Here is a 72,089-nt window from a genome sequence, read left to right on the forward strand (position 1 = left end):
TGATTATGAATCTCACACATCAACTTCATCATCCAACCTTGTCCTCCAACCACTGGTTTGCCACGAAGCTTGAAGGGACACCCACATTTCCTAGTCCCAGTATATCTTCTAACAAATTCTTTTTTCCTACACCTATACTCGTCACTCCTTTCATAGTCAATTAACACAAACGAAGTCTTTCCTCTACTACCAGTGTTTGTATCAGACCTTATAATGACCGCCACAAATCCATTTTCATGAGCAACGGATCGAGCCCACTACAAAACATCTTCTCGGCTATCAAACACCTACAATACAATCCAGACAATTTCAGTTTTCTACAACACATTCATTTTATTAAATCACTCACAATAATGAACATTATTACCTAAGAAGTATTGAACGCATTCGAACAATCAGCATGTGGTTCATTCACACCATATTCTTCTTCATTTTGATAATCCATATTAACTTCTTCAGACATTATACTGTCATACATCCATTGATCTTCGTCCATCTTAACAATAAATCATAAATTTCAACACAGACATACAACAACTAACCGCACTATACATAACATACAAAACTCTACATAATCTTTTACTGTCACTCACAACAACTCATTAATAGTAAAATGCAAAAGCCATATGTTATTCTACATACAATTTTAATCAATTACACGTATAAACAATTAAATTATTTTTTTAAATAACAATACAAACAAAGTAATAACTAAAATAATTAAAAAATTAAATAAATATTACAAATTCAAAATTTGTATAAGCCTTACGGATCAAGTTGATCCGTAACCCTTATACGGATCAACTTGATTCGCAAGTCTCATACGGATCAACTTGATCCCTATGTGTAATATCAACATATAGATCAACTTGATCTGTATCACCCTTACGGACGAAGTTGATCCGTATGATTTACGGACCACCCCACTCACACACACCCAACACAAATGTGTACCTCGTATGTCGCCAATGACGAACCAACCATCGCAACAATGAACACCGACACCTTCACCTTCACCGAAGCTCACCGATCACAAGAAAAAAACACATCCAAGAGAGAAAAATGAAGAAAATAAACGTTTGTGGCGAAAAGCACTGTGCACCCAGCTTTTAATAGAAAAAGATAGTGGAAGGGCAATTTTGGCATTTTTTTAAAAAATGTTGGGTGCACCTAGCATTAGCCTCACTTGCACGTAGGAAAAGTATCATTTTAATGATGAGAACAGAACATCTCATTTTGTGGGTGTGTAGAAGTAGAAGAGACATACAAAAACAGAAAAGGAAAAACAAAGTAATAAATATAATAATTGATATTTTATAAAAGGAAAATAAAGATAGGAATAAATTGGGTAGAAGCATATGATAAATATATATAATAATTTGGACGGATTCTAGGAAAGTTAAACGTCTTACGTACGGTACGAAAGAATCCTTAATCATTAGATTTATTTTAGTTTTTATCATACAGTCCCAATTTTTTTCTTTTTTCTCTGCTTATGCTTATCTTTTCCCCTTTTGTCCTTTTGTTTTACCTCTCTCTTCTCTCTATTCCCACCACCTTACACCACCATCTCTCCACCACAGGCAACTGCACCGATTACCACCGTCACCACTCTACTGTGTGTGGCACACCTAGATAAAGGGGTGGGTTGAAAGTTTCACATGACTAAAATGGAGCATGTTGAAGTCCCACATCGAATAAAGATAGTGTCGAGATAAACTATATAAGTGGAAAATAATCCATTCACCCCTTTCATCACAAAATACATAAGCATTAAGGAATAGGCCCCCAGTTGGATATTAGTAAGTGGGGTTTTTTGGTCCCTACTTATCGTAAGTTACGGTCCCTTAGTATGTCATACTACTAGGGTGTAAATGGGGCAGACATGCAACTCAAAGGAGGGTGTTACTTTGGGCACCCGGCACCCTAGGTGAAAAGGTTAAAATGCCCTTCACCCTATTAATATAAATACGACTATAGTGCGCGTTTGTACGATTCTGTTGCAATGCTTCTTCTTTCTTTGTGTCGTGCTTCTTCCTCCTTGTGGTGATCTCCTTCATTCTCTTTCTTCTTCTTCATTCTCCTTCACGCACGTCGTGGTTGCGGTTCTTCTTCTTCCTCCACTTCCCGTGCGGTTGTGGTTCTTCTTCTTCCTCTTCCATGTGTCATTTCACTCCGTTGGTGTTTCTTCTTCTTCTTTCGTGGGTGCTGGATGTTGTTGTTTTGGATGTTGTTGATATTGGTTTGATGTTGTTGTTCGAAGCAATGTTGCAAACAAAAATGACATTTTTCTGGAAAAGCCCCATACGGATCATCAATACGTCTTGTTCATACGAATTCGTATGGTTCATACGGATTGGCAATCCGTATGAGTTTTTTTTTGTTGAATAATTTTTTTTCATTTTTTTCTCTTCTAATTTTTTTCTTTTTGAAAATTTTGTTTACATTGTAAATATATATTTGTCAATTATTATTTAAATTGTTTCGTAGTGTAATATTATTTTGTAATGTTAGTGGAATTTTATGATTTTTTCTGATTTATATGTTAAGTATTGATTTTATTTATAAAAAAAAGTATATTAGTTAATACTAAGATTAGATTAGATTAGATTGCTAAAATTAAAATTAGATCGGTGAAATAATTAATTTTCAATATTTTTATATTATATTTGTTTAACTTTAAAAAAAATTGAAACAAATATTTAAAAGATGTTGAATTTTTTACTTATGAAAAATATTGAAATCATAATTAAAAATAATGTATATTTGTTAGTTACAAAAAAATTTAAACGAAAATTTTAAATAATTAAAATTTGTTATAAAAATATTGAAATATAATTTTTAATTGTTAGTTATAAAAAATTATGAAACCAAAATTTAAAATTTAAAATATGATAAGATTTTTAGTTTAAGATAATGATCAAAAATAAATTTAAAAATATATTAGATTTGGTAGATATAAAAAATACTGAAACCAAAATTTAAAATTTAAGATATGATAAGATTGTTAGTTTAAGATAATGATTGCAATCAAATATAAAAAATATATTAGATTTGGTAGTTATAAAAAATATTGAAACCAAATTTTAAAATTTAAAATATGATAAGATTTTTAGTTTAAGATAATATTGAAATCAAATTTAAAAATATATTATATTTGGTAGTTATACAAAATATTGAAACCATAATTTAAAATTTAAAATATGATAAGATTGTTAGTTTAAGATAATGAATGAAATCAAATTTAAAAATATATTTAATTTGATACTTATAAAAAATATTGAAATCAAAATTTAAAATTTAAAATATGATAAGGTGGTTAGTTTAAGATAATGATTGGAATCTAATTTAAAAATATATTAAATTTGATAGTTATAAAAAATATGAAAACCAAAATTTAAAAGATGATAAGATTGTTAGTTTAAAGATAATGATTGAAATCAAATTTAAAAATATATTTAATTTGGTACTTATAAAAAATATTAAAATCAAAATTTATAATTTAAAATATGATAAGATTGTTAGTTTAAGATAATGATTGAAATCAAATTTAAAAATATATAAAATTTGGTAGTTATAAAAAATATTAAAATCAAAATTTAAGTATCAATAACTGTATGGCCATGCGGATTTAAAAAAATTTAGAAACATACAGATTATTTGTATGACTCATACGGATCAATAATCCGTATGACCATATGGATCAATAATCCGTATGACCATACGGATGGCTGGCCATATGGATTGATGATCCGTATGAATCATACGGATTAACAATCCGTATGTTTCTAATTTTTTTTTACGTACCTCTTCTTCTCTTGCGATGAATAATCTCTCAACTTCACCATATCCTATTGAACAACGTGCGTACACCACCAAAGACAAAAAACACTTAGAAAAGAAGACTAACACAAGGTAAAGAAAACAACTTACACTAAGGGTGTGAGATTTTACGAAAAAAAAATGATACTACAGAAATGAAAAACCAAATTTCCTATTTGTAACCAAAAATACTCATGAGGGTATTTTTGGAATTTTAAAAACTGCTGGGTGTCCCAGCAAAAATGCTGGGTGCCCCCAAGCAATTGCCCTCAATGGACGGACGGTCTTGACCTTGGGGGCCCACGCCCAAGATCTTCATAAACAGCAAAATCACACCTATTTTCTTCAACTTATAATAGAGTTTTTCGTAAATACTTTTATTTTTGTCATAATTGAAGTATCATCCAAATTATCCAATAATGTTCTGTCTACGATGAAGTACTAAATTAGGTATCTCGTTATCTCTTATAGGCATATTACTGATATATAAATATTTTTTATTAAAGACTTTTATTTGAGTCAAATAAAATTATTATATATAATAAAAATTTCTTTTCTATACAACGTGCTGTGTCTCATTATCTCTGGTGGTGCATTATTTATTACTGTTAGATATATTTATATTATAATGAACGATTGAGAAGTTTGATGGGCAACCGATTGTTCTGGTTAGTTAAACCTGAAATAACTGAAGAAAAATTGCAAAGGGAGGGGTTCAACTCAAGAAGACTCTTTTGAACTCTCGATGGCAATAACCTCTCTTCATTCTTCCTTGTACTCAACCCCCTAGTTTCCTTTTTCCCTCACCCCACCTTGGTCACAAGGTGATAAGTAATTAGAAAAAAAGCTGCAACAAAGTCTCTAGACTCTAGTGTTTCAACATTGATGATTTTCCTAGCAAATAGATGACATGGCTTTTGAATCCCATTCAATAAGCAAGGCAATTTTGCACTTCTCTCTGCAGCTACACTTGATGTTTCTGATCCCATTGTGATGTCTTCTTTGGTGCATGTGTGTCTGAAACGAGACCAGATTGTAGATGTTCCTAAACTGTTTGATAAAATTATTGACTTAAAAGCAAAATCCAAAACCAAATTGCACAGATCATAAATAGCACCACTTCGTCTTCAAGTCCTTTCCCCGAATTCTCGGTCTCCCCTCTCAACCTCACTGTTTCACCTCATTCGCTCTTTCTCACCCTTCAGCACTACACCGTCCTTATAATTTTAGAAGAAATGAAAGTATTGAAAATTTGTAAATCAACACACTTCATCAAATGCTCCGCATCAAGAAAATTGTTTTTATTGAACAAGGAAAAACTGAACTTGAAAAAAAGAATGTTGTGCCATGAAAGAGCTTTTTTCCCCCCACGGATTTATCATTTTTTTAATTAAAGAGACAAAAGAATAAACATATATATAAGCAATGTTATTTAATTATTCATATATACCAATTCAATACGTAATGTTCTTTGATCTAATACAGTCAGGCCAGTACGTCATCAGATTTTTTATGCCCTGGATGAACTGAGAAAATTATATCTTCATGAGTTATAATCATTTCAATTTTATCCTTGTATTTTTTGTGAAAAAATCATTAATAATTTCAAGTTTGATAAATTAATTTCTTTTAGTGTATGTAATAGTAACAACAATAGTTAATATTTTGTCAGTTTTTGTTAAACTTATATTATTGAAAAAAATACTTATTTTAATAAAATATGTGACTTTCTATGTAGTTTTAGTATGTCGGTATAAACCCTTTTTACTTAAAAAAATAAATAAATTTCTGCCTAAATTTTGGATAAGCATAAATTAATTAGTGCAAAAAAATCAATAAGGCCCAATAAACACAGTCTATGCACACAGGATGAACAAATTGAAGGTTTGTCTACACTAATAATGTGTTTGAATAACATCATGAATCAATTCTACTCCTCCAAATCATGGTGATAGAAACAATTATTTGTTACTTTTTTTTTCATCATGAAAAATAATTGATTATTTTTTATCATAAATCTAATTCAAACACACTAAGTTCACGTGTTCCTATCTCATGCACGTGAGCCCACACCTTTATTAACTTATTTAGAAGCTTATTAAAACAAATAATGATATTTAAAGACATGATAGCATGTAAAACCAAACAATGTAAAAGTAAAATTTTAGCCTTTTGAAATACTCACATGCATATATACATTATAATTCGGGTTAGATAATCTAAAACCATGTTGAATACTAACTAACGTGTTATCTAAAAAAAAAACCATGTTGAAATACTAACTAACTTGATTTAAATAATATTCATATGTTTGCTGGTTTTGAAAATTTGTTTCGAAGTTTAACTGAACTTTAGAGTTAGAATAATTTTTGTGTTGAATCAAAACTCTTTTTACTGGATTTTACCAATAATTTTTTTTCAAATAAAAACATTTAAACGTAAACTACTTTTGCTTCAAATCAACTTAATTTAAACTCAATTTTATCATGGCTGACCAAACAGTGTATGTGAACGTGTCAAGAAGCCGGTTGTGTTCATCCAATTAGGACCTTTTTCTTTGACTTTCTTGGTTATTAATATATAGTTACGGAACTAGAACAAGAGTACGGACTACATGAAGCTGAGTGTTAATCCATCAATCAATAGTATATAACGTGTCACGGGACACGTACTTTGAATGATTTTAGTAAGTTTGAAACTTTGGATATATACACAAGTTAGTTATATCATTTGAATATATATAGTTATTTAAAATAGTCAACTAATTAATACATTAAGTTAATAGCAGTAAAAAAAAAAAGTAATACATTAAATAAGTGTATGATGGATGCTCTGTGTTATTTACTAAACTACATGTCTGCAGCTGAGCATGCTTATGCAATATATATTATTGGTGATATCTAAGCTATTATAATTGATATAATTAAAATATTAAACTACATGTCTAAAACTAAGCATTTTCATTATTATTGTCTATATGAATTATTTGATGTTATGTGTTAATGTAGATCAAAACTCATTATTTATAATATGAAAAAAAAAAAAGATGAATGTTATTTTGCTGTTATTAGGCCTTGGAAATTATAAAAGAAAAAGGTTGGTGTAAAGTCTGGTTGGAATGTGATTCTGAATTGGTTATCAAGGCCTTGGAAAATTATTTTGTTGTTCCCTGGTGTCTGCGTAGGAGATGGATGAATTGCTTTTTTCTTTTTTTAAAGATATATCTTTATTTTTTTGTTCACATCTACAGGGAAGAAACACTTGTGTCGATACACTTGCTAACTTTGAAGCTTCTACAGCTCCATTTTTTTTTTTGGGACTCTGTTCCCCTTTTTTAGAATTTTATTCAATTGGACATTTTATAACTTTTTCAGCTCATTATACTTAATTTTAATATTTATATCTTTATATCATTATTTTTACATGTGTGATTATTATTATTATTATTAATTTATTTTTTAAAAATATTTTGTCCCACTAAGCCAGGGTCTTGGATCAACTGCTTATAACAATTATTTATTAAGATTTTTTTATGGCATCCTATGCAGAACATGTTTTCTTATCCTATTCAAAATTTAAAAGAATTACTGCTTATATATGATATCTATTATACGTTTCAAGCTGGACAAACGTTTTATTCTCTTTGATAATAACTGATATCATGACTGGTTATACAAATTTATGTTCAGGTTAGTAGTGTTTAAATGTTCAATTTTGCTATTAAGAAATTTATTTTTTTGAAAATTTAAAATAAATTTAAATGTCCATACTTGATTAGTCCAATTCAAACCAATCCATTTGTGATTGAATTGAATTTGATAACAAAAAAAAATCAACTCATTCATATAATTTTTATTGGATTGGATAATAATTTTAGTTAAATCTAACCTTATCTTCATGAAAACACTTCCTAACTTATTCTCTTTATTTTTTTCTTATCTATATAATTAGTATTTCCGATCCACATTTAAAATATAAAGCATATTTGATTATTAAGATAAAGTTAAATAAATACTAAAATATTAATATTTTTTAGTTTTAAAAACTTCATAATCATTTTATCTATTCACATATTTTTATAATAATCTCAATTATTAATTTTCAACTAAAAAATATTTTTTTTATCTTTTAAAGTTCATTCTGCATCTTAAAAAAGTCAAATTCGTGTAAGTCAATGCTAAAAAAACAGAAAGGAATTATATTGTACCACCACAACAGTAGTATCTTTTTTACATTAACATGATAAATACAAGTTCTTATAAAATCGAAAAGCTCTTATATTCAACGAATGTGAGAACAAGCGATAGTATGATTATTATTAGTTAAATGTTAATCGGTGTCTTAAAAGAAGATAGGTCAAGAAACTTAAATTAAAAATATTTTTATTGGAAGATGAAAAATTATGTTGTTTCGTAATCTTTTCTATAATTTAGACAATAATTTTTTTTCTTAGTTTCTTAATAATATTTTAAAGGTATTAATTAAAAAATCCTTTATTATTATTATTATGAACACACCAAACAGCCTTTTAAAATGTGTAGCACAAAAAAGTCTACGCTTCCTCGTGTGGTAAGGAACAATATCCGGTGGAACAACTCTAAGAGCTCGTGAAAGGGTAAGCTGGGTCTGTATGATATTGTTTCTGTTGCCATCAATTGCTGCAAATTTCAGTTACAAGACTTTGTTTATACTAATTTTAATCTATTAAGACAAACAAAAGTCTACATTACCTGGCTACCTGATTACCAATTTGATTATTGATTTGCATTGGTTGAGACTTTTTCATTTCCATAATATGTGTATCGGAGTCAACAGTCGATGGCATGATGACAACAATAAAATGGATTGAGATTACAAGTAATCTTGATGAGTAAGTGAATGTATAGATTATATGATGATACTTTTTTTAGAACATCTGATTATATAATTTATATGAAAGCCACTATGCATGTCTATAATTGATTGACCTGCATGTTGTGTAGCTTTTTAAAAGGTCCATTTTTAATCAAGTTAGCCACGGAGTGGCGTTCTAATTATACAACTTGCCAAACATATGAATATTGCAAAAGGGAGCCTATTTTTAAATCAAATTAATAATTATTTTGATATAATGCCGTCACAGACAACATGTACGACTTTTTGAAATAATCATTAAATTTCAGCAAAAGGATATTACATACTATATGAAAAAAATACTATATGGAAAAGGAACGTCATTTTGCATTTCAGGTATTGCGCGGAACAATCCAGAAAATAAAGTATATCAGATTCAAAACTGGGATAAAATTATGTCTATATTAAATTTGAAATTAATTTTAAAATTAAATCATTAACTTTCTTAAAGGTTAATGGTGTAAAATTTTGATACTATCAATTAATAAAAATTATCATTGACTTTTAAAATTATTATTATAAAAGTAAAAATAAACTTATTATAAACATAACAATTTATTAATTAGGTTATACTGTAAAAAAACATTACATTAATGCTTATTAGTGCTGATATAGATATTCTTAATCGTCTGCATTCACAATAAAAATTCAAATATATATTTCCCACATTGTCCATTAATATATATATATATATATATATATATATATATATATATATTTGAATATTTACTTTTAAATAAAAGTATTTTTAAGATTTAACATTTCAGCAAGTCAAATAATTTTTATGCATCAAATATTTTATATTTTTAATGTTTATCAAATATTATATTATTATTTTCAAACTTGAGGGATTAATTTTTTTCAAATTGAGGGAGTAAAAACTAAATTCAATCTAAATTTCAAGGGACTAAAAACATAATTAGGTCTATAATATATTGTAATCATGATTGGTGTTTGGTGCATGGTTAAGAATGTTTTTGAGCTATAATGTATTGTAGTCAATCTAAATTTTTAGTAAGTTAAAAAATGATCTAAAGATAATTTTTTAATATTTGAAGAGCAAGTATGATTTAGAATAACAATTTAAATTCACTACGATTGACTTGTTTTTTTGGTTAAAACTAGAATCTTCCATTTAGTGAGGAGAGTTTATGTAATTTGTATGAAATATTAGGTTCAAATCGCATTGCTACCTTTGTAAACAAAGGAAAGAAGAAGGGCAAATAATATAGTAAAAACAAATATTGTTTTATTAAACACAATATTTTATAAAATATTATGGATTTCATATTATTTTGTGGTTTTGTTTTTCATTTATTTAACTACGTACCTCGTGGTAGTAATTTCTAAAAAAATATGTGCTCAAATACTTTAGTGTAAAATAATATTATTGTAATTGTTACATTATGTTTAAATTATTTACGCTTATTTTATTTATTTTAAAAGTAAACTTATGAATCATTCATTTTTTTAAAAAGTTTTGTGGGTCTTTTAATTCAACCTATAACCTACCACGAGTTAAATTGGATTGAAATTTTTAATCCAACTTTTAAATGAGTTTAACGTAACTCAACTCATTTTTTATGGATTATACTCGTAAGGGTTAGTGGATCAACGACAGTTATGAATTACAAGTGAAATTAAAATTAATATCTATTGCAGTAGATTACTCCCGTAATCTTGATTCAAGATGAAAAAAAAATTAATTTTTAATTGATTAAAGAAAAATTAAATACTCATAAAAAAGACAAATTAGATTAAGTTGAATTGGGTTCTTCGATATTTGACATCCCTATAATTCATTATATTGACATTACTTTCTCTTTCTCTATATTTATCAAATAACATTTCAGAAACCATTAATCATTTTTCTTTCCATATAGCTTATCCACCTTGTTGTCCGGTAGATGTGCCTAATGTTAATTAATGGATTTTTTGTTTGACAGAATATTAATTAATAGATAGATTATTAAAGTTACAGTTAATTAATAGTAAAGATTAATACACTAATTATGACTTAGTTTTCCGTATTTCGGTACCGTACAAATAATTAGAAAAGGAAATCACAAAAATATCATTGCTATGATGACGATATGATGGACGCTAACGTACTACTTTCGCTCCTTAAATTTATAACGATTGTTAAATCTGAATGATTTCAATCCACTCACTATTAAGTGTTTCTTTCGTATTCCCTTGCTCCCAAAATAAATTACATTTGAATTTTTTTTTCTCAATAAATATTATATTTAATTTTTTAATGTAATTTTAATTATTCTTTTTCATTAATTCTTAATAAATATCACTTTAATTTTTTAATCTAATATTAATATTATTATTTTCTTTCATCCATTTAATAAGATTAATTTTATAAAATTATTTTTTTATTTATTAATTTTTCTTAATTTGTGAAAAATAAATTAAGACGACATTTATTTTGAAACTAGAAAAGTACATTACAAAAAATGGATTCCACCTATTATAAAATACATTTTTACTATGAAATTTGTAATTCAAAATAATTTGAATGCTTTATCTTTTAAATATAATTCTGTCATAATTATTTTCATCAATCATTATTTTTTTATTTTTTAATTTACAAAAAATATTAATTATTTATTTGTTAGTTTATTTTTTAATAGGAAAGATTGAAATCCACAAACCTATCCCCCTCCCCTTTTCCTGTCAAAGAATTACAGTTATTAAGTAACTTCGGTTGAATAATTGAATAATTATATCTCCCTTGGTTGTCGTTAGGCAATTGCAAGTGAAACCACAGCTGTAAGTTTATAAGTCTTAAGTCTTGTCTATTTTCTTTTTTTTAGAAGAGTCGTGTATATTTTCTTAAGAGAAAGTTTTAATTTATTTTTTGAAGTTATATATGCTTTTCTGCAAATAATAACAACAATAAAATAATTAATTTTATAAAAGTCCGAGTCATTAAATTAATCTCCTATATTTCGATTGTTGTCATATTAATTAACTCTTTAAAGTTTGTCATCAAACTTATCACAAATACTGTAGTAAGTAATAATAGTCATAAAATTGATCACAGTAAGTTTCACACCAAGACGTACGTACAGTAAAGCTTGGTTGGTTGAATAATTTATTTTGTTGGGAAAAAAAAACAAATAACTCAAAAACTCTTGACAACTGGGAAATAATTGAAAGATTTTAACTCTACCACCAAAAGAGAACTATCATATCACAAGAAAGATAGTCACACGATCTTCACTTATCCTATATATCATCAATCAGATTATAGCCGAAAGGATCTATAAAAGTAATTGAACTCCACAACTCATCTCTTACCCTAGCCACCATATACTTTAACTAGCATATAGCTTGTTCGGTTCTCATTATGTAAGAAAAAAAACTTGTGTTTTATTCTCACGTTTAGAGAGAAGCTATAAGTAGTAGTAGTTGTTGATTTGGATTTCCACGTCCTTTACATGCGTTTTTGCCTACTATTCGACGTGGAATCAAACAACTAGTCAATTCGAACAACTATCCAAAGACCAAATAAAGGGCGCATGAGAAGCATTTTGCTGCCTAACTCGGACCTAATTAAAGAAACAGCAAATACATATTATTAAGTTTTGAATCATATAATTATATATGAAGTTTTGAATTAATGTGTTTCCCTCTTATACTTTACTAGATTACCATGTGTTTAAAAGGTTGGGGCGTACAAACTTTAAAAGTAAGCAGTATATATAGTCTGTATAGATACATAATTTAATTTTATATATCTAATAAAGGTTTTATAAACCTGACTGTTAAATTATATAATAAGTATCATCTTATGATTTTTATAGGCCTGGTCGGTTACTTCAAATTTACAGCTACTACGCGGGTAATGAACTCCAATGAAAACATGCACAGCACAAGCGTGTAGCAGCTAGCAGGGAAGTTCTTATTTAAATAAGATAATAACTGATAATTAATTAAATAGGATTCATTATGATAAGATTCTTTGCCTTTGGGATATGCCATTAGTCTTTTACCCGTTCCATTGTGTATATGCGGCGAAATGGGTTACTGAATATACTTTGTTTAAACCTCCACGGGCCTTGGGAATCCACTTGGCTTTTAGCATACTGGTACACATGATGTATAAAGAGTGAGGCTAAAATAAAATTTAAGAAAAATATTATATGATAGACTAACAGTTATATAATACACTTTTTGATAACATACATAGATTTTTTTGTTAATATATGAGATTTCTTTGATTTATAAAAATGAATAGTAAATAATTTTTTTTAAGCTTAAAGCAAACTTTAATTATTTTATCTTTAGGTAAATTCTGCCGTACTTAGTCAACGCCTACCCCTACTATAAAAACACATGCACCACACTCCTTTCTTGTACCCTTCACAACACCAACAGTTTCTTCCTTTTCTATCTCTTGCTACTTCAATCCTCTTGCTTAGTTCTCTGTGGTTAATGTTCCACGGTTATTAAGATAAAATGGCTGAGATTGAGGGTTCTCCTGGAAGCTCCATGCATGGAGTAACAGGAAGAGAACAAACATTCGTAGCCTCAATTGCTTCTCCAATTGTCCCCACAGACACCACAGCCAAATTTGCTCTCCCAGTAGACTCAGAGCACAAGGCCAAGATTTTCAAACTCTTCTCCATGGCCAATCCCCACATGAGAACCTTCCACCTTTCTTGGATCTCCTTCTTCACCTGCTTCGTCTCGACCTTCGCAGCAGCCCCTCTTGTCCCCATCATCCGCGACAACCTTAACCTCACCAAAAGCGACATTGGAAACGCCGGGGTTGCTTCTGTCTCCGGAAGCATCTTCTCTAGGCTTGCAATGGGTGCGGTCTGTGACCTATTAGGTCCACGTTATGGCTGTGCCTTCCTCATCATGCTCTCGGCCCCAACCGTGTTCTGCATGTCCTTTGTGAAAGATGCTGCGGGGTACATAATGGTTCGGTTCTTGATAGGGTTCTCCTTGGCAACGTTCGTGTCATGCCAGTACTGGATGAGCACGATGTTCAACAGTAAGATTATAGGGCTTGCGAATGGAACTGCTGCGGGGTGGGGGAACATGGGTGGTGGAGCCACTCAGCTCATAATGCCTTTGGTGTATGAGCTTATCAGAAGAGCTGGGGCTACTCCCTTCACTGCTTGGAGGATAGCCTTCTTTGTACCGGGTTTCATGCATGTCATCATGGGGATCCTTGTCCTAACTCTAGGCCAGGACTTGCCTGATGGAAACCTTGCGGCCTTGCAGAAGAAGGGTGATGTAGCAAAAGACAAGTTTTCCAAGGTTAGTAGTCTCTTATTCTTCATTTGTATATTAATTCTTTGAGAACATAGATAATATGTTCAAAAAGTGCCTTCTAAAATAATTTTATCATGTCATTCATTCAGATTTATTATATATGATAAGATGATTGACTTTTACAACAAATATCTTAAAAATCATACTAACAATAATTTGTAAAAATCATACTAACAATAATTTGTAATTAAATGAGACTATAAAACTGTTTTACACTATAAATATATAATCATTAGAATCTAATATGGTGTTTATATTATTTAATAAGTGTAAAAAAGATTTACACAAACTGCATCCATATATAATCGTTAGCAATTGAATGATAGTGTAAAGAATCTTTACATGATGAGTGTATGTATTATTTTATTCTTATTTTTATGCCTGACTTTTCTATCAAGTGATTTTTTGGGGGAGAGAAAAAATCTTGAATTAAGTAATGAATTTCAATTTTTTGTTCAGGTGCTATGGTATGCCATAACAAATTACAGGACATGGATTTTTGCCCTCCTCTATGGGTACTCAATGGGAGTTGAATTGACAACTGACAATGTCATTGCTGAGTATTTCTATGACAGGTTAGTTCAGCTCAAAGGCATCACAAATATTATTTGCATTAATTTAATTACTCTTGGTGTTTTCAACCTTACATAATGAATTAATGTGAAACAGGTTTAATCTGAAGCTGCACACTGCTGGAATCATTGCTGCTTCATTTGGAATGGCAAACTTAGTTGCTCGACCCTTTGGTGGATATGCTTCTGATGTTGCAGCCAGATTGTTTGGCATGAGGGGAAGACTCTGGACCCTTTGGATCCTCCAAACATTAGGAGGGGTTTTCTGTATTTGGCTTGGCCGAGCCAATTCTCTTCCTATTGCTATTTTGGCTATGATCCTGTTCTCTTTAGGAGCTCAAGCTGCATGTGGTGCAACTTTTGGCATCATTCCCTTCATCTCAAGAAGGTCATTGGGGATCATATCAGGTCTCACTGGTGCAGGTGGGAACTTTGGGTCTGGCCTCACCCAATTGGTCTTCTTTTCAACATCCAAATTCTCCACTGCCACAGGTCTCTCCTTGATGGGTGTGATGATAGTGGCTTGCACTCTTCCTGTGAGTGTTGTTCATTTTCCACAGTGGGGTAGCATGTTCCTACCACCATCAAAAGATGTCAACAAATCCACTGAAGAATTCTATTACACCTCTGAATGGAATGAGGAAGAGAGGCAGAAAGGCTTGCATCAGCAAAGTCTCAAGTTTGCTGAGAATAGCCGATCCGAGAGAGGAAAGCGAGTGGCTTCAGCACCAACACCTCCGAATGCAACTCCCACTCATGTCTAGCCATCAACTATATCTGAAGTTTAAGACTGCATGAAACATAATTACAGAGAACAGTATTGGGAATGAAGAACCATGAGTGAAGAAGCTTTTTCTAATAAAAAAAATCTTTTAACATGTAGACATAGAATGTTCTGGTTCTGGTTTGCGTGTGGTGCATGTAGGAGAGTTGTCTACTTGTGGTAAGTGTCATAATCAATATGTCAATGCAGATCTTGATTCTGGGTATCAATAGTATCAGTTGTATATTCTGTAATTGAAATGGAATCAAAAATAATATTGATATTGTACTCTTTGCAAGGCAACTCAATCATTGTTGAGTTTTTTAGGAGAAACTAACCTGTCTCATTTTGTGAGGCATAGAACATACCACGGAATATATAATAATTATAAACGACCAAGCATATACTAACGCGAGGTAATTGTTAATTGCTATTCAACAGTAGTAAATGCATTAAAAATACACAAAAAATAATAATGTATCTCTAATTTTGTGATTTCTTTTGTGAGATTTATAAATAATTTATTTTTATGTGAATTTATACACTGAAAACTCCATATTAATGTTGAACTTATTTGGATTTTTAGGTTAAAGAAGAAAAACTTTGAAAATATTACTGAAGAGGGTTTACTCAGTGAGTGAGTCAGATTGGCTAGGCCAGCTTGCTCAGGAAAAAAGAATGGTGGCCAACTAACCATTGTGTCGTTTGCTATACGCTATTTCCGGTTTCATTCAATTTCCCAAGTTTTCTGGACGGCAAAAAAAAAATATAAGCGTTTGAAAAGAAGACAATACAAGTGGAAAATTAGCGTGCTAGTATGCCACGTAGATGCATTTTTTCAGATTTTTATAATTTTTTATTTATTTAATGTCTATGGAATGACATTGTAAATCAGTTTTCGTTTTACATCATACCTATTTAAATTATTTAAGATAGGTCAATAAATTTATATATATAATAGATTATAATTAGATGACGATAAAATTTTAATAAATTGTAATTGAATAATTGTATAAAAAAATTTTACACAATCTGTGTATAATTCTTTTTCTGTTTAACTTTTTCATAGTATCATCTTTTGTGACATTTTCTTATTTTTCTCTTCTATGAACCTTACATATCAAAGAGGAGGTAAGACAAACATTATTATTGTTTTTTATTTAAATAGAAAAGATAAGCACACGCTAGCAACAGCTACACACCACCAGCATAATTAGTTTTAACCCAACAAATTGAAAGATACCATTATCTCTTATTCAAAACACACACAAAAAACTACTAACAATAAATCTGAATAGAATTAAATTCAAATTTAAATCTTACAAATAATATATATATATATATATATATATATATAGAAGAGAAGTCTCCAATAGATTAAATTGTTAAAAAATTTAAATATTTTATACCAGTAACATTTTTATTTTCGGTTTAGTTAATGTACATCATGTCGGTACAGGTTTGCTACTTTGCCATCGATTCGCCAATAATGGATCCCATGCTTATGACCAACCCAAATTTTAAAGGACATCGTTTTCCCATACAGTCCAACATTGTGAAGGGCCCAAAGAAATAAAAGGGGCCTACACTCCTACACTCAAATCCAATCGCGTAGGGGAAGCTATTCCAAATTTCCAATAACATGCAGCAAGAGTGTTCATTTTAGATCATTTTCTAAGTGAAAATTCATCCAATTTAAATATAACTAGTCAGTTTCAGTTCGTGCATACGTGTAGGTTGCTCCACTTTATTCCATTTTTTTGTGTTGTTGCTCCGCTTTATTCCATTTTTTTGTATTTTAACACTGAAATTGTACTCAGATTAACAAATAAAATATGTCAAAAAAGTATAAAAATTGTAAGAAAAAATATAAAAATCATTTGTATTTTTTTTTCAAACAACTTTTTAGTTAATAAGAGAAGTTTGATCTTTTCAATTACTAAAAAACAAATCATCTTCATTTCTACTTTCCTTCACATAATATGTGACCGTTACGCATATGTGATATGTATTTATCCACCTATCTTCTTCCTATTTCTAGTTTTCAAAATTTTCATTTTACCCGTGTTTAATGGGCGTGTCAACAATAACTGAAGTCATATAATTGGACCAACAATTTATTTATCGAAAAAATGAATGAAAATGACTTGTAAACTTTAATAATTTTACCATCTTCAACTATAATTTAATAAATGAATAATATGTGCACAAATTATATTGTTATTTAATTACAAAATTATCATAAATGATAAATTTATTATTTTATAAGTTATACTGGAAAAATTTTATGATTGATTTATGTTACAAAAACTTTTACCGAATCAATGTTTTGAATTAACTTTCATATAAAAATTTTTATACTACTAAAACTATTATATCTATTATTATATTTCATTTCTGGGTTTGGATAAAGAGGTCATTTGGTATTAGAAGGTCTTAACAAACTATACTCTTTATATATTTATATATTCTTTTAAAATGAGTAAAAATAACTTATAAATTTCAATAATTTTACCCTCTCAAACTATAATTTAAATAAATAATGTGTGCACAAATCATATTGTTATTTAATCACAAAATTATTATATATAATAAATTTATTAATTTTTATAATAATTATTTTATAAGTTATATTGAAAAAAAAATTATGATTGATTAACTTTCACATAAAATCTCTTATACTAATAAAATTGTTATATATATTATTATACTTAAGGAGGTCATCCCCTAAATTATACTCTTTTATATATTTATATTGTAACTGGTGTTTTTGTTATCGTATTCTTTTGTAAATTTACTATATAGATTACATTATAAAAAAATATTTATTTTTATAATAATTATTTTATAAGTTAAATTGAAAAAAAAACTTATGATTGATTAACATTTATATAAAAAAAATTATACTACTCAAATTGTTGTATCTATATTTAAGGAGGTCATCTCATTGTATTAGAAGGTCTTAACAAATTATACTCTTCTATATATTTATACACTAGTGTTTTTGCTAACCTACTTTTATATATATTTACTATATAAATTAAATTATAAAAAATATTTTTAATGATAAGAAATCATTTCAAATAAGTTGTGATACCATTAACACAAAGAATAAAAGAAATTAAAAATAACTTTTAAAAAATTTGTAGGACTAATAAAAATAAATTATTTTTCGAAGGTTATAAGTTAAATTGCAAAAAAGTTATGATTGATTAATTTTCATATAAAATTTCCTATACGGTTAAAATTAATGTATCTATAATTAAGTAGGTCATCCCGTGATATTAGAAAAAGTCTCAACAAACTATACTTTTCTATATATTTATGTACTCTTTTAAACTTGTGTTTTTGCTAGTCAACTCTTTTATATATTTACTATATAGATTAAATTATAAAAAATATTTTTAATGATGAGAAATCATTTCAAATAAATTGTAATACCATTAACACAAAGAATTTAAATAAAATTATTTTTAATGATGAGAAATCATTTCAAATAAGTTATCATATCATTAACACAAAGAATCTATGTAAAATTATTTTTAATGATGAGAAATCACTTCAAATAAATTGTAGGACTAATTAAAAAATTAACTTTTAAAAATTATAAATAAATTTTAAAAAATTATTGATACCATTAACACAAAGAATAAGAGAAATTAAACACAACTTTTAAAAAATTTGTAGGACTAATAAAAACAAATTACTTTTTGAAGGAATAAAAAAAATAATTATCAAATTTTAAAAAATTCCCTGTTACTAAAATGTATAGGAAAAAAAATATTTATACTAAAACAAACAAACTACTACGTTAAAGATGTGTTCCTTTACTGAAAAAAGAATATAAATAAAAGAAAAATTAACAATAAAATAACATGAGACTTATGCACCTTAAAAATTAAATATTATATATTTTAAAAAATATATAATATTGTTTATATTTTAAAAAATAAATTATATGTTAAAATGAAGTTAATTCACGAAATATCAAACATTTTTAAATTATATAAAATTGATCAAATTTTTTGTTGCTGCAATATGAATTTTTTGTTTTACTGGAAAGTTGGGAAGCAAAAAGAACGTGCAGTGTCAATATTCCTTGTTTCGCTTTGGCTTTCGTTTCAATCTTCTCACTGTTTTGGTGTTTTCGTTTTGGTGCCGTGCAACTGAAAAGACAAAAAAAAAAAAAACACATGTCAACAAAATAAAATGTCTATTTTGATCATTTTGACGGCCTATATTTTTTTTAATAGTATCTATCTATAGATAGATATCATATAAGATTTAATTCACTTAAATTTAAAAACTACTTCAATTAAATTGAATGTTTTAATTTCTTGATGTATTTTTTTTATTTTGTTAATGTTATTTGAAATGTTATCTTAATACAAAAATTATCCACAAATAGAATAACATACTATTAGTGTCATAATTTGAATACAAAACTTAGTAATCCAACAATATTTGAAAAACCAATGTACTACTCAGTAATCACAACACTCAATACAACATTTCAATATAATCACATATCACAATCCAATATAACGAATTACAGTATATTATACATTCATATACATTTTATTATAATTTTTTTTATATAAAAACACAAAAATCATATAATTAAAAAAAACGCGTAAGAACAGTTTTCAAAATAATTCAAAGCTATTAAATTTATAAGCACATTAAAATAATGGAGTATATATTATAAAAATATATAAAAGTTTAATCAAATTCATACAGAGATTTTATTTTTTGAAAGAACAACATACAGAGATTTTTTAGTTTAGTTTTAATTCTCAAATTGATTTTTATGATTTACATTAAATGGATTCGATTTATGAGAACTACTCAAAGTACTAACAACTACCCCGAATAACGTGCGCAAGTAAACAACACATCTTAATAAGACGTGTCTTCATTGCTGGGGTTTCCCCAGGCACAACATCTCTAATAAGTTGAAAACAATTAAATTAAGAAGCATGGTACAAGATCCAGCATTAAGATTGCAATGAATTAGCATGGTAGTTCCACCCAACACAACTGAACAACCCAGCAAAATCTGGATTTGGCTTTTCTACTGAGGCTCCTTTCTCATGTTTTGTTTGTTTCTGGGTTGTCTCATTAAAATTATATAATTTTTATAATTTTTAAAATTAAATATCATCATTAAATATTAACATAGTTATTGTTTCTCATGTTATTTATGTCTCATTAAAATCATATCATTTTTATTATTTTTAAAATTAAATGTCATCATTAAATATTAACACTACTGTTATACATTATTATTTTAATGGAGTAATATACAAATAACATGGAAAGACATAGTAGAAAAGCCAAATCTGCAATATCTCCTTTATCTCCGTAAAAAACGAGACCCATTTATCTATCCCGTATTACTATGTTTAACTGCTAGCTTTATGAAGTTGTTTCGGTTGCCATACCTATCACCAAGTACGAACAAGATTGGTGAGTAACTAATTTTGAATTTACGCCACACTACCTGTTTCGATGCTATGAATGTTAATTAGCATAATTGTTTGAGAGGCATGGATAAAGTCTGAGAAAATTGATGGAGAAAAAATTTAGTAAGGTGAATTTGAAATTGATTGAACGGTATAAATTTATGTACACAATTCAATGACGAGCTTAATAGAAAAATAATTAATACCTTTAGTAATTGTAAGTTGTGTTTTTAGACACTACATCTATTGTTCATTCAAAATAATTTTGTTGGATCCTAATAAAGTTATTATGACTCTCCATTCAAATATTTATTTAACAGTAACACAAGTATATGTTAATGATTTAAACTCAAAGTTACTAATTAAACTAGATCAATCTTGCTCACCCTAAAAAAATTAAAAACTAGAACAATCTCCTATGTATTAATCTATGTGCTTGAGGTAGTAATGATAATCTATGTTTGGTTAGTAAGAAACTGAGAAAAGAAAGAAAAAAATATAGATAATAATATAAATTTTTATTTTATTGAAAAGAAAATAAGAAAAAAAGGGAAAATGATTTTTAGAAACAAAATTTCAAATATCATTTTCAACTTTAATAATTTCGATGCCTCAAATTTCCCTGTATTATTAACTGATTCTGGCCTTTGGAGGGTAGTCATATTTTTTTTTTATTCTTTTCGGCCTTTGGATGGAATGTAATAGATTTCTAATTTTGCTAAATGGAACTGATACGAGCCCATCGACATGAGAGATACAGATCTTTAGTATTTGTCTTATATTGACAAAAAAAAATGGATTTGTATTATCCTACTATCTCGATTTAGTATATAAATAAGTTTGACAAGATTTTTTAAAATTGATGTATTTTTCAGATAAGTTTGGGTTACACTTTACAATTTTACATTTATCAGTAATTATATAAAAATAATAAATTTTATTAATTTGATAAAATAATATTAGGTATAATAGGATATTATATTATTTTTGAAATTATTTATATTATGTTCATATATATATAAAAGAAATTAAATTATATCAATATAACTTATACTAATTATTATATATATTATTTATTAATTTTTAAAAAATATTAAAATGATGTAATAGCTTGTTAATTTTGTAGAATTTAATCCTCACAAGTAACCTTTATAAGATTATATAGAGAGATTATATTACTCTATAAATAAACTATGATGAAGTTATTTTCTTCCAAAATTCTTTATATTTGTGTGTTAAATTTTATAAACTCAACCGTTTAATATTTTGATATTTATTCATTCATCATATACTTCAAATTTTAGATAAATCAAACATTTGTAATTATATAATCATATATACTCAACAGTTACTTATATTTTTAAAAAGTACCCCGTTAAAGTAATATATTTTATTTGGTGAAGTATCAACTAGTTTTAAATTTTTCTTAACATGATCTGCTCAACAATAATTTTTAATTTAATAATTAAATTAGTAAAATTTAATTAAGGGGGTAATAACTTTAGCTCAATTGACCGTATAAATATTTAATAATACCGCCAAATTAGGTTATCTTGAATGTATCTCATACATTTATTAGATCTTTGTTTAGTCGAATTAAAATCTAAACAAATAATTCTATCAACATTATAAGTAGCGAGTAAACTAAACTCACGCCAATTTATCTGGTGGGCGTACAACATGCATGGATGAAAGGCTTAGACCTTGCCTCATCTTCTTTCTCTTAAATTTTACTATCTTGCTTCTAGGGTTGCTCTTCATGTACGTTGGTGGGTCTCGATCCGATGAACAGTGTTATTAAGTCTTCAATGAAAGATATGCAACATGTGTTAACAGTAACAGTTGCTTTAGGGAATATTGAAGAAGAAGAAGAACGAGAAGAACGAGTACATGAGGTATTCTCTGCCCTACTTTTTGCCCATGTTTTTCCATATAAAACCACTCCAAGTATTTATCATGCATGATGCATCCTTCCTCAACCTTAATATTAATCCTTTCCATCTATATATCTTCTTTCATCCCAAAGAGATTTAATCGACAAAAACATAATTCTAGAGAAATCAAATTCCCAATTGGTTCACCGAAATATCCCCGTAACCTATTTTGTCATAGGGGAAATATACGTACGTACGTGGACGAAGGAGAGGATTGAGACGAATTATAAGGATGATTTTGTATTATTATATTTTTAAAAATTATTCTTAGTTTCAAAACTAATATGTTATTTAAAGAAATTTTACAATTTAGAAAAATATAAAACACTAAAAAGTAAGTATTATATATATCATAAAAATATTTTGTTAGAAAATTATCCTTAAAACTCATTTTACATATTCATGTGTTTTGTTGGTTTATTCAATATAAACTTAAATAAAATAAAGCTATATTCAATGAAAATAAACGAGTTGTTTCATCATCTTGTCTTTTAGAGAGCTAAAACAAAACACAAACTTTTTTTTCAGAATTTTTTCCTACTTGTAGACTTGTAACACGTATGGATAAAAAATATTAATATATATATGATTTTTTGCCATTGAAATTGAAAACTAAAAATTAAAAATTATCCTTTAAGTTAGTTTAACAAGAAAAAATAAATGGAAAAAGTTAAATCATTAAATTGTTAATTGGAAAATGGTACCAACAATTACTTTATATTCACAGATTGTAAATAAAGTATAAAACTCAAAAAAATGTGAAACATTTAAAATTTAAAAGTGTTATAGTAGAGCTTATATGATTTGATTGCATAATAATAAATGTTTCACATTTTTTTGAGTTTTATACCTTATTTACACGGATGTAAGTAGGTTAAATTAGTATATAAAGTTATAGTGAGACATGAAATAGGAATAGAAAAAATAAAGATATACGCATATAAGAAGTGAATGTAAAAAAAAAAAAAAAGAGTAAATAATGAAGATTCAATAAGCATGGATAGAATTGAAAATTGCTAATCTATAAATACATTGATAAAATCTGTCGATGAATACGTCATGTGTCTGGTTGCGTGTGAAAATTATTCTTACAATCACACCAAACTATATAATGAGTATTATAAATTTTTAGGAAGTATGAAAGTTTTTGCAGTTGGAGCGTGCTGTTGAGCCTTTGGTGCAAAACCATTCCAGTAAGAAGAAAAACCCAACAGTGTAAATAAATAGGCTTTGGCAATTGGCAGAAAGGGTGTAAATAGTAAAAGGCAAGGCGACAAAGATTTGTTGAAGGCATTAGATTCGGAGGCGGAGCGCAACTCTAACCTCTGACGTGTTTCGCGTGAGGAGAGTAAATTTTGGGCCTGCTTCTTTCTGAACCTTTTGTCGCTTCTACGCAATAACGAACCCTTCGCCGTGACATTACTCATTTCTGTGTCACCCCCATTTCACAATAAATTACTACTAACCTACATGCACTTCAAATTTCAATTCATATCTCTCTTCTTCTATGACTTTTATACTATCCCTTTTCAAGTTAGTCTCGTGTTGTTCCTTCCAAATAATATGGTTTTCATAATTTTTATGAAATGAGTTTATGATTAAATATTAACACAGTTATTATGTAACGTTATTTTGAATGGATAGGGATAACAGAGAAATCAGATCTTTTTCTAATCCTCACACAAACATATATATATATATATATATATATATATATATATATATGGATTTTCACATTAAATAATTTGTTCAAATTAAATAGGATTATTACGTACGAATGATAACTTTTCTTAAAAAAATTAACACATGTATATTTAGAACTTGAATTTAAAGTTATTTATTAAGCTGAAAATTTTTAAAACTTGATGTTACTGAAGCGCCCTCATGTGGAAACTGAATCTCTTTCGTCCGTTTAAGTGGTTTAAAAATTTATTGAGTTGGGGAATAATAAATACAGTGAAGTTTGCACATTTTATTACGGGCCGTTCGACCATGTATGAGGTATGGTAAATGTTTCTGGTAGAATCTTAATTTCATTCCTTTTTGGTTTTGGATAATTATTCCGTCAGTGGTAAAAGTGAAGGACGCAACCATGTCTATTATGTTTCTTACCAAACTTAACCAATTGTTCCCACGGACTCTGTATATAGAAAGTTGGATATTTCATGGAGAATCATAAGCGGAGTTGCACTTGATCATGTTCATTTCTATGTCCTTTAAACTTCACCAGATATATATTGGCATGGAATCATCTCTTAAGTATGGGACCCCGATAAAACAATCAAGTATTGAATGGAAAATTTGTGGCTATATATGGGGTATTTTTACGGCTAAAACGTGCATACAATTACTGATGTTACTGTGTGTTATTCTCCAATCATAACTAGAATTTTAATTTGATAACTTACAACATTGTTTTTCAATGCAAATCTTTAGTTGTTACATAGACTACTATAGTAAAACTTTAATTTTGATTGAAAGCAACGCTAAAAGTATCTAAAGAGAAGCATCTAAGTTTTGTTCTACTTTTATTTGAGTAATACTTTTGGGGGTGGGGTGTTTGAGTCTATTAATTTTCCCATTACTTAAAATTAAATAGAAAAGTAGATATGTTTAGTATTTTAAAAATATTCAAAAATTAATACTTTATTTATTTAGTGATAAATAAACCGTTAATAAGATGTAAAATGATTGAGCTACTTTTCAACATGCTAAATAGTATTATTTACGGTATTTTTAATATAAACAATAAAAATTTCTTATTTTTTTTATTTTAAATATAAGTAAATCTCAATTATCGATATCTTATTTAATGAATTTTTTTTAGAATATTATTTATTTAATAAGATTAAAAACTTTTTTATATTTGATATTATGTTCTAAGATAGGATAGTTTAGAAAAAAAATTATTTTTTAATTAAAAATAAATATGAAATATGTTTTTGTTTGCTTGCAGATGGGAGAAAATAACAGAAAAACTATGACACAAAAACAAACAAATTCAAAGTCGATTAATCGAGTTTAACGAGACCTTTAATTCACGGAAGAGAGAGAATAAACTTTATTTATCAATAGAAATTGTGTCGGTAGTTTTCGTACTTATTCATTTGATTAAGATGAACTTTTTCATAATTTGTGGGTGGGGGACAAAGCTGCATGCCAGCCCAAAAGAAGATCATTGTGGCTGTCTTATAGGGTTACCCACCAATTTAATGAAAGCTAAAGACTATGGCGATAGTCATGGTAGAAACTTTGTTAATTGTCTTGAATTCTTACAATGACTGATCAACTGCCATGAAGAAAAACGCAAGAAACTTTTAACTACATTATTATGTAACCTTTAATGTTCCTTAAAAGCGATCCCCAATTGCTTGACAAAACCTAGATTATTTTCCACAAAAGAGTGGCTGTTAGATTCTCCCCTTTTAGTTTATAGATTGGAAGAGTTTTTGTGTCATGTGGTGACTGCCGATAATTTTTTTAAAAAAAATATCGATCTGGTGCCTAAGTGAATTGTTCATTTTAGAGGATAGTTAAGTAATTGTAAAGAGAAAAACAACTGTTAATATTACTTAAAGATTCAAGATTAAGCGTACATGCATTGAAATATTAACCACTAATTTTTTAATCAATGACTAAAATTAATTATTTTGTCGATACTCAATGTAAGACAAATACAAAAGATAATACTTGGATTTGAGTTATTAATAATACAAAAAATATCACACAATTAGGATGTATATAATATGTATGGCTACTCTTGAGTGAGAAAGATTTTTTTTTATCAATTACAATTAGAACCTTTGAGGCTTTGGTGAGACTTTAAATATTTCTATAAATTCGATCTTTTGAGCAGATTATAAGATTAATTTTTAGTCCAAAATTTAGCCATATTTAAAATTTATTGACCCTCTCCAAGAATTTATTATGCGGGTAAATAATATGAAAGGAAGAAAACAATAATATAAATAAATATGATAGTTCATTAAATGGAAACCGATACAATTATTAGTTCAAAACTAAGTAGTATACCAAAACTCCTACATTAATGAGGGTATAGCATATAATTTCTCATATGGTGGATGATGTAGTAAAAAAAAGGTTGAAACAGATAGAGCATGGTGCATGTAAGGTGATATAAGTTAGCATGTACAAAAATGAATAACAATGAAAGGGGAAAAAATGGCTAGGTGTAATAACATGAACTCACGAGCCACTTGCTGCCTACACAGACCAAACGTGCACCCACCCTGCCAACTCATCAAAACCCCAAAGTAAATAGCGTACCAATGAGCTAGCTATTCACGAGCCTATTTAAGGCACTTAGATTGCAACCCCTTTACAACAATTCAAGCATAGAAGTAACCTCTCTTTTCTTCACAAGCTCAAATCAAAGAGTGAGTAGTACTTCAAAAAAATTTAAACATGTCTACTACACACTTTTCCCTTCTAGCCATTTACCTCCTCCTTTCACTAAATTCTCTTGTTGGCACAACCATGGGTGGACGAATCATTCCCCCAAGTGCTCCAAGCACAGTTACAAGACCACTAGTTTCATCAGAAGTTGAAAACTACGTGAAGCCACAGCTGAATCACAAGCAGAAAGCCTTACAAGGAAGAGAAGTGAAGGGGTGCTTGCCAAAAGGTTCAAGGCATAACTCGGCTCCAAGCAGATTCGTGAACTACAAGACTCTAGGCTCTGGTGGCTGTTCTAGAATTCATTCGGGGAAGCCTTGAAGATGTTTTGTTGAGTGGAAGAACTTTTTGTATATGGGTTTTCAAGGTCAAGAGTGGTTGAAACTTGAAGGATGAGAAAGTCACGTATGTTCTTACTTTGCTTATTATTAGCATATTTGGCTTCACGTTTCGGATGTAATTTTTCACGTTTCGGGTGTGATTTTGAGAAGCTAAGAAGTTTTAGCTTCCACATCCCAAACGTGATTCCTCTATTCTGGACGTGTTTCCAAACATACTATATGATGATATATTTTGCGGGTTACAATTTTGAAGGATGTGCATGGGAAGGTGAAGATGCTTGTGACCTTTTCCTGCTATCATATATGTATGTAGAGCTAATTAATGCTTGAGACATTAGCCAGACGTTGGAGAAAGAAATATGATATTTATTTATTTATTTATTTTGAAATGCTTAGGATGTAATACTGAGAAAGTAATTTGCTAGAATTCGAAACCAGCCAATGAAACTCCGAGCTAGCAAGTAATATGGTTATGGTAGTGTTGTAGTTTTGTAGATATCATCGTTTAGTGTAATATATATGTAGTTCAATTTTGTACTATGGGTGGATACATTAACCTTTTGATTTTGCTGATACTGGTTGAATTTTGAATTTGCTTTCCTGCTGTAACCAGTTTTTATGTCTATTTAAAACAAGATATGAACCACTGGATTTTCAACACCCAAGGCCTAAGGAAGTGAGTATTCAGTATTCACTAGGAGATTGAAACGTGGTGGCAAAGGTGTTAATGAGTTATGATATTCGTACATTTAATTTTTCTTACAATTCACTTATTTTCCTATTTTTCTCTTCATTTCTATATTTATCAAATTTATGGTTTTCTCTATTTTCTTTTACTTTTTTCTTTTAATATCTCTCTTTCTTCCACTCATATATAGGAGTGTACATTCATTATTTTTTGTACTCAGTAGATCAACTAGGATGATTTACGGATGGTTTTGTGATACATCTTTTATTTAAAGATTTTTTTTTTCAGAAGCTATTATTTCTAGATCATTAAAAATAATAAAACAATTTTCTTTATGGTTTTTGAAATTTCTTTTTAGAAAACATATACGAAACTATTATCAATTCTGAAATCAACACTGCTATTTGGTATGAGACAACAGGCATACGAATCACACAAAACATCATATCTACGGTGCAATTCTTTTAAAAAATAATTAGAAAAATATAAAAGGAAATTACGCAGAAATCACCTTTGGTATGTTTGTTACAAAAATTGATTCGTAACATTTAACATGTTCCTTCTGAAATATATATTTTTTTTTATTTAGAAAAGGTACGAAAAAAAGTGGCCTACGCACGGTTACGCTGTACGCTGAATTATTTACCAAATGGATAGTAATCCTCACATACCGCAATTTTGGACATAACAGTGGAAGAAAGAGAGAAAAGTAAGAAATATGATAAGTTACGTAAAAAGAAAAAAAATAAAAAAAAGTAGAGATAATTTTAAGTAAATTAAAAATTGTTATGTATTAAATATACCTATTTTTCACCAAATTTTGTAGGCTGATGCAAAATTTTCCTTACGAGTGAATTTCGGCATGCCCAAAAAATTAAGGAAATTTGTATGATACGTAGGCCCATCCAAAGTGCTATTTTCAGGGTTAGCTGTTTGATATGCTCTGGTGAATAGGGTCTAGTTTTCTTTCTTCATATTTTTCTCAAAAAGACTAAAAGTGCAATGCGTGTGTGTATAACAATCTGACTGGCAAAAGCAACTCCAATGTTGTACAAATTAATGCCAATTATTGGAAAGATATCAGTGTCTTCTTAACTCATTCTGTGTATGGAAGAAGAAACCTAGCAACTGGAAGTAACTAAAACTTCAGAATCGAACATGATGCTGTCTACACCAAATTGTGTTGACCATTTGACTACAAAAAGTATGCAACAGTGGCAATTGGCAAAGACCGTAAGTAAATGTTAGGTCTAAAGAAATATTTTCTATTTTAAATTTTTACTTTGCTGCTTTTCTTTCATTTTGCATAATATGAATATTTTAAAGAAACAATGAAAAATAAGATGATTTTTTTTTTAGGATTAATCAAATTTTTAGTTCCTCAACTTTTTTTAGATTCTAATTTTTAGTCTTTTAAAATGTTTTATTTAATTTTTAATCTTTCATAAATTATCTGTCAGCAATTTTAGTTCTTCTAATTTTTTTTGAGTATTTTTAATTCCTTGTTTATTTTTATTGCTCACGGTTAGTTTTTATTGTTAATTTTTAGTCGCTATTTATTTTATATTTGATATTACTTTTGAACAATGAAAATAAATAAATGACTAAAAATAACAAAAAATTATATCGATACTAAAAATGATGACAAATTAATGAAGGATTAAAAATTATCATAAATATTTTGAGAGAGAAAAAATTATAATATGAAAAGGTTGATGGACTAAAAACTAAATTAATCTTTTTTCTAATTAAAAAAAAATCTGAAAACAAACACAATTCTTTCCATACAAAGATTTTCTCAAAATCCAAACCAGTTTGTTTTTCAATCATACATGCCCCACCAGAAGAAAATTACACTATGAGAACGTCCAAGAATGCACATGCTCAACTACTTTCTACAATAACAATATCATCCATAAAATGAACATACCATATATGGTATTTAAGGTTAAGCCAGTAACAATTCAGGATAATTAGAGTACATGAAAAGCAAAATATAAGAGAGGCTTCAAAGAGGAAGTCTAGGGACACTTCCTATGAGGTAGACATGTGATTTCATACATCACTATAATAATTAAACCTAACTATACAGATCATCTTCATCAGCCCCACCAGCAGAAGTTGCAAAGGGGTCAGATCCAGTAGTAGTCCTATCTCCAGACTCTGGAAACCTAAATTCACTTCCAAACCCTCTTGATTGCTGTAAGGTCTGAGCAAATGCCTGATATTTGCGTATATCAGCATCACTAACACTCCTACGTGCAAACTTCATTGACTCCTCAAAATGAGCAGCCTTGATCTCGGCAACTTCGTCATCAACTGTGTCTTCATCCATGGCCTCAGGGTTTTCCTTACTCTTCCTCTCTCGCTCAATGTCCTGAAATAAACCATGGAAATGTATCAGGTCGAATCTTGTCAGAAGAAACTCATCGAGTTTTATGTCATAGGCCAATCAAAATCTTGAAACTAAAAAATATCTCAGTGCTTCCAAGAAGACTACTGGCCCCATTGTAGTAACCCACCCAATTCATCCACATAGTATACAGCTCTGATCCAATCCAGGTTGTGGCCTTTGCAACTTTGGGGCTCAGATATCATTACAGTGATTAGTTGAAGTCATTTCCAACTATATAGAGACAAAAGACACCCCCAAAACCCAAAACTATATATAAATTAGCAGCACACTTTCATTAAGTCAGAAGCACTGTTACCAATGGCGGAACATGGCAGAAGGCCCACCATAAAAACATGCCATTATGCCTTATGGCGCCACCATGGCAGGGCTTCCTTCACAAATTGCCTAAAGCGATTGGCAAAAAATCCACCACGCCGTTCCACCATGGCCCACTATTTAACAACACTGATCCAAAAAGAATTTGAAGGTTGCCATATGTTGGCATCCATGACACATGTTCTAAGGCTCTAAGAAAGGAAATATATATCTATTAACGAAAAGGATACCTTCTCTATGTTTTCTCTTATTGCATATTTGCATGCTCGCTGGCATATTTCTGTAATATCAGCACCACTGAACCCTTGAGTATGCCTAGCCAATGTTCTCAAATCAACATTTTTTGCGACAGGTGACTTCCTCAAGCAGGCTTTAAAGATTTGATGACGGGAATCCTCATCAGGGAGAGGAATATAGATCAATTGATCCAGACGGCCTGGCCGAAGAAGTGCTGGGTCAATAATGTCAGGTCTGTTAGTTGCCCCAATTATGAACACAGTCTTTTTGGCAGACATGCCATCCATTTCAGTCAGAAGTTGATTTAGAACTCTATCAGCAGCACCACCAGCATCCCCAACACTGCTTCCTCTCTGCAAGAGTTACACAGTAAGGTACATACACGTACATTAAGAATAACAAATTAAAGAGATGTAAACATCTGTGACAATATTAAATAACAAAAAAAATCAGTGGCTTGAGATCCTCAGAATTTTTTTCCAAACAAGTACAAGCAATAATAATACAAGATTAAAATATAATTCAGTTTAATATTGCTAATGGATAAAGCACAGTAACAAGCTAAGAGTATGAAGTGACTAACCTGAGTGGCAATAGAGTCAAGCTCATCAAAGAAGAGGACACATGGAGCCGATTGTCTGGCCTTGTCAAAAATTTCTCTAACATTAGCTTCACTTTCACCAAACCACATTGTAAGCAGTTCTGGACCTTTCACACTGATGAAGTTAGCTTGACATTCATTAGCAATTGCTTTGGCTAACAAAGTTTTCCCACATCCCGGAGGACCATAGAAGAGTACTCCTTTTGATGGAGACATACCAAACTTCTCAAACTTTTCTGGGTGCTCAACTGGATATTGTACAGTCTGAGTTCAAACAAACAAAAAAGTAACAGATAAATTGATATAGAAATAAGCAAGATGTAATTGAATATAAGGAAATATTTATTACCTCTTGCAGTTCACGCTTGACATTTTCGAGGCCTCCAATGTCATCCCAGCTGACATTAGGCACTTCAACAACCTGTCAACACAGACAATTAATAAGAAATTAGACCACAGAAGGAAAGCCTCATCAACTAATGATTTCAAAATATAACAAAAATACTAACAGTTTCACGTAAAGCTGATGGGTTGCTTGTTCCAAGGGCAGTCTGGAAATGCTCATTTGTAACTGCCATGGAATTCAGTACTTCTGCATCAATTGTCTCATCCTCCAAGTCAATTACATCCATCTTCTCCCTAATGCATTGCAAAGCAGCTTCAGTGCAAAGGGCAGCAAGGTCAGCACCAACATACCCATGAGTATCTTTTGCAATTCTCTCTAAATCAACCTACAAAGGAAAACCACAACAATTGAACAACAGAACATTAAAGATCAAAATGCAAAAACAAGATACAGAGAAAAAAAATACAGTATCATGAATGTATTGATGATAGGTTATAAAACCAGATTGAATGTAGAAACGTTACAATAAAAAGAGATACCTAGATAACTGTACTAAAACTAGAATTTTCTTAGTTAAGTAGTACAGTATTGATGATTTTAATCATGAATGCAACCCATATGCACAAGATGTTAGCCACGCCCAAAAATGCAAAAATGAGATACAGAGAAAAAAAAATATACCCACCAACAAATATGAAAGTTAAGTAATGCTAACTTACATCATCAGATAGCTTCATGTTTTTAGTATGTATGCGAAGGACTTCAAGTCGCCCAACTTCATCAGGAACACCAATATCAATCTCCCTATCAAATCTACCAAACCTTCTCAATGCTGGGTCAATGCTATTTGGACGATTAGTAGCTCCAATAACAATAACATGAGCACGAGATTTTAATCCATCCATAAGAGTCAAAAGTTGTGAAACAATCCTCCTTTCAACTTCACCATGTGTCTTCTCCCGCTTGGGGGCAATGGAATCAATTTCATCAATAAAGATAATGGACGGTGCATTCTTTTCAGCTTCTTCAAACGCTTTCCTGAGATTGCTTTCACTCTCTCCAGCAAGTTTGGACATAATCTCTGGTCCATTAATACAAAAGAAAAAAGCTCCAGTTTCGTTAGCTACAGCTCTTGCTATTAATGTCTTCCCAGAACCTGGGGGTCCATAAAGTAAAATTCCCTTGGGAGGCTTCACACCAATTGATTTAAAAAGCTGTGGATGCCTCAATGGAAGCTCAACCAACTCACGAATCTGAGCCATTTGTTTCCTGACACCACCCACATCATCATACCCAACTTCGTCCAGTCTTTCTTCATCCTCTCTTTTCAAAGGCTCCCCCTCACAGAAAATTTCAGTGTCTGGAGCAACAACACAATACTCCCCAGGATCGGTCTCAATGACCTTGAACTCTACACTTCTCATCCCTCCCCGGACAAGAAATAGATCTCCTTTTCTGACAGGACGATAAGCCTCCAAGAAATAGGCTGCAAATTTTATACATAAAAGAAAAAGTTAGAACGTTATACAAGTACAGTTAATATTCATACACTCTATTTTGTTGTGATATAACTTGAGGAAACTAAAGATTGAAGATTATACAGATACACTAAAGAGTCGGTCTGAAATGTGTTGAATCAACTAGAAAAGTGATAAAATCAAATCCCTGAAAAGTATTGTTGGTTTGGCTTGGGAAAATATTTTGTGTTCATTTCCTGTTTTCATACATAATTTAAAAAAAAAAAAAAACATCACCTTATTGTCACTTTGTTTCCTATTTCACAAATCACAATATTTGTAAAGGGAATGGTAAAATCAACAAAAATACTATTCCAGTTTTTGTTATGTCCTATACAAATATTTGAAAAACATAAAACAAAGTGGAAAAAAAGGTAAACTTTTTGTAATTATTAGCGCAAACAAAAAAGTTATCTCAAACCAAACAAACCTAATTTCTCCATGCCCCATGGCATGTATCCCAAGAAATATAACTGGATGATTTCATAGAATAGACAGTAAGAGCTCTGGTTGAAGGTAAATCAACAAGGGCATCCAACAAAACGAAAGACATCAAAGGCAAAGATACTGACTAGAATAAGGAAAAATTCCTGCAACACAATGTCATTTTGCAAGATGAAAGGCTTATTATAAATATCAACCCATGAAGCAAGGCTGAATCTTTTGATTCTTTACATCAATTATTTAAAGAGACACTAATCGAGGAATCCCTTTAACACAAAATATGGAGAGAGGCAACACATAGTTGCAAAACAAGTGAAAATTATTATGAAGCATTGATGAAACCTAAATATTGTACTCATAACATAAACAAGACAGAATTCAGTAATGAAGCATCGTAATAACTGAAGCTGTATTAGGAGATATTCTAGCTCAGATAAATGCAAGGTGGAAACTCACGTTTCAAGAAAGCATCAAACAGATTGCCAGTGACACCTTCAATGGTATCATCAATAGGAAGAATGTGCACACGTTTCCCATACTTAACATCCGGGCACTGGTGCACAGACACAACATCTCCAAGCCGAACCCGCAAATTCGACCTCACAACTTTGTTCATCCTGATCTTTGGCTCCTCACAGTTCTCATCAGCAAGAGCTATGCAAATAGTATCCTTTCGTTTCTTACCCTGCAACACAAACCAATTACATATGACTTGGAAGTAGTCCCAGCACGTAATAGCATAACACATCACACACACCACCATAACAAATTAACAAGATCACCATCAAACAATCCAAATCCAATACTCAGAAGTTTTCCATCAGAGCCATTCAAAATTACCAAATTTCTTTTAAAAAAATAATACAAACCAGCATGCTAGTAAAGGAATTTTTTTAGAAAATAAATATAACATTTAATGTTGTTAGATGTAGCATAGCATAAAAATCTTCAATTTATTCATCCCTTACCAAGTAGCTTACATACTCCAAAGAAAGACCCTTTCTTTATTCAAAGATACACGTGCAACAAATAGTTAAACCACTTTTAAGAAGTCTCTTTTTATTTTTATTTTGTCTCGATATCTGCCCATCTCATGTTACCTCTAGGGGTGTTCATATTAACGGGTTTTATATAATTTAACCATAACCAATTGATTAAAGATGGTTATAAAACTTATGTAGGAGCAAATTCATCCTTATTTTATTTTCAAAAAAAAAAATCATCGTCATTTCTTCATTTAAAAATTGAGTGAAGACCCACGAAGGAAAACGTAATGGGAAAGAGAGAAAAGGGTTCAAAATGTAACCTTGATAAGGATAGTGTCCCCTCGGAAAAGCTGAAGCTTTTCCATGGTTTGGGGGTGCATGGTCACTACGGAGTTGTCGTCGTTGACAGCCTCATCCACAACAAGCCGGTTCGGCGACTTTTTACGTTCCAGAATCGCGGTCGAGAAGTCCTTCTTCCCCGATTTCCTGCGTTTCCAAACAAAAACTCCAACATCAAACAAACCTCACAGTCCAACAAGCTCCATAGTATAGTGAGCAAAGAAAAAGAAAAGAAAAAAAAGAATTGTGATTCCTGAAATGAAATCAACGAAGGTGCAGAGAGTTGACTCACGGGTCCGATGATTCGCCTTGCTGTGACATCCTTGCTGGAATTGAAGAAGATGATGATCAAAGTGAAGAATTCAGAAAGTTCAGAACCTAAGCAGGTTTGGTATTTTTTTAAGGTTTTTTTCTCTATTTAAATAAAAAAAGTCTTGTTTGACGAGAAAGGTATTGTTAATTTGTGGGCCTTTGGTTTTAAAAGCCCAAACTGTGTTTGTGTTCCTAGTGTAAGGGATATTCTTCCTGTTAACTTTTCTTTGTAGAAAAATGTTGGTTGTAGAAGAAATATGTATGGTGTAGGAAGAAAATCCCCTAGGTTAAGCTCGGCCTGTATTACCTTGTTGACCAGCTAGTCCATCGTAAGGCCCAATTTGTTTCTAATACAAAAACAAACGTGGAGCAAAAATCCAACAAAAACCAACAAAACTAATAAAAGGAAAAGATAATTATTTAAATATTTGCACCCAAGTGCATTAGGGACATCCATGGTACAAGCAAATAATGAGGTGAGATAAGTAAAATATCCAACGGAAAATTATATTGGAATGTTAAAAGAATATGTAGAAAAAACATACTTGCAACTGATGAAATTTTTTTGTTGAATAAAAAGATTAAAAAAGTTATACTGAAATTGGTGGTCTTGATTATTTTAAATACTGCGAACATTATGATAATTATTGCTATCATGTACTGCATATATTGTCATAATTTTCCCTTAAAATACAAGTTTGGTCCGATAAAAGCTTCGTGAATAAGCCTCGCAATACTTGACGAAAAAAGAAAGCTAGAATCTCATACTACAAGTTATAATTATAATTAACGTGTCTAATGTCATTGCGTATTAATTGTGCAATGCTGACAGTGATGAGATAAAAACGTTGAATCCGTGACATAGTTATGTTTATATCCCTAGCCGTTCTTAGATGGTCCCTTCAACGTCTTTTCATCTTGTCATGACTAATAAGACATTTTTTTACTGCACTAATAAAACATTTTTAATAGGCTATAACTAATAATACTAACCTATAAGATTCTCAATAAATTCATGTTTGCTAATTAAGACAGTAATAAATCAGATTGAATAAGATTCACTCATTAAGAAATCGTACAGTTTTTTTAAGCTTGGCTCGTGACAAATGTCAAGGGGAAGTATAAATCTGGCCAGATTATATAAACTTTTTACGAAATTGAATGATTTTTTCTTCAAAATTGGCTTATTATTATAATAATATTATAAATCAAGCCATTATCATTTAAACATATGAAAACTCGAGTTTCGCTTTAACAAGTAAACAAAAAAATTTATCAATAAATCGTCAATAAATCGATGGGCATGCAGGGATGGAAACAGGAAACTAATTCCCCCCCCCCCCCCCCCCCCCCCCCCAAAAAAAATGAGTAACGTGCAGCATTTTTGAATGTAGGGTTAGAGATTGATGAGCAATCAAGATATTGTTGTTTCTAAAGCTTTCAAAGTTAAATACTTTTCTTTAAGTGTGTGTTTGAATGAAATTCTTTTATTTTTAAAATTTTGTATTTGGATAAAAAAAAATTAAAATCGTGAGGATGAAAGAAAATGAAAGTAAAAAAAAGAGAAAATATGATTGGTGTGCTTCCAAAGAGAAGAACACTAATGCAACATAGAAATTTGTAGGAAAACCGGAATACGACGGTGTATCTCACCACACTCGACCACAACATTTCGTCAATAGCGTAAGATATGACTCAGGTCTTCCGCGTCGGTGAACACCTCCGCTGCGTGATGGATAGTGATAGCTGCTCCCCTGACTAGCAGGTATATGTTTTCCTACGTCCACACTTGATCGATGTGCTTTACTAACTCGGACGATATTTCTTGAAGAGGATCATCGGCGTGAGGGAAGAGTCACAAGTTACAGAATGAGATTTCAAAAACTTTTCAGGTGAAAGAGAGGATAAAGATGATAAAGAAAATACGTGAACGCTTCTATAGAAGAAAATTTCAATTTCTCACCTTTTAGAAGGAAATTGAAATTCCACATTTTTAGTTGTTTAAAATTTTGTTTTAAAATTCTAAAAATTTAAATTCTTCATAAAAAAAAATCCAATGAATTTTAGATGGTAGAAATTTATATTCTCTAATAAATTCCCTTCCTCAATTAAAATTCTTGATCCAAACTTACTCTAAAGAATTTTTTAATACTCCTATCCGACACAATCCAAGTTTTGTTTAACCTATTCATGCTTCAGGAGTGTTGATTAAATAAAATAAGGTGAAGGATTGGTAATGGCTTCTCTATTAAAGTATGGAACCAACCTTAGTTGCAATCTCATGAATATCGCTGTATCACATCTTCTCTTGTTCCTGATTTTGAAAATTTGCTTGTAGGGGACCTTATTGACCACGAAAAAATTTGCTTGTATTAAATATTTCATACGAAAATTTGCCACCTATCTATGACTCAAATTCATGTGAGAAATATGCGTGGTAAGAAAAAATAAACAAATAAATACTATAAACCTGAAAAATACATAACTCATGGTTCAACTTTTTCCGCAGGGCTAGCCAGCAGAAAGAAAAAAGAGAAGAGTAGTTGTATGTGCTTGAATCTTTTGTTACTTAACTGAATGGAAGCTGAATATTATAATATGGGTCCGACAAATCATGTCATGTATGACTAGTTAGCTCACAATTTTTTCTTTTGCCTTTGTCAATATGTATCAACTGCTGTACACATTTTGCGTAGTTTGATGAGTAGCCCCCAAAAGTGTATCAGTGTATGCCAACAAAAAACGTTAGACAGTGTGATTCATATTTTTTTTGGGTACATTGACAGTGATTCATATAAAGTATTTAATAAAAACAAAAGGTATGAGGGTCTTTATTTTTTAGTATTTGCCTTGGATGGAGTCAAATGACCCACAATTTCATTTGCCCGATAAAATATGGCAAATGAAAGTTTTCATGTGTACAAAAGAAGATTGATTGAAATTAATTTTAATTATATCACATAATTAAAATTTAATACTGCATATTCAGATTTAAACTTAAACTTATTAGTTAAGCTGAAAGAATTCAAAATCATTTGATTCATACAATTAATAATAAAAACTCATCACCTTTAGTTAAAAGAGGAAATAATATGTACTTAAGATGATAAATGGTTATATTACTTGAATATTCTGACTCAACCTCTAGAGAAAATTTATACCAAAATAATACTAAAAACATGTATATATATTAAACTCTCTCAATGTGTATATCATCAAAACAACATTAAAAAATTTCTCCAAATTGTTTAATTAACTATAATCAATTTACATAATTCCTAAAAAAACAAAACAAAACTGCAATCAAGTTCCACTGCTCTCCAATGGATGCAGAACTCTCTTGATCCGGAGGCAAAGTGGTAACGTGGATTCATAGTAGTCGTGTTATTATTACCGAATCAATGCAATGGGATCACTTAAAAAGGGTCAGAGTAAAGAGGTGGCACGCACCAATTGGTCGCTTCAACTAGAGTTGTCGTGTTGGCACTCGGAAGCCAACATCATTGCACACAACACTTGTCTTAACAAAAAGGAAAAGTAACACTTAGTATGTGCCACACCATAAAAGAAAAGACAAGGGGAGAAAAATAGTACTAGTAAAAAGAAAAAGAAAAAAATATAAACGAAAGAGGATAAAAAAAAAAGTGTGTGAGAGAGAATGCAAGACACTGAGATGCGAAATGCTAAGGAAAGAAAGCAAGCAATACAAAAAAAAAACTCGGATTCTGCGGGTCAAATCACCCTCTTTCTCCCATATAAGCTACGACTAGTGTTTAGTGTCATTCCGCTTCTTCACTCTACACTCTCTCAACACATGCTTTGCTTAGATCACAGGTATGTACCATGTTGTTTCCTCTATTTTTTCCCTACTTTCTTTTAACCAAGTTTGGTCTTTTTGGCCTTCATTTTAAGATTGAAGCTTTTGTGGGGTTTTGTGTTGCTGATTGCTCAGTTTGACTTGGCAATAACAGAGGAGTCTTCATTATTTTTTCTTACCCTCTATGTTTATTTGGGTTATTATGTTTAGTGTGCGGTGAGAAGTTTGTTTTTTGTCGTGCTAAATGGTAAATGAGTAATGTGAAAGAGGTTAATAAGGCATAGTTGAGAGAAGGGGTTGCCTTAATGGGAAATCCCGGGTGCAAGGTTTGATTTTGAGGTTACTTGTCTCACTTTTCGTAGGCAATAGATATGGGTTTTGTGTTTATGGAGATGAGGAATAGGGCATCTGCATTCTTTGCATACCTCAATCTCCCTTTTACTTGTTAAGACTCTGTCATTATTTTCCGGAATTTTATCCCATTTTGCTTTTTCTTTCCCCTATTGTTCATTTTGCCTTGTAGGATTAATCATTAATTTTATCCCTTTTTGCTTCTTGTTTATTGCCTATTGTTTCATTTTGCCTTGTATTATTAATCATTAATAGTGAGTTTCTATTTCATGAAAAGATAGCGGCACTTTAGTTCATTGCATTATCCAGGTTGTCATTGTGGTGTCTGCGTTTTGTTTCATAGACGAGACTAGATGAAATTTATGATTTGACCATAAATTTTGTACCTTTATTTATTTTTTTATTGCTTTTTAATATTGATTACGGATTTACATGGCATGTTGTTGGTTAACAGTGTTCTGTGTACAGAAAATGTTGTGAATGAGAGATGCGTGTTGCTAGCAGTTTGACTGACTGCAAAGTTGAATTGGTATGCTACTAAGGGGGTTCTGCTGGCTGTCAAATGATGTTTAAGATTTGATATATGGTAAAAATAAATTGGAAAGTATGGAAGAAATACAGTCTCAATCAGATAATTATAGATCTTCATCATCGTCGGCAAGCAGCCCGGCAAGTAGGGTGCCATCAAGTAACTTTTTCTACCTGCGTAAACCTGGTTCACTTAGGCATCCCATCTCTTTTGAGGATTCACCTGAGTGGGAGGATACTGATATTGATGCTAGAGTTGAGGAAGGAGGTGACTCTATTAATGTTGCAACAACACCAGCTTCTCCCTCTCTTTCAAAGCTCAACAGTGGGTCCCTGCCGTCTCCACATCTACCGGAGGGTGCAGTTATTCCGCGGAAAATTGCTGGGGCTTCAGTTGCCTGGAAAGATTTGACCATTACGATAAAGGGAAAAAGGAAGTACTCTGATAAGGTTATTAAGAGTTCAACTGGTTATGCGATACCTGGGACCATGACTGTAATTATGGGGCCTGCTAAATCAGGGAAATCTACCTTATTACGAGCCATTGCAGGTCTTGAAGCACACTTCCTTTGTCCTTTCTTACTAAGCATTTCATGATCTTCCCATGTATATTTGAATAGCCAAAGCTAAAATGAATTTTTCTCTTACCTCAGGAAGATTGCATCCTTCTGCCAGGATGTATGGTGAAGTGTTTGTGAATGGAGCAAAATCACAAATGCCCTATGGTTCATATGTGAGTTCAGCATATCATTGACTGTTTAATATTGAATCTCCATTGTGTTTATAGCAGTGTTGTTTAATAACCGCTATAGCACTACTATAGTGCTATTGCATTGTGGAATTCCTTGGAACCGCGATCGCAACTCCGTCCACTATTGCGGCTGCTATGGGTGTTGTGGTTGCAGTGGCTGCAGATGCAGCATGCATCCTGCATCCTCTTGTCGTCTCCAGCGAGTCTCTGGCCAATTGAACTTTTGAGTTAATATTATGCCAACTTTTATTTGCATGTAACTTTTTTTTTAATACATACATAATTGATATATATCATATATTTCAACCACTATGCAAATGCAACTTTTGGTGCTATTTGTCCACAATGCTATCTGCTATATGACATAGCTGATAATTGGCTTTCTGTCATTTTATGCAATCCGCAATTGATAATACTGGTTTATAGCGATCAATCTGATTGAACTTATTTGCCTATCCATCATAACCGTGCTTTCATGTTGTATATTGATTGTAAGCTAATAATCCTTTTTTGAAAATGGATGCTAAAGTTTAAAAGTATCTTTGCAATAGTTATCTTTCAGATATTAGCATTTTCTATCATAGAAGTTCATTTGCGTCATAAGTACTAAATTTTGGTTTTTGATGGGATCAGTAGGTGATTACTAGATGACTTTGACTTGTTCTTTACCTACTTGATTTATAATTATTGTTAATTTTTAGGTTGCTCCACTTATATATCTATATTGAAATTTGTTTCTTAATTTTCAGGGTTATGTGGAGAGAGAAACTACTCTGATTGGATCCCTCACTGTGCGGGAGTTTCTGTATTATTCAGCTCTTCTTCAGCTTCCTGGTTTCTTTTGTCAGAAAAAGAGTGTGGTAGAGGATGCTATACATGCAATGTCTTTAGGTGATCATGCAAATAAACTTATAGGTGGACATTGTTATATGAAAGGACTTCCTAGTGGAGAGAGAAGGCTTGTTAGCATTGCCAGGGAGCTTGTGATGAGACCGCGTATTTTATTTATAGACGAACCTCTTTATCATTTGGACAGGTGTGTATTTTACTTCTTTTAATTCCTTTTATTGTAATATTTATCTATCAGTTGCTTGGTTGTGTTCGCATTTTAGAGCCATTATCATTAACAACTGTTTGCTATTTATCTATTTTTCTTAAGTGTCTCGGCACTTTTAATGATGGTTACATTGAAGAGACTTGCAAGCACTGGTTACACTCTCATAGTGACCATCTATCAGAGCAGCACAGAAGTCTTTGGCCTTTTTGACCACATATGTTTACTTTCAAATGGAAATACCCTCTTCTTTGGAGAAACATTAGCTTGCTTGCAGGTAACTTCTATACATTTTGAATCTAGCACATGAAATTTGATTAATGATGAGTTAGTAATCCTTTTTGGTCTACAAATTAAAATAAGTTAAGGGGGATTGATTTTTTTATGCTTTGTAGGGACACCATTTAGTATTTATTAGTGAAAATTGATCAAAGATGATTTTTGCAAGATCATCATGAACTTCCCTTTTTTCTTTGCTACCCTTCTCTGTTAGTGATAGTGTATGGAAATTGGAATACATATCTTATTACTGACTTCTATAATTTTATGTTGATGAAGCACTTCTCAAATGCTGGATTTCCTTGCCCAATCATGCAAAGTCCTTCTGATCACTTTCTACGTGCAATTAATACAGATTTTGACAGGATAATTGCAATGTGTAAAAACTGGCAGGTAAACGTTTCTAATTATTTAATGATTGATGTGCTCGATGCATTTTGGATGTCTCTTATTAGATTTTTATGTTAATTTATTAACAGTATCACATCATATAATAGGATGACAATGGAGATTTTTCTTCTGTGAACATGGACACTGCTGTTGCTATACGCACTCTTGAAGCAACTTATAAGTCATCAGCGGATGCAGCTGCTGTTGAAACTATGATTCTGAAACTTACTGAGAAGGTATATTATAACTGCTGAAATAGAAACATTATAGAAGTTAGATCTTCTGTTAATGTGGACTGGGAGTTTCACCATAGGTCCCTTCCTTCACAAATATCATATTACAAAGCCAATTTATAGATTTTAATACATTATATCTACCTATGATTTGAACAATTGAGTTTAATGGTAGATTGAAAGTTTTGGTTGCAATTAGTCATAGTAAACCTAATAGATTTTTAATAGGAGCGTAAAAGATTTACAATTTAGTAGATCATTCAATCCTGTCATCTTAAAGTGGACGAGCAAGTTATTGGTAGGTTTGGCAAATATCATTTATTTGGAACTAATGGGTAAGAAAACTGTGCTTCAATTGAGGTACATTACAAATATTTAAGTTTTTAGAAATTTGTAATCTGGCTGCTGGGACATTCTGCATATGCTAATGGCCAATTGGAGATAGTAGATGGTGTTTTATTGAAGACCATTCAAAAGGGACTTGTACTGACAGATGATTTTGTTGAAGTATGGGACTTGCACTTCTCATGATAGTGTTAGGAAAGAGGATCAAGGTCAGCCACAAGCTGAACCAAGACCTCTATTAGTGTATAGGAGGAGGGAAAGAGTCTAAAAACAGAATACTGTTAATTCTGTTAGACTTTTCAGTTAGAACTGTTAGACAGTTATTTCTGTTAGAGGAAGTTGGGCTGAGAAGTATAAAGGGATCCTTGCTAGGACAAGGAGGGGTTATCAAATTGTATCCCTAGTTGAACAGGGGCTTTCCCTTGTGTGAAAGGAGGATTACTCCTTTGTGTTTTCCCTATCCTTTCAATAAAACAGATCCATCTTTTTCTGTTTTCCTTTTCTTTTCTTCCTAAACTGAAGATTCCTATCAGATAGCCTGCTTAGAAATTTGTTTCAGGCTTTATTCTGATCTGCTCTACTGCTTCAGAAGACAGTTAGTGTTGGATGTTAACTTTTGGAGACTTTTTAAAGCAGGCTTGATTTTGCAGGAAGGTCCAGTTCTCAAAAGCAAAGGTAAAGCTAGCAATGCCACGCGGATAGCAGTTTCGACATGGAGATCATTATTAGTTGTGTCAAGGGAATGGAAATATTACTGGCTGCATCTTATTCTTTACATGCTTCTCACGCTGTGTATTGGTACTGTATTTTCTGGTCTGGGGCATTCTCTGTCTTCTGTTGTGGTGAGTATGGACATGACTATTGCATTTTATCTTTCATTGTGTATCTCAGTTTATATCCACATTTATATATGCTCAGCAGTTCTAGATACTGTTATGATACTTAGGAACTAAATTTTAACATCTCTCAAATTGCAGACAAGAGTTGCAGCAATTTTTGTATTTGTATCATTCTGTTCCCTTCTAAGCATTGCCAGGGTGCCTGCACTTATGAAAGAAATCAAGGTAATTATGTGCTTGTTTCACTTTAGCACAATGTTAGTTTGCCTTGATGCGCTTAATATGCATATAATAAATAATTTGTTCATTTGGCAAATATTTTTAAATTGTCTGCATTGTGGATCCTTTCTTTTGTTTGATGCATTGGTCTATACAGACCTTGATTACACAACATAATGCCTTAATTTATTTGATGATTTTTACTAACTCATGAGAAATTTAAACCTAAACTTACAAACATTGAAATATGGACCATACTTATTTTTAATAACAACGCACTAGCACTAGCACTAGCATAAGTTTTATAATTTCATGGTAGAAAAAATATTATATATATCTGCTTTAACTTAGAGAATTGGAATATGGATTCTCTACAGTTTCACTCTGTAATCTCTGAAAGGTTGACAGAGTAAAATGATTTGCTCTTTTGCAGATATATGCCTGTGAAGAATCAAACCAGCACTCCAGCACATTAGTTTTTTTACTTGCGCAGCTCTTGTCCAGCATCCCATTTCTTTTTCTCATCTCCATTTCTTCGAGTCTAGTCTTCTACTTCCTTGTTGGGCTGGAAGATCAATTCAGCTTGTTAATGTACTTTGTGCTGAATTTTTTCATGACTTTGTTGGTGAATGAAGGACTTATGCTAGTTGTGGCTACTTTGTGGCAAGATGTGTTTTGGAGTGTCTTGACACTGTTGTGCATACATGTGAGTTCCACTGTCCTTTATCATAGATTATAGATGTAAAACAAAAGTTACATGCTGCTCAACTACCAGTCTGCTGGTCTATATTTTTGCTCAAAGTCGTCATGATTACATAAGAACTTTAGCTGTTTCTTGAACTAGCCAGTGATGCATATGTATGCCATTTCAGGTGGCCATGATGCTTTCGGCAGGCTATTTTAGAGTTCGAAATGCTTTGCCTGGACCCGTGTGGATGTATCCAATGTCGTATATAGCCTTTCATACTTACTCTATTCAGGTAAGTTGATGTGTTTGCATCTTCTATTCACAGCTCCTAGAGAAAGTAATTCTGAGTAGACTAGACTTTTATGTTTGTTTCTGATTTTTGTTGGGATTCAACGTCCAAAACTAGGAGGATATTTGATTTAAATGATCCAATCTTTGTTCCCTAGATGGGTATTTATTGAAGCATTTACTTGGTTGTATCTGGCAGGGGCTATTGGAGAATGAGTACCTAGGAACCTCCTTTGCAGTGGGGCAGGTAAGGACCATATCTGGCTTTCAGGCTCTCCAAAATGTGTACAATATCTCCCCCGACAGCAATTCGAAGTGGAAAAATTTGTTGGTTTTGTTTCTAATGGCAATTGGTTATCGTATTTTTGTTTTCATTTTATTGTTTTTCTTCATGGGGAGAAAAATATCCCTGCGTAAATGTTTCAAGTGTAATAATAGGGACACAACAGATACAAGTTGATAGGAAGGAACGTTGTTCAGCCATTTACTTTGTATAATTCCTTTTGATCGAGTTTTGCTTGTTAACTCTTTAGTTTTGTGAATTTATCTTTGATTAATGAAGAGCAAATGTAATATTATTATTAGCATTATCTTGATTTCCCTCCAAATGCCTTGCTCAATACCAGGTTTAAGAGTTGTATTATTCATTATTTTTTACAACATTTTTTCCCTCTATCTATTTTAATTTATACTTGTTCTCTTTCATGTGTTAGTACCAAGTACTTCCTGTAGTATGTGCTAACCATGAGAGCTCATGATGTTAGTGGTATTACTGATTTCAGTCACGCTGACAGCTGAGGCAACAAATTTCAGAAAGCTACATGTTTGTTGTGATAAATAATTGATTTTTGACGTAGTCAATTCCACAAGCATTGAAATTTGAGTTGCAGGTTCGATGCTGATGGAAGGGGGCACGCTCCTCTATATGATTCGTCCACATGTTACGTTTACGTTGCTCTTTCTTTCATCGATATTGGGTTGTTTGCATAACGTGTTACACAAGCGTGGTTTTGTTTCATCAAGTGTTGGGACATATCTTGACCACAGGCGGTTAATAGTTCACATGAAAATTTGTAGGATGAAACAAAAGGATTAACAATTGTCGATGGTATAATTAGGGTGGCAATATAAAAAAAAATGACTGGAAAAGAATATTTAATATTTAACATGCTTTACATTTATAAAAAGATTAATATATACCTAATATTTTCTTATGAGCAAAACGAAATATATAAATTATGTTGAGCATAAGAGATACTAATCAACAAGTACGACTAATAGGAATAGTAAAAGAATAAGAAAATAGAATTTTTTTTATTCAAGTTAAGTGAAAAGAAAATTTTATTATAATCAAAATATATTATTTAAATATTTCAAAAATAGATACTTGAGTAACACATGAAATATTCTTAAAAAATATTTGGTTAAATGAATAAGACATAATAAATGCTCATAAAAGTTAGCTAAGTATAGATGTATAGTTAACAAAAATAGAAACTATAAATCTAATAAATTATTATTAAAAGAAAGTAATTTTTTTATTTGTTCGAATTTAGTTTTTCTATAAGTTAATCATTTTATAAAAGATATGAAGTTATTTTAAGTATTTTATTACTCCTTGGATTCTTATTTAAAATATTCAATTAAAAAAATAACATGTAAGATAAAAAAATATTAGATGAAAAATTGTATGTGCATAATATTTGTACTAGTGTTCTTTATATAGTAAAAATTTTAAGAGGACTTCAAACAAACTGGTTATAGATCTGAATTGGACTGAACTAATTTAACCTCTTATGTGTGTGATTTTTTTATTTTCTATAACTTTCTAAATTTTATAATAATTTTGGGAGTAAAATTGATTTCAAAGACTCATCGTAATCATTTATGATTTCTAAAGATCTTTTGAATAAATTTTGATTAATTTAAAAAAGTGAATTTTTTAATAGGTATTAAAAACAATTTAATAAAGATTTTAAAAGAATCTATTCAACTTTTTCATTTTAGATTCTTGACTTGATCCAAGAGGAACATGACCTCTACAGGTCCCCCACTCCCTCTGCCCCGGGGTATAATTGTTACGTCGGGGTATAATTGTTACGTAGTGAGGGATGAGAAATCATTATTTTTTCTTGATTATTAAGTAGGGAAGGTTAATTTATAACTACCACCTAAGCTAAACACAAAGTGAATAACGAGTCATGTAAGAGCACCAAAGAGCCATCATTTGGGTTTGGGACACTGTGTCTGAGGACTGAGGAGTAAGTAAGAAGCTGCTCTTTAATACGATTATTTTTTGAGTTGCATATATCAAAGGCATCTATAGAGAAAGGACTTTTAATTTATTGAAAACATAAGTATTAAATAATTGTGTTTTTAATCCTTTTTTTTTTCATCAAGTAGTTTGGTTTTCTTGAATCAGTATATTAAGAATAACGTTAGAATTTTTCTTCTATAATTACTACACAATGAAGATAAAAGAAAATGATATCCTGTATGTTTTTACAACTATTTCATACCTTTTGTCATAAATGTCAAAAAATTCATATCTAGGAGAATGTGAGTTTAGTTTTCATTGATACGAAAATTTTGTCAATAAATAATATATAAATACCTTTAAAAATATTCTGAGTTTTGAAACATGTTTTCATCCTTATGAATTTTCGAGACCTAACTCATTTAATTCTTTCTGTATCATAAACAAGCAAAACTCAATTAGAAAAAATAAATTAGGACAAACCATTACGATTCATCGGTCACCCAAAGGCGAAAAGTCCAAAATCCCAATTCACAGCAACGCAGCATATTCTCAATTCTAAGTTCCGAATCGTAATCTATATGAACCAACAAAAAATTGCAACCTAACATTTGAAAATTAGTTGACCTTAAATTACGATTAATGAATTACTAATATCATATCATCGTTGATAATGTTTGAAAACCGCGTAAACTGACCGTGACGGTTGCGTTTGGAGGGAGAGATGAGAGAGGATTAGGAATTAGGAATCCGTGTGTTGCGTTGTTGTTCTGCTTCACTGCATGCGTGATCTGATCCTCTTCCCGCGTAAAACCCGATTCTGGTGGCGTCCTTCCATGACGACGTCGTTTCTGAACGGCGAGAGAGCGGTGGTGGTTTTCTTCATCTGCAGAATCCTCTACTCCCTCACTTTCTCTCTCCTCTCCCATGGCCTCGCTCTCTCTCTCCTCGCCCTCGCCTCCTTCTCCCTCGATATCTCCTTCGATTCTTCCAATTCCCCTTCTCTTTTCCGCACCAGGTACCCACCAATTCTCCAATTCCTCTCTCTCTCTCTCTCTCTCTCTCTCTTCGTTAATCGGTTAATTAAATTCCTTTTCAGGCCAGGTGCTTCTTCTGGAATTCTGCTCGGCGCTGTCACTCTCCCTTCTCTTCTTCTCTCCAAATTGGTCCAACTGTCGCGGGAATTCTCACTCGCTCAACTTCATCTTGAAGGTTTTCATTCTAATTCATTTTTGTTCTCGCTATGTTGTGATCGATGCCTGTTTTATTATTATTTATTTGGAGTTGCAATATGCAATTTCGTGATGTGTAAAATTTGAATTTATTATAGAGATTCAATATCTGACATTGCAATACTGGGCCACATCTGCCAGCGCCTGCAGCGTCGTTTTGTTCCTCGCCTTCGCTCGACGACGCCGTGCCCCTTCATCCCCTTCTCATTGGGGTGTGAGGTTTAGCTTATGCTCCATTTTCTTTCAAGCTCTAGTTTCTGTTGCTGCCCTTGCTACCACATCTCAAATTGGTATGTGTTTCTTGGGAGGATTTTTGAACTGTGAAATAAGCATTCCTGTTATACTATTATTATATAGGTTCATTGTACTCCTCTAAAGTGAGCAACACTCACTTTAGAGAGTAAAGCAATTTTAGTTGTTGATGAGAAAATCAATGGTTGATAAATGTGTTGGAAACTTGGAATATTAACCCATAATTTTCTTGTTAATGACTGAGGATACCTACTTTATCATTTCACTTTAGAGGAGCCAAATCAATATAGGTTTTGAATGCACCTTCTGCTTAAATTTCATTGCCTCTTCCTTCGCAGGGTTGCACCCAGCACTGAAGCTAATGTGGGCCCTTTGTCATGGATTGGCATCTGTGAAACTAATTCAGCATTTCCTCAGAACTTTTCCCTCATGTGCTTCCATTGGTATTGCTATTTTATACTTGTGGTCTTAGTCACCTATTCTTCTTGGTGTTTGGGATTTACTTTTGTCACAACTGATATGGGATTAAAAGTTTCATAAAAAAGAGGAAGAAATGCTTGGAATTGATCTGTTTTTATAGTTCATGGATTCCTTCACTTAACTATGGAAGATGAATGCACTTTCTATTTTGCCAAATCTGATCATCTTGACCTGTCATATCAATTGAAATTGGTTCATCTGCTCTTTTAATAATCCTATTTTTGCCTCTGATACCAGGCGAAACATTTTTGGTGACTTCCGGTATTGTTCTCTATTTTGGTGACATGTTGTTGCTTACTATTAAAAAGGTTAGGGCTTCTTAACATGATATTGTTCCCAGATGACCTAACCTACGTATATGTATGTATGTGCATAATAATTGGTGATTACACTGTTTGAACAGCTACATGGACTATTGATGTCATCAGAGTTAGTTACTGCAGAATATGAAATAAGTAGAAGTGAGATCAGCATTATAATTCAGGTATTTGTCCATAAGTTACAAATTTATTATTAATGGTATAGCTAGATCAATTAAAGTTGTCTACTTCTATTATTGTAGGGGCTTGTGCTTGGTCTTCTGCTATATCCAATAGCTTTGAAATACATTCTCCAAATATGGGAGTGGTTTATAAGTACAGCTTCTGCTGAAGCAAGAAGATACTGTGAGATTGGGAGATCTCTTATGTTTGTTGCTTCCCTTGGAATTGTCCTGATTTTGATTGTACCATCATGGATGCAGTTCGTGCATGAGTTTCGAATGCATCCTTTTTTCTGGTATCTCATCAATATCTGATATAGGTGGATTATTTTGTTTGCTGCCTGCTACTGATGTTTTCAGATGTGATCTGATATAACATGGAAGTGATAAAAATAGGACACTTGGAAAGTAGTTTTGTTAATGCTATAAATTGAGTGGGATATAGTTTGTTATGCTGGCTGCTGTGATGCATGCTTACCTGTTAGGTGATAAGGCAATCTAAGCTGCTAATTCCACTAGAAACTGTGGAATGAAGAATGTTGTGATAGTATTTGATTCCACTGCATCCACACTCATTTGCAGAGTTAAGCTTAAGCACATATATTTCAACCTTATACTGACTATGGTTTTTATTTTTATATGAATGTGCTCATCTTAAAAAATCTGAATGCAATTCTCCAAAAAATTTGGTTTGATATAAAAGCAGCCTAAATTTATGCTCTCCTATATAATGAATCCACATCAGATTGTATGGAGAGAAATTAGTGATAGTGTAAATAAAATGAATCTAATTCAACTAGATTCCAGGCACTTCAGAAGTTGAGGCTTGTTAAAATACAATTATGACTATGGTGGTAGTTTCAGGTTCAAACAAATTATTTTGTGTCAAACAGCTGTTCTTCACTTTATTATGATACCTGCTATTTTGTTAGATTACTATATTTTCACTTTTGAAGCATTTCATTGCAGGGTGCTTTCCTTTGTTTTCTCGGAGCCATCCAAAAGACTGACTTTATGTATCTATTGGGTGTGTATAATTTGTGTTTCTGTTTTGCGATTCTATAACATCTCGAAGAACAGTAAGATTGAGAGAATTCTTTTGCGGAAATACTACCATCTGATGGCTGTCTCGATGTTTTTGCCTGCCCTTATCTTCCAGGTGAGTTGGGACTAAATGGTTGTATGGTCTCTATTCTACTATAGAAAAGGGATCTTTGCCACTTGGCATCCATTATCCATTTTCTGTTTACTACACTGGAAAAATGTACAAACATTCCGTAGACGTAGACTTTTACCTCGTATTAAAATAGCCATCCTTAACCTTCAAATCTGGATGAAAGGCCTTTACCTCTGTGAAACTTGTAATAGATCCTTCCATATCTAAGTTAAACAAAAGCTGCTCATTATATGACTTCTACTTATTGATCAATACAGATGATGGTCTCTAATTTTCCCACCTTATTTAAAAAAAAAAATCCTTATTTTAAGTTATTTTTTTTAAAGTTATTCAATACCTTCTTTTTTAAAATAAATAATAAATAAAAAGGAGTCAATTTTCTAAATTTCTTCTTCCAAGGATTTTTAATTTATTTTTTAAATAATTCTTTTACATATAGTATTTTAGTGTTATCATTTTAAGGTTGAGAATATGAAAGAAAAAAGAATGGTCATTCCATGATGCAGTTAAAAACATTTATCTTATTTTTTTTCTTTACACCTGTGCATTGTAGGGGCCACCACTAGTTTGGATACAAATTTTATGTTGTTCATTGATACTACTGTCTGTCTGATTTACTGCTGACTGTTCTATTCTTTTAGCCAAAATTTCTTGATCTAGCTTTTGGTGCGGCTTTGGCAATTTTCCTGACATTAGAAATTATTCGAGTAAGTATCTTGATATACATTCAAGTATTCAACTGAGCACTAGGAGGGGTGATGTCATATTTTAAAATGGTTGCTGTGTGAGTGTGTGTTCATTGTTTATCGCCGATGTCAATAGTGCAGAAGGAATCAAAATTTGAATTCAGATACTTAAAATTTGAAGAACTGCTATGAAAGAACATCCCACCATTTAGATTTTTGAGAGTATTTATTTGGGTGGGTCCCGTGAGATGTATGTGCAATTGTCCCTGTTTTGATAACAGAAAAAAAGGGGAAAGGGGTAAGAATATGTAATTAGGATACATTCTGCAAGAAATTTTTTTCTTAAAATGTCATGAACATTAGTGTTTTGGATTTCATGAAAATTTGTTGCATCATTTATAAATTAGGACTAAATGTGACATAAGAATTGCAACAAAAGATAGATAGACATTTCTTGATTGCTTTTATATTAACATTGTTTGACAATTGACCTAGGTATGGAGAATCTGGCCTTTGGGACACCCAATAAATCAATTTATGAATGCATTCACCGACCACCGTGACTCTGATCTTCTCATTGTCAGGTATCAACCCCTTTTCCATTATAACTCAAATTGTAGAACATGCTGTTTATGATGCATAAGAGCTATATTTAATTCCCTTTTGTGATTATATCTTCTTTGTGCAGCCATTTCTCACTCTTACTGGGATGTGCGCTTCCTATTTGGATGTCTACTGGGTACAATGATCGACCTCTTGCTCCTTTTGCGGGAATATTGAGTCTAGGAATTGGAGACACAATGGTAAGTTTTTATTTTTTATTTTTTTGGTGTGTATCATATGAACTTCCTGGCCGTTGCAAGTAATTAACATGAACTCCTAAATTAAAAAAATTCTCAAAAGGTGAATTGTATCTTCTATTAAAATGGGAAAAAAGTGAATTTGTGTCGTAGTGCATAAGATCAAATATGGTTCATACATGTAGCTGTTTTAGACTAGTCAACTATGTTTATAGTAACCATAAGTGCAAGAACCTGAATCAACCTGGAAATTTGATACTGAAAGTCTGATAAATTTTTAAACAAGTTTTTACTCGTCTTGTTTTAGCCAGTCATGATGATTTTTCATAAAAAACTAATTATGATTTTTAATGAGAAATTTGAATACTTTAATAGTTGTATATAGTTCTGTCAAAATAAAAATTTTATACAGTTTTACATGTATATGTAGACTGATTAATTTCCAGCAAGGCTGTCTGAAGGATGATGGTTTTGTGGATACCATTTTATGTTATAGACATAGGCATGACACCCGCGCGGGGCGGGGGCGAGGGAGGGGGCGAGGAGTACTCCTCGCTCCCCGTCCCCGAACCTTACCCTGCTCCCCGTGATGGGGTATCGACAATAATAAATTTAAGGTTTAATTCTAAGTTTAAAACATGACTAAAAATACTAAAATAAATCAATAATAATATTAATAAAATCACACAAGCATAAAAGCATCCAAGAAATATCCAACTACACATTAATGTTACAGTATTACACAATAAAAATAATAAAACTAGCATAACATTAAGTCTTCATACAATAAATTAACATCATCATACTGAATTAAGTCTGCATACTTCCATCCAACTGCAATGAAACATCTTCAACATCAAATCTACACAATAAAACATGTAAATATGTGTTTAGAAAATATAAAAAAGTCTTGAATTAATATAATAAAATTTTCATACCATTGGCGTTGTTGTGTCTACATCGTCAACTATTGAGCAAAATTTCATCTTTGATTTTAAGTAACCTAATGACACAATTATACAATCATTAAAATAAATTAATTGCTTAAAAGAAAAATTTACAAGTAAAATTAAATTTATTACCTTTAATCTCATTACGCAACCAATCTTGAGAGCACATCAATGCCTCAACAGTGTCTTCATTTAATTTGTTACGATGTGGAGTCAGAACTGTCCACCAAGTCTAATTGCTGACTCTGAAGCAACTGTTGAGATTGGAATAGCTAGAAAGTCTTTAGCAATCCTTTGCAAGGTAGGATACTTGACTCCAATGTTTTTCCAATATCCCAAAATGTCAAAGTTACTAATATTTGATTGATTAAACAATACAGACTCCTCCAAGTATAAACCCAATTCAGATTTAACACAATTAACAGAAGAAGTTTCTTGAACATATTTTAAAAAGTCAGAACTCCAATCAACCTTTTCACCATTATTATACAAACCAGGCACTATTGAAGATGAAGTGGAAATAGAAGTAGTCCTCTTTTCCCTAGATTGATATTCAGAAACCTAATCTTCTAATAATTTTATCACCTTATTCAATTGATTTGTGCTTTCACTTTCATACATGAGGAAAAAAATAATTTAGCAACTTCATTTTCAACCTAGGGTCCAAAATAACCCCTATTGTCATCACCCCATTGATCATGCTCCAATACTTCTCAAACTTAGGAATCATACTGTCAGCCATACCTTGAATGGTGCTATTAGAAGAAAAAATCCATTCATTCAAAGCCAATCGAATTTCACACACTTTTGGAAAATAAACATTTGAAGTTGGATATTGTGTACCCGAAAATAACTCAGTAACTTTATAAAAGATTTCCAACTTCTCACAAATTTCAGTTGCCATTTTCCAATCATCATCACTTGGCAATGACTTATATTGAGGCTCTTGTTGAGTCAAATGCTTGAATTTCATCTAGTTCTACAATCCATCCTAAGTTTCTTTGAATAAGGAATTTCCAATTGTTCACTAGCCTCAATAAATTTTTCTTCCCTCTTAGGTGTTCCAACCCAAAAGGAAACACTATCCCTAATCTTCTCAATCGAGTTTAAAATATGGGCACAACATCGCATATGGAAGTAAGTCCCTCCCAAAATAAATGAACTACGTCCAAACTTGCTAAGAATTTTAGGAATCATGCATCCTTAGTACTACAATTATCAACAATTATTGTAGATACCTTTATCTAGATTCCATTCAAAATAATGTTCAATTATAATCTCTACAAGAACTTCAGCAGTATGCAGTGCAGAAACATACATAAACCTAAAATAAAATAATTATTCATCTTAAAACCAAGTTCTATGAATACATGTTACTATAACTACACATATTACCAATTATATAAAATTAAAATCATAAAACTTTCAAGTGAATGATTATTTACCTCATAAGCCGACTTTGTAAATTCCAATTGTTATCAATGAAATGGGCTGTAATAGTCATATAGCCTTTGTTTTGATTCGATGCAGTCCACATGTCCGTTGTTATAGCTATGCGACTTGAATTTTTTTGAATTAATTTCATAGTTTTGGCCCTTTCACTCTCATAGAACTTTAGTATATCCAGCTTCAATGTATAATGGGATATTACTTTGAACAAAGGTTGGACAGCATTACAAAACCTTCAAAACCCAATGTGATCAACCATATAGCATGAGAGTGTTCATGCAATGCAATCATCTTTGTCAATTCCATCCTAGCAGCATCTTGATTAAAGGTATAGTTTCCAATTAAAATAGATTCGTCTCTATCTCCTAGATGGTGATTGTTGAAGAGTTTTTAGTATTGATTGCTTTGGACCGCTCACTGTTCGAAGCTTACAAGTTCTAATGTGGTCGTGCAAACGCTTCGTACCTGATCTTGTATCACCACCAAGTTTCTTTTCACAATATTTACATATAGCTTTCCATTTTTCCTCTATTTTCTTTCTTTTGAAGTGGGTCCAAGCAGCGGAAGTTCATCTTCTTTTATTTGGACTTCTTTCAACATCTTCAACTTCTTCTATATTTGGAGAATTTTTTGCTTCTTCCACCAGATTGCTTTGTGCGTCATTAGCAACTTGTGTTTCTAATGGAGCAATACTATTAACTGATGGATCAATAGGCGTACCCATCTTTTGTACAACAAACAAATAACAAAATTTACAAGTATGAGTCATGTAAAATTGTAAATGCACAAATCTGACTCTTATTGCTAGATTACAAATTTTAAACTCAATGAATCAGCCAAACCAAAACATCACAATAAGCTAGCAGCATAACAAAGAATTGAAAATACAACAAAAATAAATAAATAAAACAAAGGAAGAACAACGCACAACAGAGGAAGAACAATTCGAAGTTGCGAAATCCAGAAATGCACGGTGCGACTCGAAGAAGAAAAAGGTGCAACGAAGGCTTCCATGAGCTCACGGTTAAAACGAACAGTGAAGAAGGAACGATGAAACGAACTGTGAAGAAAAAACGGTGAAACAAACGGTGAAGAAGTGAAAAGGGTGAAGACAGTGTGAAAAGTGAAGAAAGAACAAAGGTGAAGAAGGAAGATACTAAGAAAATACTACTTATATATATAATAATTTTATTTTGTATTTTTTTACTAGGAAAATACTATATTAATCCTTATATTTATGTTATACATATTATAAGTTGAGTTATGAGGGTATATAAGTAAAATTTTATATACGCGGGGATACAGGGACCCTGCGGGGCGGGGAGCATAGTCTCCGTTTACTTCCCCAAATTAGCTGCGGCGGGTTTCATCCCCATCCCCGTCCTCGTGGGAAATTTTTCCCCGATCGTCGGGTCCCGAATGGAGCAGTCCGCGTGAGGATCCCCGAGTTGCGGGAAGAATTGTCATGCCTATATAGACATGCCAGACCGAAGAAAATCATTAAAAAATGTTTTTCTTTCTATATATTTATTTTTACAGAAATACAAAAGGAAATTATTCTGTTAATGGTGGGTTTTCTTTGTAGTTTGTAGGTTTTTAAATCCATTTCTATATATTAAATTTGAATTCTCGTTCTTGAATCTCACAAAGTTAAATTATATATTCTTTCTCACAATGCCACGTGTCTTCCTTATATAATATTTTAACATTTTCTCAGCTTTCATATTAAATCAAAATCAAATCGACCTTAATTACCATTTAAGTAATTATTCAAAGAATATGATTAATTTCTTTAATCAAGACCTAAATTTCTTCAATCAATAATTAAACAAAATGGAATAATTGTAAATGATGATTAAATTAATTTTCTATCAATTAGATTAATTTTTTTTTAAAAAAAAATCAAAATTAAAAAGCTTTGAACATTTTTTGGATTTTAATTGAATGCTTTATATTTTACAAGAGTACCCATGGAATGAACGGAATACTAGTTTATAGTAATTGATTCTCTAATTTTGTTTAGGCATCAATGGTTGGACACAAGTATGGTGTTCTGAGGTGGAGTAAAACAGGCAGTAAGTATTTTCGTTGTTAATGATTTCTATCGGAGTCTTCCTTTGTGAGATGTGAATGTGACAATATGTAGCTTTCTCACTTGCCAGAGAAAACTGTTGAAGGTACTGCAGCTGGTATAACTTCTGTATTGGCTGCTTGTTCTTTACTCCTTCCACTCTTAGCATCGACTGGATACATTCTCACTCAGGTGATTCTCTCTCTCTCTCTCTGTGTATTATTAGGGGTGCAGGGTGGGTTTCGTTAATTGTGGATGTAAGTCAACTTAATAGTAATAAAATTGATGACCTTTAAGTGTTTTAGAAACGAACTTGATTTACCTGCATAACTGATCTCCAGAAACCATCTGCCTCACGGGTTTTTTTCATGATATCTCGGTTCAGTACTTCCGGAATTGTGTCGCTCTTAGCATAGACGAGGTGTCCCACTATCATTCTTGTTTCACATGACCCTTTGTTCATATAAGCACCAAAGCTTTACATAGTACTATTTTTGCCACGGGCCTCTGACAATTTCTTGGGTGAATGAGTTAGGAGCCTTGTGGCCAAGCATTCTCCTGGATTCATGCATATAATCCAAGTTCAGCATGTGAAGTTAGGTCAGAATTCAGATTACCACGTATAGTATGGCTTAAAGGGAGTACTGGTTCTCCTTTTGGCCAACCCTATTTTCTCACCCACGTACAAGTAGCCCCACTTTAAGGGACCGCTATCCTCTTCATTTCAATTTCTCGTAGATCCCCCCTTCCTCAAAAGGGAGGGAAAGGAATAGAAAGCTACAACTATACTATAGTTTCGTCTTTTATTGCCTCGCTTAATAGGAAAAAAGTACACGAAATTGCCATTTATCATTCAGAAAATGAGATGAATAAAGCTAAGCGATGGAAATCTGCTATTCTATAATATTAGTTCTTTTGGGTTATTGAGTTTTTCATGATGTATTTGTTACCAACTTTTTGCAGCATTGGTTCTCTCTTCTTCTAGCTGTGACTGTAAGTGGTTTGTTGGAGGCTTACACAACACAACTTGACAATGCATTTATACCACTTTTTTTCTATAGTCTTCTCTGTTTGTAGACACAGCTTAGTTAATCTTGGACGAGCGACGAGGCTCTGCAAATATATGTTGTCTCTGGGCACATTGTTTATGCAGAGGTCAGATAACTATTAACCAATGCAATTGTACTTTACCAGTTTAGGGTTGTGGTATACATAGTAGATAGTAGTTAGGATTGTATCTATACAGAAATGATAGATATACGAGTGTTCATTTAAAGGGTTTATACCCAACACGCATAACACAATGTATGCAGAGTGACAGTTTCCCATTTTTGTTGGAACCTATGTGAGGCCATGACAAGAGGAGAGTTGTTGAACATCTAGTGGACAATGGTAAAGAAATTGTTAATATCTCATTTTTCATTCGTATATACATACTGTTTTATTAGTTTTGCATTGAGTCAATTCTTTGTACAGTACACGTGTTCTAATATAAGACATGTTATTGGGATTAATCTAAACATATATTTTAATTATTTTAAACGCTTCAAAATTGATTTTACTTATTTCAACACAATCTGGCCGTATTTTTTTGCGGTCATGTTGCACGTTGTGGTGGAGCCACGCATGTGGCTTTCGTTTGCGAGAGGCACAGTAAAAAACTGTTGAAGCTTGAAAATGTTGCGTGACGCCTGTATGATGTTTATTTTTTATTTATAGGAATTGAATTCCTTTATCCCGGTCTGAAATTTATTGATTTTACATTCTTATTTTCTTCTTATAAATGCTTTTTGAAAGGTTTATCTAAACATGGTCTTAGAAGAGTTGTGCCTCTAATCTCATTGCAATAATAAAGAATTTTATTTTACGTACAATTCACTTAAAAAAAATACCAAAGCAGCTAAACCCGCCTGACTATATTCTTCAGTTTGCACAAAATTTTCTTATAAAGGTATCCTACTGTTAAAGTGGCCTGCAAACATAAGCTTGGCTATAACGCTGCAACTAAACATTATCACTTTGTGATCTTCAACTTTTGAAAAGAACACTCATGTAACCATAACAATAACATCTTCCACTAGTTGTCTTGTAATGCACCTTAAGTAGGAGAATAGTAAGTTTTCAAGTTTCAACTATTTTGCCTTAATATGTGGCGTGACTAATTACTAGCTTCTCATCAACTGGGAGTCCCATCTAAATTGCATTATCTTAAAGAGTGATAATGCATTCTAGGTGGCTTATGGTATGCACGTGCCTTAGGTCTTCATCTATCTATCAAGATCAAAGTGTCACTCAACTTAGAAGAATGTTAGTTGAATAACTCCGAAAAGACTTGCCTACGCCAAATGCGAAATGATATGACGAGGATGCGTCGTACCCCTACCCGAATATGTTGCGTTTTTTCTTTCTTTCTTTTGATCGATGTACGATTATCATCACCATTACACATATGTTCTAACACTGTACTTTTGCAAGTATAGCAACAATATATTTGGTGCAGGTGTAGTGATATATGGTTGTGTTGATGATGATGCAAAAATATATGTAATTCTTGCAAAATAATAAAAATTCATTTGTCACAAATTATTTTGATTACATCTAGCATATTGAAATACATTACAGAATTATTTATGTGTAAATATTAAATTTTAATTTTGTAAAATTTAAAATTACACTATAAATATCATTAACAATAAATAATATCCAAACAAATTATTAAACTAAATAAAATAATTTTTTGATAATTAACATTGCAATTAATATAATTCTTTGGCACCAACTCTAATTAATATTGTATAGATTATTAAGTTAAAAAAAATCCTTACCAAATTCTATATGTATCATATAATGATTTTTTTTACACTAGAACTTTCTTAATAACTAACATGCAAACTATTAATTACTCTTTAAATACTTCTAAAAGTGATTAAACAATACAAATTAATCAATTGAAAAATATTTTGTGCTACTACAAAAGTACAACTGATTTTAAAATTTATTTAGAGGGGTATATCGTCATTAGATTTTAACTGCACTACGGAACGACTTTGATCTGCTGTCTTGATTAGTTTGTCTTTTATGTTTTTATTTTCATACTGTACCAAAAGAAAATATCATTAGATTTTATTTACAAAAAGAAACAAATTGCACACAACTAACTAGCCATTAATTTATTCCTGTTAAAAATAACCTGGTTGATAGAATGGTGGGCATCTGTGGAATTAATATTCGGGATGATCGACAAGGGTGGTTGTTGTGAATATGACATTTTGTTGTCTGAGCTTCTTAATTAAGCGCGTTAAGGTTGGTCTTTCAATGACCTAAGGTTAATTATGGTCATAGGTAGGAAGATTGAGGGAATGAAACTCCCCGAACATTTATGATTGAGATTAGTCTTTCAATCGAAAAATAACCTAAATTGTCAAGAAAGAAAATAAAAGTTGGCAATCTCATGTTTAATGCTTCTTTTGTTAGTTCTCTTCTCATCACATGCATCCTTCTCGTACCATAATTCTGACATTGTTACTCCTCTAGTTCGTGATTGGGTGCTCTTCATCAACCATGTAGTTTTTTTTGTTTTTGTTTTTTTTTTTTTTTTATCATCAGGTACTTCGTGCTTCTCATGCTTAATTTCCATGGCTTATATTCTCCGTGTTGCGTGGATTTTTTACGTTGGCTGTCTTTTTTTTTTTTTTTATAACTTTTTTGTCTTTTTCTTTTCTTGTATTCTAACACCCCTCCGACTTCACTTCATGTGTATAATTATGAGCTTTCCTATAATTAACTTCACTGGTGATGACTTCGTTTAAACCAAACAAAAAAAGTAAAATAATTAACCACTCTCTAAGAAGAATAGGTTATTACTTAATTAGAAATAAAAAATCATCAAAATTATTATTAATTTTTTAAATAATATTATTTATTAGTAGCTTTTAATATTGTTAGCAAAGTGACATGTAAATAGAAGATTCTCGTGTTTACTAAAACAGAATAAAAATATTTTTCAAACATAGGAGATAACTAGGAATATTAATTTGTGAATAGATAAGAATAAAACTTTGCCACTTTGGTTTAGTTTTTAATAATATTTTTAATTAGAATATGTATTTTCCATTACTAAGCATTTTAAATGATATAAATTAACTTTAAAATCCTAAAACACTTTTCATTGGCATTTTAAACGTTTTCAGTTTTTAATTTAGCATAATAGTTAAGCCACTTTCGCCTAATTAATAAAAAGCCTTCTTTTATATTTTTAAAAATACAAGAAAATGTATTTGAAAGTGATATGACTTCTTCCAAACAAACTACTGTCGAAATATATTTATATAATTACAATATGATTTTTGTGAGGGAAAAAATATACTACAAAACGAAACAAATTGATAAGATTAACGAAATTGTAAATTTTTTTAAGAGTTATAGCAAATCAAGGGGTTATTACACTTACAAAGTAAATTTTAACAATTTAAAAAATGAATGGAATAGTTTTAGTTTTTTAATTTAATATTGGGAGGTTAAAGTCATTATATAGAGAGAGAAATTATAAGGAACTTTTCAACCTTGATGGTTCTTTATAACATAGTAATTGCTCAGATATTAACAAATTATATTTATTTTTAGAAATGAAAGTTTTCAATAAATTATACAAATAGAAATAAAACATTAATTATACAAGAAGATTTAATTCTTTTTTAAAAGTTAGTGTGTTATTAATAAAATAATATATACCAATAGTTTTATGTAATAATTATTACTTTAATTAAAATAAAGAAACAAATATATTAATGTTATTATCAATTAAAAGAATAATATCGCTTTCCAAAATGTTCAAAAAAAGATATAATAATTTTATTCAATTGTTTTTAAAAAAGAATTCTTCTTGAAATTCATTTGAGTCTAGATAAACGTTACCCAGGAAATGATTGTTATATCTAGTTATTTTCATGGAGCAGTTAACAACGTGAATACAATTAAAGCCAGCTAGTTTCGAGTCTATAATTCTTGACAGGTGTAGCAAAACAAAGGAAAATATCAATCACTCAGCTAGAGTTGTATAATAGTTAATCCAATGCTTCAGCATGACATCATTGAAAAAACAAAAAACTTTTTTGTGTTGTTTCTTGATGTATATCTTGAGTGAAAGGGACTAATTAGGTCTCAATTGCTTAACATGGGGTACACTTGTACGCCAATGTGAGCATTCAAAAGTATCAAAGAAACAAAAAAATATTAGTTTATGGGGCCATGTCCAAGTGATAGATAGCAATACGATGGAAACGGGTTAACATATACCGTGAATGCCGTAAATCCGACCCAATTTAATTTTTAAAAAAGGGGTATATGTGGTTTAAGCCTAAGTATTCAAATGTCTGTTTTTAATTTTTTGATTTGTTTTTCAATTTTGTGGAATGTGTCAAGTATAGTTTTTGTTTAACACAAAAAATTATCTCCTTGTAAATTGTAATGATGGTCTCTTGCAAATTCTTTGTAGTTAAGTTTGTGTGTGGTGTGTCCTGAGGTATTAGTTTTCTTAGGTTTTACTTGGCAATTTGAGAATCTAAAGTCATGCATGAGCCATGAAATATAATCTAAGTTATTTTACATATTGGTGGAAAGTATTTACTTGTTGGGCTGATAACTAATTTCTACTGAGAATTATACTAATCACCTTTAATTAGTGAGGTCTCTCATTTCCATAATGTTTTTTTGCATCCAACTTAAGATCTTTTTTAATAGATCCGAATTTCATATCACTTAAATTAACCATGTGTTGGTATCTATATATTTGATTTGTTGATGACTACCCTACAAATTAGAGTGTTACTAACATTTTTTGGATCATTTCATTTTAACAAATTATATATAAATATAATAACAAAATAGCTGTACGCACAGACGATGATCAAGCATTCGTAATAACTAAAGTAAATGACAGTGTTAGCCCATATCATTAACATGACATAATCTAAAAATTCGGTGTCTGAATATTCCACAGGTTTTATGAATCAGTAAACGGTCATAGCCTTATTATGTTCTTATACTTTCTAGCCACAACAATCACAATTGTACCTTCAGCCATACGATTTAATTCAAAGTGATGTCGCGAGCACTTCTTCATTTTTGGTCCGCATATCATCGGTACCAAAATTTTGTCCGGTGCTATATTTAATTTTAATGTACCACGAGAGAAAACATATTATCACAGAAAAATAATTAAATTTAGACTTGCATAATCATATATGAAAAATTAAAATTTAATTATATAACTTTTTAAGTGATCTTATAACATTAAATTTTGACTGTTTAGTTATACAGTTCAAATTTAATATATATGATCCACATAAGACTCATCCTCCAATAGCCAACAGTGGTTGCTTGCTGGGGATAACAATGGATAGGATTTTATAGTAATTGTTTCCAAACTGTATTTAAAAATAATATTCATACCCAACTCATTCGTGCCCAATTAGCAATTTTAATTCCCATCTTATATATGTTGAATATCTATATATTCATACACATGTAGTTTACTTATATATAAGATTAATAATAATAAATCAATAAAAAAATAATTAAAATAATTATTATAATTATAGTAAAATTTTATTTTTAATTTATTCAAACATAACATTAAAAACACATATAATATTAAAAACAAATAAACATAACATTAATTCATTCAAACTTAAATCATAAATAAATAAAAATTACAAAAAGAATCATCTAACATGACAATTGTTAAAATTAATGTTCTAATCGTTTAACAAAATTTTAATTAAAAGTTTAAGATTTTTTACTCTAATGAGAATATTGATAGATATTAGAAATTGAAGACTTAGAGTATTAGTCATGAAAAATATAATTATTTTTCATAAAAAATTATATATGATACTTGTGAGATGAAACCAATTGAGTATTATAATATTTGTACCGCCCTCATATTTGTGCAAAAAAAAAAATTCATAGAAAATTATATGATATGTGTGGGATGGGATGAGTTGGGTATTATAGTATTTGTGTACCCACACTCATAGTTGTGTAATTTTATGGGTATATACCGGCTTCGTACCAACTACAATATTATAGATAATTAACCGTTTTGCTTGGGGATATGGGATATTTTTACGAATATCTATATGTGCAGGATATTATATACTTTATCATCCTTATATTTGGCCCGTGTTCCATAAATTAGTAGTGTGTTGCTTGCATCGATCTTTGGTAGCGAAGTGGCTTTTTTAACAATTATACACAAATATAACAAAATAACCTGTGTATAGCTAGCCGATGGTATCATTTGTCATTAGTAATAATTGAAGTAAACGACAATGTTAACCTGCATAATTAATTAATTAACGCAACAGAGTAATGCAGTATGATTTGCTAAATCTAAAAGTTCTGGTCCGAGTCTTCCTTCTACTACGGTTTTTGATGAAACTGTAATAAGTCGTGTTTTCTTGGCATTATTTAAAAATATATATTTCCATATGTAGTTAAAATTTTCTAGCCATAAGATTCAAAATTGTACCTTCTAGACTTTCAAATCTGTACCCTGCAGTTCTTCTTTGGTCCGCATATATATAATCGGGGTACGAAAAATTTGGCCTCTCTTCTATATTTTAGTGTACCACGATTAAGACAAATAGGCATCAAATTCAAATTAAGAATCTGTTTGAAAGCCTTTAAAATTATAATATATTATAATGAGATGAGTTAATCTTGATTTTGGTCAAACTTTACATGTTTGGATTGTTTTCAAAATCACCTTGTAATCAATTATGATGCAAAAAAATATGAGAATAATTAAAGCAAGTAAAAATAACTTTTACTTCTACTAAAATTAATTCTATAAAATAAATTTTATTTAAAATTAATTTTGTCATCATCAATCTAAAGACACATTACGTTCAGATAATTTAAATAACTATTATATCATTCAATAACATGATATAAAATATGTTTTTTTCTATCGGTTTAACCATTGAATAAAATTTTCGTAATTATTATCAGAAAATTTAATAAAGCTAAAAAAGAATCTGTAATAACAGATAAAACGTGAAGATCGTCCGTTCTGACAACGAAGGTTGGAGTTAGGACGATGACTAACGTATCACAGCTGGATGCAATTCTTCTGATTTGGCAAAACATTTGCTTAAGAAAGAATGGTTTGTGCAATTTCTGTGGAAGCTTCCTATTGCTTGACGCATGCCATGCATATTATCTCGATCAAACTCTCAGTACAAAACTACAGAACTACAGATAACATGTGCACATGGAAATCGTACGTTGATGATATGATACATGAAATTATGAACAGAACCATGATCAGGAAGAAGGTGAGTCAAAATCGGCTAGATGAAGAGAATCAAGCTACTGAGAGGAATGATACACGTGCCCAACATGAACAGATCATAGATAGCAGCGTTATTAAAAGACAAATATTATGTCATAAGTGTCCTTCAATTTGGACAAATTGGCAAGGTGAAAAAATGATAAAAGATACAGTCAAAATTTATTATTATGTGAACACAAATTAAATAAAGAAAGTAAGAAACCATTTTGTTGGTTGCTTAAGTTAAGTAATAAGTTACGAAAAAATAAACTCTTAAAAACTATACAACAGAATCAGCTAGTTTAATTAATTAACTTTTTGCTGCTGTAAAAAAAATAAAGAACTAACTTTTTAAGATTATACCAACCCTTAACATACACAAGTGTATATTATGTGAAGACCATTAATAGTAATTAAATACCAATTAATAATTAATTTACCACTTAATATAACAAATAATTATTTACACGGCGATTATTAATATATAATATCAAAATATATGCATAGAATGATCTATATAAATCATTTTCGTCCGAGGAAGCTATATATGATGGTATACAAGAATAGGGTTTGATTGACAAAAAAAAATTTTCTAGTTTATCTTTTTAAAATTATAAAATAACATTGTTTATAAAGATGATGTAAACATATTTAAATTGACCCAAATTATATTTAACAAAATAATGTTCGAATTGAATTTTGTTACAAGGGAATCACCAATACCTATTTTCTCTCATCAAAATTGATGATTTTTAATAAATTTTAATCAATCACATTAAGTGTGAAAGAGTATCATTGTAGGCATTTCTCATGTAAAAATATTTAGATTATGGGTATGTCAAAATTAAACTCCTTAAAATAAATAAGTGTTTTTTTTATTAAAATTATACATGATGACTTATTTAACAAATTTGTTTGACCTAAGTTGAACTTAATATTAGATTATTGACGCCTACTGCAACAGTCTAGTCTATTTTCTTATCTGATTGTGTAGTGAAAGGTTTTGCTTTTAACGGTGATGATAAGGTTGTCATCGAAAAAGACCTAGTGAATGTCATCGTCGTTACTAAAAGAAGGCGTAATCAGAGAAGTAGCATTTTGCACTTTTTCTATTTTGTCTCCATTTTTTATTTCAAATTTTTATAATTTTATTTCAAAAATATATACATATACGTCAACTTAAACGTCCAATCGGAACTCATCTAATTTTGTTATTTCCCTAAAACTACCCGAATTCAACTTAGGGAGACCCTTGTGTGATTATATAAGAGACCTTATATTTGCAAAGTGCTTTTCTCGAATTTAGCAATTTTGTCAAAGAAACAATATTCACAATTTCTTATGCAAAAGTTTAAAAATAGAATCGCATATTTTTATAAAGCCTAAATGCTATAATCAGCATCGGACACAAGATTAAAAAAAGTAATTAAAAGTAAAAAAATATTTTAGTGAAATGTGAAAAAAATACGTTAAATTATTATTTGTAAATATGTTCTCATATGATTTTTAATAAATAAAATTTAATTTCTTAACCAAATATCTTAGTAAGACACTTTTTATAATTGTTAAGAAAAAAGAAAAAAACTAACCCATAGTGTATAGAAATGAAAAGAAGGGTTACCAATATTACCAAAGAGAGTAATGGAATGGAATGGAATTATATGGGATAATAATTAGCTAGGGAATTGGAATCCGACACGACCAGCGAAAAGGGACGTTGCATGGTATGAAAAGTCGTATAACACTGCACCCACATGCCATGTCTCTTCTTCCCCAATTTAACACTCCAACAATAATCTCTATCTACATTTCTACACCTTTTTTTTTTTTTTCCAATCTTCATCTTAAGCTGCTACCATCCAAATAATCTTATCTACACTCACCCTTTGGCTACACCTATATATAAGTATCATAACTGCCTCAAACACTCAAACAACCATCACCAAACACAACACACACTTTCATTGTTATTATTACATTATCAAACAACAAACACTACTTGTCATTATGGCCAACTTCAGTAGTGTCAGAAACAGCAGCAAAAAGAAGAGCGTAGTAGGTGGCATTGTGAAGTTCAAATTCGTGGTTGAGAAGCTCCAAAAGAGACTGATCTTGCTAGGGAGAAACAAAGAAGGGTGTGATTCTTCAAACTCAAGCTATGTGCCAGAGGACGTGAAGGAAGGACACTTCGCAGTGATTGCAGAGGGTGGTGGAGAGGAACAAAAGAGGTTCGTGCTGCCACTAAGCTGTTTAACAAACCCAACGTTTTTGAAGCTATTGGAGCAAGCAGAAGAAGAGTACGGCTTTGATCATGAGGGTGCAGTAACCATTCCTTGCAGGCCTTGTGAACTTGAGAGGATACTACTTGCTCACCAATGGCATCAAGAGGGAACTTGTAGAAAATCCTTGGTATTTTAATAACTATTAATAATAATGTAGTCTACTGGAATTTTTACATAATTAACTTTCGTTCCTGCACACACCTTTAGTCAAATTGATTTTTGACTGTCTAATTGATTCTTCCACCAAGAGCTAATAAAAAGTTCCAGCTTTGAGATTCCTCTCATAATACATGTTTTTCATCATTTTTGGGGGGGTTGACTTAGTTTTAAGGAGTTTACTTACTGGTATCTTATTGCTGGTTTATTTCATCCACGATTCACTATAAGAATATTCCACTACTAATAATAATTACTAGTCATTTAGTTTGTCTTCATTGATATTATCTTTATCATCAGATATAAACATGGTAGGAACTAGGTACGTATGTGTGTATACTAATTAATATGGTGCACGGATATTGTATATGAATTTTCTATATATATTAGTATAATGCATCGTTTTATTGACGCAGGCTTATAATATTTATAGTACGTAATTATTTTATTTTTGTTAAACAAAATTTATACCAACATTAAGACAAGGATCTAAGAACTGTGTATATATGTTTGGAAAAGGTACAATCCTCTCTCCAACATAAGTGGACATTGTACTCAACGATACAGTGTGTTTGTTTCTCCCTATTCACACTTTCTTGAGCACCTAAACGTGATTTAGTGGCATTCAACGAATTTTTAAACGAAAAAACAAACAAACCAGCACTAGTTATAGTCTTCTATATTAATTTCCTCCAAAAAGAGTGAACACCCATTTTAGATGCTTAATCGCAACCAGTGTATTAATTAATCCCCTTTCCACGGCCAAATAAACACCAACGTCAGCATGTTTGCATATTTTTACACAATTAAATTCACAAACATTTCATTTTTTATCTCATGTAAAAATATTATTCTTGTTACATGATTCCAACGATGATTATACTCTCTTGTTTTTAGTTTGGGATGAACACTAGGTAAATTTCGATCATAAACAATAATATGTTTAGTTTTTTTGAAAAGGAATAATAATATGTTTAGTAAAACAATAATTAAAATTTTCAAACAAGATTTTTTATCTCAAATTTGTACTAAATTATAAACAAAGCCTGTTAAGAAAATTTCAAACTGCTCCTTTTTTTTCATAAAATGTCTTCAACTTGTCTCCTTTATCCCACCAGCTAAGATGCACTTTTTGGCCCCTCTATCCCCACCCAGATAAAAGGTGTTATGATAATTAGGGGCATCCTTACTTATAATGAAATTATGGCTGCAACCAATGATTCTACTGCTTGTCGACTGACTTTAATGCCATGAAAATTTCTTGGCATTTAAATTCATGCATAAAGTTGCGATTTGGGAATGCCCCTATGATACCAGCTGTTGATGTACAATGAAATGAATAATGCAGATATACACTCACATACTCACTAATACTCAAGTTTGTGCAAGCAGAACACTCACTAGTACTCAATTTCGGGCCAGGCATGAAAAATAATTATCATGAGTGATGATAACATTCATGTTTTTTAAACACCTAGCAAACATTTATTTTATCTCTTTTAGTATCAAATTATAATATTTATACTTTTTTTTTTACTTTTATCTCTCTCTTATTAGGTGTCACTTGACATATTGAGTATTTATGTATAATTTTTCTTTAAATGAAGACATTTATGCCTATTTCGTCTCTTGTACATATTTAATTGCGTTTAAAAAATTAGTTTATGAATTTATTATAAATCCTTTTTTTACTAATTAGTCACCGGTGAATAGTAGAAACATGGCACTTTCGCAACATATAAGAATTAATCATTGAGACATCAGAAGCAAACATCAAGTAACTGTATGATATAGGTACCCAAAAAAAAAAAGTAACTGCATGATGTGGACGTTGATACAAGAACCTGGTGATGTTATCAAAGGGGTGCAGCTCCGAATGAATCAGATACTTACAGCCTTACACGGTCAACTGCTTGCTTTGTGTTTTCTGTACCCTTGCTAGCAAAATCATGAAAAAATTATTATATAATATGGGATTATAACATAATGTATTCCTAATTAATCTCTATTATAAGTAATCAAATTTTATTCAAAAAAAATGTCAATTAAAAATCTCAATTACGTGAAGATTGATCGAAGATTATAGATATAGTATTACCGTACCAAGTAATAATTTCTCAAAACCATAAGAATACGGATTCTGAGGATAAAGTGAAGTTGGCTTTGAAGATACTCAAGAAGAATGGTTATGGTAGACAACATGAAGAGGTCAACACAGCTCTCAGCTAGTTTTTATAATGATGATCTACTTTTCTAAGTCGAAAATATGTTTTGCGGGAGCACGAGTCTAATCATATTTGACTAAGATTATGTTAAGTCATATCATAAAGTTACGAACTATTTTTGGGCTTGTCATAATTCATGAATGGGAAAGCAATATTTGATAGATAGCATCAGGGGATGGGATACTATAGTATAGAGTGAGGGGTGTTTCAAGTTTGTAATTTTGTGGAGACAGTGGTGTATGGGACGTTTAGTCTAATCAGGTATGCTTCAGTATTTTGAGTACATCTTGTACTCAAATATACTACGTTATAGTTAAAAAAATCTTCAGTATTTTCAGTATTTTTTTCATCAGAAGAATTAACTATTATCATCAACCTAACTGAAGTATTTTGATCAGATGAAGTAACGAGTATAATCAAACCCGATCTAGTCTGATTTGCGTATACCTCTAAAATAGCTGGGCCTTAATAATTTTCTCGGGAAAGATGAAGGGAACTTGCGAAGGATAAAAAATTACTAGGAGGAAGAGAGGCAGAGGAAACTAGTGCAGTAAATATAATACTCTAGGTACAACATATCATTCACATACAGATAGGTATTACATCTAAGGTCCCCTGTTATTTATCATGCTGATCGGCAACTAAAGGATAAAAATACAAATTACTGCAATCTAACGGGGGAGGACATGATTTCCAAAGCGATTACTCTGCAGAGCCATTTAAATAAAAAAAATCACCATGGAGAAATCCAACTCAAGCAGCAGTACGTAACGTAGTCCTTAGATGGTGATATGCTGGAGTGTCCCAGTCCCACTATCTTCTTCAGTCAGATAAACCCGCCTTTGACCTTAGGTGCTCCTTGAAATCCATAATGTCACCTTCCCATCTGGTCACAGCTTGATCAGCACACACCCATATCTCATGGGCAACCTGATTTATGAGCCTAAAATCATGGCTAACAAGCACCATGCCACCATCCCATTCATTCAATGCCTCAGCCAATGAGTCAATTGTTTCTATATCCAAATGGTTCGTTGGCTCATCCAAAAGTAGCAGGTGAGGCTGTCTATAAGCTAACCATGCGAATATCACACGGCTCCTCTGCCCATCGGATAAATTCTTCATAGGCATGACCTGCGCTTTGCCAGACAGTCCAAATTTCCCAATGGCTGCTCTCATCCTCTCCTCCTCGTTTCCAGGGTATTCTTTTATCATATACTGGAGGGCAGACATTTCCAAGTCTAGCTTCTCAGCCAAGTGCTGGTGATATTGTGCAATCCGAAGGTGATTGTGGCGTCGAACCATGCCATCTAGAGGTTCCAAATCACCAGTCATTAGCTTCAGTAACGTACTCTTCCCAGCTCCATTGGGTCCAACCAGAGCAATCCTAGAGTCTAAATCAACCCCAAAGTCAAGGTTCTTGTAGATCAGATTATCAGGAGTGTACCCAAATGTCACCTCAACAAACTGGAGGACAGGCGGGGGAAGTTTTCCCACATCAACAAAGCGGAATACCAAAACTTTGTCTCTTACCACCTTCTCTGCAAGTCCACCCCGCTCCATTTTTGCAAGAGTTTTCTCTTTACTCTGAGCTTGGCGGGCTAGTTTTGCTGATCCATGACCAAATCGGGCAATGTATTCCTTCATCGAGGCAATTTGCTCCTGCTCCCATTTGTACTGCTTCATCTGGTTCTCTTCCAGTTCAGCACGTGTCTGAACATATTGATCATAATTACCAGTGAAGAGTTTCAGCTTCTTGTTTTGCATGT

The 72,089-nt window shown here is 31.2% G+C and overlaps 6 protein-coding genes across 9 annotated transcripts in view; 4 read left to right on the forward strand and 2 right to left on the reverse strand.

Annotated features, from left to right (window-relative positions):
• Positions 1–12,988: 12,988 nt before the first annotated feature.
• On the forward strand, positions 12,989–15,651 carry LOC100782969 (high affinity nitrate transporter 2.4). Its single transcript, XM_003540146.4, has 3 exons — positions 12,989–13,998; positions 14,473–14,588; positions 14,683–15,651. The coding sequence occupies exons 1-3, from the start codon at positions 13,189–13,191 to the stop codon at positions 15,347–15,349; spliced, it is 1,593 nt and encodes a 530-aa protein (XP_003540194.1). The 5' UTR covers positions 12,989–13,188; the 3' UTR covers positions 15,350–15,651.
• A 14,450-nt stretch (positions 15,652–30,101) lies between these two features.
• LOC100783508 (cell division cycle protein 48 homolog) lies at positions 30,102–35,843 on the reverse strand. Its single transcript, XM_003540147.5, has 9 exons — positions 35,686–35,843; positions 35,375–35,540; positions 34,525–34,753; positions 32,827–33,593; positions 32,271–32,492; positions 32,111–32,182; positions 31,744–32,025; positions 31,154–31,513; positions 30,102–30,569 (listed from the first exon to the last, which is right to left on the reverse strand). Exons 1-9 carry the CDS (start codon positions 35,712–35,714, stop codon positions 30,273–30,275), a joined length of 2,424 nt encoding a protein of 807 aa, XP_003540195.1. The 5' UTR covers positions 35,715–35,843; the 3' UTR covers positions 30,102–30,272.
• Positions 35,844–39,298: 3,455 nt separating this feature from the next.
• On the forward strand, positions 39,299–46,071 carry LOC100784041 (ABC transporter G family member 3). 2 transcript variants are annotated; one of them, XM_006592648.4, is made up of 12 exons: positions 39,299–39,539; positions 40,328–40,951; positions 41,055–41,134; positions 41,902–42,188; positions 42,312–42,483; positions 42,765–42,878; positions 42,983–43,111; positions 44,104–44,295; positions 44,431–44,517; positions 44,945–45,217; positions 45,384–45,491; positions 45,687–46,071. In XM_006592648.4, exons 2-12 carry the CDS (start codon positions 40,480–40,482, stop codon positions 45,945–45,947), a joined length of 2,175 nt encoding a protein of 724 aa, XP_006592711.1. In that variant the 5' UTR covers positions 39,299–39,539; positions 40,328–40,479; the 3' UTR covers positions 45,948–46,071. The 2 variants fall into 2 exon arrangements, with proteins under 2 accessions (XP_006592711.1, XP_003540196.1); XM_003540148.5 differs by having other exon boundaries at positions 40,342–40,951.
• Positions 46,072–48,213: 2,142 nt separating this feature from the next.
• On the forward strand, positions 48,214–58,737 carry LOC100793756 (dolichol kinase EVAN). Of its 2 annotated transcripts, XM_003539381.5 has the most exons (14): positions 48,219–48,762; positions 48,844–48,956; positions 49,075–49,266; positions 49,567–49,671; positions 49,946–50,016; positions 50,112–50,192; positions 50,271–50,485; positions 51,159–51,348; positions 52,008–52,073; positions 52,548–52,636; positions 52,741–52,855; positions 57,275–57,326; positions 57,414–57,514; positions 58,286–58,737. In XM_003539381.5, exons 1-14 carry the CDS (start codon positions 48,527–48,529, stop codon positions 58,397–58,399), a joined length of 1,740 nt encoding a protein of 579 aa, XP_003539429.2. In that variant the 5' UTR covers positions 48,219–48,526; the 3' UTR covers positions 58,400–58,737. The 2 variants fall into 2 exon arrangements, with proteins under 2 accessions (XP_014620475.2, XP_003539429.2); XM_014764989.3 differs by lacking the exons at positions 57,414–57,514; positions 58,286–58,737 and adding an exon at positions 55,465–55,579 and having other exon boundaries at positions 48,214–48,762.
• An 8,565-nt stretch (positions 58,738–67,302) lies between these two features.
• On the forward strand, positions 67,303–68,326 carry LOC100794278 (auxin-responsive protein SAUR50). The gene has a single exon (XM_003539382.5). It carries the CDS (start codon positions 67,665–67,667, stop codon positions 68,073–68,075), a length of 411 nt encoding a protein of 136 aa, XP_003539430.1. The 5' UTR covers positions 67,303–67,664; the 3' UTR covers positions 68,076–68,326.
• Positions 68,327–70,851: 2,525 nt separating this feature from the next.
• Positions 70,852–72,089, reverse strand: part of LOC100785099 (ABC transporter family protein) — a 3,903-nt gene continuing 2,665 nt past the window's right edge. The window contains exon 6 of one of the 2 annotated variants that reach the window (NM_001360256.1): positions 70,852–72,089. This exon is cut by the window's right edge and continues 111 nt beyond it. In NM_001360256.1, the coding sequence (NP_001347185.1) occupies positions 71,143–72,089 (947 nt within the window). In that variant the 3' untranslated portion in view covers positions 70,852–71,142. The other variant, NM_001360255.1, reaches the window with a different exon arrangement.

The sequence above is a fragment of the Glycine max genome, chromosome 12 (assembly GCF_000004515.6).
Source record: "Glycine max cultivar Williams 82 chromosome 12, Glycine_max_v4.0, whole genome shotgun sequence".
Taxonomy (NCBI): Eukaryota; Viridiplantae; Streptophyta; class Magnoliopsida; order Fabales; family Fabaceae; genus Glycine; species Glycine max.

Coding starts and splice junctions, on each gene's coding strand:
- LOC100782969 (XM_003540146.4), top strand. CDS start 13,189: ATGGCTGAGATTGAGGGTTCTCCTGGAAGCTCCATGCATGGAGTAACA. Junction 13,999..14,472: donor CAAAAGACAAGTTTTCCAAG/GTTAGTAGTCTC, acceptor TTTTTTGTTCAG/GTGCTATGGTATGCCATAAC. Junction 14,589..14,682: donor GCTGAGTATTTCTATGACAG/GTTAGTTCAGCT, acceptor AATGTGAAACAG/GTTTAATCTGAAGCTGCACA.
- LOC100783508 (XM_003540147.5), bottom strand. CDS start 35,714: ATGTCACAGCAAGGCGAATCATCGGACCC. Junction 32,493..32,826: donor ACATGAAGCTATCTGATGAT/GTAAGTTAGCAT, acceptor TTTCCTTTGTAG/GTTGATTTAGAGAGAATTGC. Junction 30,570..31,153: donor TAAGAGAAAACATAGAGAAG/GTATCCTTTTCG, acceptor GGTTTATTTCAG/GACATTGAGCGAGAGAGGAA.
- LOC100784041 (XM_006592648.4), top strand. CDS start 40,480: ATGGAAGAAATACAGTCTCAATCAGATAATTATAGATCTTCATCATCG. Junction 40,952..41,054: donor CTTATTACGAGCCATTGCAG/GTCTTGAAGCAC, acceptor CTCTTACCTCAG/GAAGATTGCATCCTTCTGCC. Junction 43,112..44,103: donor TTCTGAAACTTACTGAGAAG/GTATATTATAAC, acceptor TTGATTTTGCAG/GAAGGTCCAGTTCTCAAAAG.
- LOC100793756 (XM_003539381.5), top strand. CDS start 48,527: ATGCGTGATCTGATCCTCTTCCCGCGTAAAACCCGATTCTGGTGGCGT. Junction 48,763..48,843: donor CCTTCTCTTTTCCGCACCAG/GTACCCACCAAT, acceptor ATTCCTTTTCAG/GCCAGGTGCTTCTTCTGGAA. Junction 52,074..52,547: donor TGACATTAGAAATTATTCGA/GTAAGTATCTTG, acceptor CAATTGACCTAG/GTATGGAGAATCTGGCCTTT.
- LOC100794278 (XM_003539382.5), top strand. CDS start 67,665: ATGGCCAACTTCAGTAGTGTCAGAAACAGCAGCAAAAAGAAGAGCGTA.